This window comes from Panicum virgatum, chromosome 8N, assembly GCF_016808335.1.
Source record: "Panicum virgatum strain AP13 chromosome 8N, P.virgatum_v5, whole genome shotgun sequence".
In the NCBI taxonomy this organism is placed as follows: Eukaryota; Viridiplantae; Streptophyta; class Magnoliopsida; order Poales; family Poaceae; genus Panicum; species Panicum virgatum.
The window spans coordinates 14,326,839-14,398,927 of record NC_053152.1 but is presented as its reverse complement, the minus strand read 5'-3'; the positions used below and the strand labels follow the sequence as shown (position 1 = coordinate 14,398,927).

General features: G+C 44.0%; 1 protein-coding gene and 2 long non-coding RNA genes across 12 annotated transcripts; 1 reads left to right on the top strand and 2 right to left on the bottom strand.

Moving 5' to 3' along the window:
- Nucleotides 1-9,816: 9,816 nt before the first annotated feature.
- Nucleotides 9,817-10,345, bottom strand: LOC120686831. Its single transcript, XR_005680398.1, has 2 exons — nucleotides 10,268-10,345; nucleotides 9,817-10,129 (listed from the first exon to the last, which is right to left on the bottom strand). It is a non-coding gene; the product is annotated as an uncharacterized LOC120686831 (long non-coding RNA).
- A 13,286-nt stretch (nucleotides 10,346-23,631) lies between these two features.
- Nucleotides 23,632-60,334, top strand: LOC120685466 (receptor like protein kinase S.2-like). 8 transcript variants are annotated; one of them, XM_039967409.1, is made up of 26 exons: nucleotides 23,633-23,790; nucleotides 24,009-24,067; nucleotides 24,261-24,390; nucleotides 30,037-30,254; nucleotides 30,392-30,519; nucleotides 30,695-30,950; nucleotides 31,040-31,268; nucleotides 31,367-31,517; nucleotides 31,621-31,827; nucleotides 35,699-35,821; nucleotides 35,897-36,061; nucleotides 36,149-36,413; nucleotides 43,774-44,008; nucleotides 44,096-44,246; nucleotides 44,354-44,545; nucleotides 44,704-45,165; nucleotides 45,266-45,298; nucleotides 45,400-45,461; nucleotides 45,571-45,625; nucleotides 45,707-45,743; nucleotides 45,823-46,148; nucleotides 46,281-46,415; nucleotides 46,499-46,647; nucleotides 46,749-46,758; nucleotides 58,705-58,763; nucleotides 60,029-60,334. In XM_039967409.1, exons 5-26 carry the CDS (start codon nucleotides 30,406-30,408, stop codon nucleotides 60,075-60,077), a joined length of 3,465 nt encoding a protein of 1,154 aa, XP_039823343.1. In that variant the 5' UTR covers nucleotides 23,633-23,790; nucleotides 24,009-24,067; nucleotides 24,261-24,390; nucleotides 30,037-30,254; nucleotides 30,392-30,405; the 3' UTR covers nucleotides 60,078-60,334. The 8 variants fall into 8 exon arrangements, with proteins under 8 accessions (XP_039823348.1, XP_039823343.1, XP_039823346.1 ...); XM_039967414.1 differs by lacking the exon at nucleotides 24,009-24,067 and having other exon boundaries at nucleotides 23,632-23,790; nucleotides 46,720-46,758; XM_039967412.1 differs by lacking the exon at nucleotides 24,009-24,067 and having other exon boundaries at nucleotides 43,777-44,008.
- Nucleotides 26,015-27,742, bottom strand: LOC120685468. Of its 3 annotated transcripts, none has more exons than XR_005679577.1 (5): nucleotides 27,426-27,742; nucleotides 27,226-27,322; nucleotides 26,490-26,662; nucleotides 26,228-26,355; nucleotides 26,015-26,148 (listed from the first exon to the last, which is right to left on the bottom strand). It is a non-coding gene; the product is annotated as an uncharacterized LOC120685468 (long non-coding RNA). The 3 variants fall into 3 exon arrangements; XR_005679578.1 differs by having other exon boundaries at nucleotides 26,507-26,662; XR_005679576.1 differs by having other exon boundaries at nucleotides 26,228-26,662.
- Nucleotides 60,335-72,089: the final 11,755 nt, after the last annotated feature.

Sequence of the window (72,089 nt, the reverse complement as noted above, 5' to 3'; positions counted from 1 at the left end):
AGGGCACTACTAGTTCAGATTGTCTTGATGATCTACTGCGCGTTCTAGCGCATTCGAGTGTGTTGGTGCGATTCTGTGTCAACATACTTTTTGGCGATTCCGCTGGGGAGAGATTAATTTGGTTTTAAAACCGATCTAATCTACTCCTTGAAGAAGATGGGCTCTTCAGAGATCGATAAGAAAAAACATCATCATGGCTTCAATGGAGGAGCTCATCGAAGAGGAGCGCAAGGCCTGCATTCTTATGTTGGAGCACGTCAAGGCTCAATTCGATGGATCGTGGTGGCCTCGTCAAGGCCTACCTTCTTATGGAGGAGCACGTCAAGGCTTCAAGAAGGATCGTGGTGGCCTCGTCAAGAGGGTAGAGGAATTCGTACTGCCATCTCTCAAGCTTAGCAAGGATAAGGTTGAAGAGATACCCAATGTAAGCCTCTCTCCCTCTGATATGTTTAATAAGATGTCATCCATGATGGATCAAAAATTTGTTGCCACACAAGCCGCTGCGGGTGATGTTTTAATTAAATTGAATAGTGATATTGATGAGCTTAAAGGCAAAAAAACCCATGTTAGATCCTAACTCATCAGATCCGAGTTCGGCTACCCCTAAGTTCACATATGAACCATTCTATGGTATGCCGCCGAACTCATTTTCGGGGCAATCACCGCCACCATCGACTGTGTACACTATACCTGCCGGTGCCTCTTGAGACAATTCCAGGTTCGGCTGTCCCTCGCCGAACTAATGAGTTGTCACTAAATACACCACCTCGCACCACTACTGTAGCAGGTGGGGTCACGAGGATCTGGACCTAACCAAGGACCGATCCTAACTTCCCCACAGATGATGCCACATGGAAATCCTAATACACATCTTCAATTTTCTGAGTTTTATACCAGCCAGCACTATCAAGCCGATCTCCTTAAGTTCAAAGAAGATCTAGCTAATGCAATTAAGAGTAAGCTTGGGGTGGATATGGGTTCTACGCGTTTATATCAAAAATCTTATCCTGCCGAGTTTGATTTTGTTTCTTTTCCTGCTGGTTGGCTTATTCCGGAGTTTACTAAATTTAATGGTGATGATTCTCGTACAACTTGGGAACACGTTAGTCAATGTGTCTTGCAGTTGGGGGAAGCCGGTTTCAACGATGCTTTACGTGTGCGTTTATTCTCTTTATCTTTGACTGGGACCGCTTTCTCATAGTTTTCCTCGTTTGCTCCTAATTCTATTCGCAATTGGGCTAAGTTGGAGCACAAATTTCATGAACACTTCTTTAGTGGGGAAACCGAAGCAAAATTGTTAGATTTGACATCGATTAAGCAAGGCCGTGATGAGCCTGCTTCGGATTATTTCAAAAGGTTTAAAGAATTTAAAAATTGGTGTTTTAGTTTGACAATTTCCGAAAAAGATTTGGCGGATTTAAGTCAAGGTCATGGGTTTAGAATTTAAGCTTAAAAATACCAAAGATACTTTCAAGCCTCATCGGTCCAACACACATGTTCTTGATCTTGATTCGGATAGTTCGGACGATGATAGCAAGGAGGTATACGCTACTGAGTTTGTTTGGCCATCAAAGGCCAGACCCGGTTCAGTTCCGTCTCTCAAGCCGATTCAAAAGAATCGGCAAGAGGAGCTGAAATTTACGTTTGATGTTTCTAAGTGTGATCGAATTTTTGATGAATTGTTTAAGAATGGTAACATCCGACTATCACATGCTATTCCATCTCCCGACGAGCTTAAATGATATGCATATTGTAAGTGGCATAACTCTACATCTCATGCTACTAATGATTGTAATATTTTCCGTCGACAGGTACAATTGGCCATTATTGAAGGACGATTGGTACTTTCTGAGATGCAAATTGATAAAGCCCCTTTCCCTATTCACACACTAGAGTTGAACAATCCAAAGGTGCTCATTCGGCCGGAACAAGCCGAAGAAGCTAAGGGTAAGAATGTTGTCATCGGTGATCCAAGACCGATAAATACAAGTGACAAAATTCTTGCCAGGGAAGTTATCAAGGAGAAGATTGATGATGGTAGGGATACTCTGAAGATCATCATTAGAAACCCAAGGCTCGGGGGGCAAGGAAGCTCTCCATCAGAAAATCGGTCTGCTGCTCAGGCGCGTCCGGTCAGACCGGTGTCTCCGACCGGTCAGACCGGTCTGGTGACCGTCCCCGGACTTTCAAGCCAAAGCGTCCGGAAGTGGGTACTTGGAAGACCAACGAGGTGAAGGTGCAGGAAAGAGCTGCCAATCAGAAGCCCACCTTCAATCAGTTGTTGAACAAGTACATAAAGGCCGTTCAGAAGGATCAGTCGCTAAAAAAGAGACCACAATCACCACCGCGCCAAGATCATCCAGTGTCCCCAAGGAGGGAATTCAGCAGGCGCAGGGGTGATGTTGTTACATTGTATCCTCCCCAGAAGATGTATGCCACCATGCCATGGGTACCGCCAGTGTCAAATGCAACAAATCTGGCGTGGGAGCATGAAGGGATATAGATGCAGTGTTTCCCGATGTTTTATCCTCCACATTATCAAGGGGAAAGCTCCAGGGTGCCCGTGCACGACCGATTGGGACCACACCAATCTGGTCCAGTGCAGCAGGCTACACCGGTCATACCGGTCTCATCAGAGGCTGGGCCAAGCTCCTGTTCCAAGGTTTGAGTATCGTGTCAAGGAGAAGAAGGAGGAGCAGAAGCTTGTTGTCGATCTAGAGAAGCTTAAAACCGATATTGTTGTTCAAATCAGTGAAATCAAGGTGTCTATAGAGGATACGGGCAAAAGGCCGATGGACATGGAGAAATCAGTTGATGTTTCTTCACAGAAGTCGTTCATGGCCAATGATCATGAGGCCGGTAGCAGCAAGAGCGCAGCAGACAAGTACCATCAGCCTAGGTGGAGCCCTTCGGGTTTGACTCATACACAGAAGAGGAAGCTGCAGCGCCTTTGCAACAAGGAAAAGAAAGAACAGGAGGAAGAGATGTTGAGGGATGAGGACTTCAATAGGTATAGGCCCATGTTCCCTCAAAGTAAAGTTTGGAAGATCAAGACAGCTGATCAGCCAGCCAGACTGGTCGGACCGCCACAGCCGACCGGTCAGACCGGTCAGACGGACCGGTCAGACTGCTCTGACCAACCGGTCAGACCGGTCGAGCCCAGTGCAGAGCCTCCAACAGCACCAGCAGTTCCTCCAACAGCAGAAGATGAGGAATTGGTGGATTACGAGGCATCTCCGGAGCATACCAACTTGGATGTCAATGTGGTGCACTTGTCTTCGGATTATTTTGTGGTTCCGGAGGAAGACATGGCTCATCTTCAGTTTCGGCCCCGTAAAGCTGTGTTCCAGAAGACAAGTGAGAAAGATAACCATCTAAAGGCTTTTTACATGAGGGGACACATTAATGGGAAGCCGGCGACTCGCATGCTATTGGACGGTGGGGCTATTGTAAATCTTATACCCTACTCATTGTACAAGAAGCTTGGAGGCTAAGACGAGGACTTGATCAAGATGAACATGACAGTCAGTGGCGTTGGTGAGAACGAGCCCATTAGTGCCAAAGGAGTTGCTTCCATGGAGCTCACCATTGGGAGCAAGACGCTTGCTACGACTTTCTTCGTCTCGAAGGTGCAAGGTAACTACAATTTGATTCTTGGGAGGGATTGGATTCATGCAAATCAGTGTGTTCGTTCTACCTTGCATCAATTTCTTGTTCAGTGGATCGGCGATGAGGTTGAGGTGGTCCATGGAGACACTTCATCTTTTGTTGCTTTGGCCGATTCCGATTTTATTAGTGCACACGACAACGTCAAGTGTTTATCGGGCGTGGATCTGTCCGATTATGATTTGATCAGTTGCACTAAGGATGGTTTTGTTTCTGCTGTACTAAAGCCGATGGATAATCGGCTGAATCATTTAATGTAAATCAGATGAGTACAACAGAAGCTACAAAAGCGACCGGTCAGACCGCTTGCGCCGACCGGTCAGACCGGTCCAGTCCCGTTCGGTGCACAGGGCCGACCGGTCAGACCGGACCCCCCGACCGGTCAGAGCGGTCCAACGCAGAGTGGCTACAGCAAAGTCTAGATCAGTATCGGGCGCATATGAACGATATGTGTGAAGCCATTGAAGATTCTAGTGATCTAGACAAGCTGGGTCAGGGGTTTACATCAGCCGATCCTTTAGAAAAAGTAGACATTGGTGATGGAACTATTCCTAGGCCGATTTTTGTAAACAAAAATTTATCGGTTGAATATAAAGCCGATTTGATTAATTTATTGAAAGAATATGTTGATTGCTACGCTTGGGAGAATTATGAAATGTCTGGTTTGAGTCGTGATCTTGTTGAGCATCGTTTACCGATTAAAGCCGGTTTTAGACCTTATAAGTAACCGATTAGGCGTTTTAATCCCATTATTTATGACCAAATTAAAGCTGAAATTAATCGTTTACTTGATGCTGGATTTATTCGGTCTTGTCGTTATGCTGATTGGATCTCTAATATTGTGCCCGTTGAGAAAAAAGATTCGGGGAAAATTAGAGTGTGCATTGATTTTAGAGATCTTAATAAAGCTACTCCCAAGGATGAATATCCTATGCCTATAGCCGATATGTTGATCAATGAGGCTTTCGGACATCGTGTCATTAGTTTTCTTGATGGTAATGCCAGTTACAATCAAATATTTATGGCCGAAGAAGATATATCTAAAACGGCCTTTAGATGTCCAGGATTTGTCGGCTTATTTGAGTGGGTTATTATGACTTTTGGTCTAAAAAATGTGGGTGCTACTTATCAAAGAGCTATGAATTTAATCTTTCATGATTTACTTGGTGTCATCTTGAAAGTGTACATTGATGATATTGTCATTAAATCGGCCGGTTTGGATCATCATTTAGCCGATTTGGGACTTGCTCTTGAGAGGATGTACAGGTATGGTTTGAAGATGAATCCACTCAAATGTGCTTTTGGTGTATTGGCTAGTAGGTTTCTTGGCTTGATTATTCATGAGAAGGGAATAGAGATTAATCCTAAGAGAATTGAAGCCATGAAGAAGGTTGAAGCTCCTACATGCAAGAAGGATTTACAGAAATTCTTGAGCAAGGTAAATTTATTGAGAAGGTTTATATCTAACTTGTCCGGGAAGATCGATGCTTTTACTCCTATTCTTCGGTTAAAAGAAGAAACCGAGTTTAATTGGGGGGCAAAACAGCAAGAAGCATTTGAGAAGATCAAGATTTATTTGTCTTCACCACCCGTGCTCAAGGCACCTAGGAGAGGTGTACCTTTCAGACTTTATGTGGCTGCTGAAGACAAAGTTATTGGGGCTGTTTTGGCTCAAAAAACTGAAGGGAAGGAGTACATCATTACACACTTAAGCCGACGACTTATTGATGCGGAGACGAGGTATACATTTATTGAGAAGTTGTGTTTGTCTCTTTATTATGCTTGTACCAAATTGAGACATTACCTACTATCTAGTACTTGCATAGTAGTATGCCAAACCAATGTAATTAAGCATATATTACAAAAGCCGATTTTGAGTGGTAGAATCGGCAAGTGGGCTTATGCTTTGATTGAGTATGATTTGGCTTGTGAACCTTTGAAATCTATGAGAGGCCAAATTGTAGCGGATTTTATTATTGAGCATCGGATTAATGATAAGCATGATCTAGAAGTCGGCTATATTACTTGCACACCATGGAAGTTGTACTTTGATGGATCGATTTGTGATGATGGTCAAGGAATTGGTGATGTTCTTATTTCTCCGAATGGCGCCGTTTTTGAGTTTTCGAACCGATTGGAAGAAGAATGCACAAATAACCAAGTTGAGTATGAAGCCCTTCTATTTGGCTTGGAATTCTTACAATCCATGGCCGTGAAGCATGTTGAAGCCTTTGGAGATTCTCTTCTAGTGGTGCAGCAAGTATCCAAGGTATGCCAATGCTATAATGGTTCTCTAAATGCGTATCTTGATAACTGCCTTGATATTATTTTTTCCTTCGATGAATTTATTATCAAACATATTCCAAGGGAAGAAAATGAAAAGATAAATACTCTGGCTCAGCAAGCATCTGGCTATAATGTTACGAAAAAATATTTCAACATTCGCAAAACGTTGCAAACGAAAATCGAGTTTTTGGTTCTAGACGCACCGGTCCGACCGGTCAGCGAGACCGGTCTGACTACCCAGACCGATGCTGTTGTTGGTTCTGATTCGGCCAAAAAAGATGATTCAATTGTCTCGGCCGAAGCCCAGGATTGGAGGGTCCCTCTTATATCATATTTGAGAGGTCTTGTTCATCAATTGGCTCCTAAGATGAAGTGGTTACTTAGAAGAGCTGGTTTTTATTGGCCCACCATGATGTCTGATTGTTTCAAGTACTATAAAGGATGTGAAGAATGTCAGCGGTTTGGTGATTTGCAATTGGTGCCTGCTGCGTTGATGCTTCCTATTATTAAACCATGGCCGTTCCGAGATTGGGGTTGGATTTTATTGGACAAATTAATCCTCCATCTTCAAAGGGGCATCGTTTTGTATTGGTTGCTACGGATTATTTCACTAAATGGACCGAAGCTGTTTCTTTGAAGAATATGAGACATAAGGAGGTAACTAAGTTTATTACTGAGCATATTATTCATAGATTCGGTATTCCACAAACTTTGACAACAGATCAAGGTTACTCATTCATATCAAAAGAGGTGCGTGCCTTTGCCGAATCTTACAAGATTAAGTTGCTAAATTCATCTCCATACTATGCTCAGGCCAATGGACATGCCGAGTCTAGTAATAAGATTTTGATCAAACTTGTAAAGAAGAAAATAGAAGAAAATCCTAGGAGGTGGCATGAAGTGTTATCCGAAGCATTGTGGGCTCATCGTATATCTAGATATGGTGCTACTAAGGTTACTCCTTTTGAGCTTGTGTATGGTCAAGAGGCTGTTTTACCCGTTGAGGTAAATCTGGACGCAGATAGATTAGCAAAGCAAAATGACCTCTCCGCTGTTGATTACCATGATTTAATGATAGATAATATTGATGAGGTGACCGACAAGCATTTGAAGACTTTGAAGGAAATTGAGAAAGACAAGCTTCGGGTGGCCAGAGATTACAACAAAAAGGTAAAATTTAAATCTTTTCAGGTTGGAGATCTGGTTTAGAAGACAATTTTGCCTCTTGGGATGAAAAGCAACAAGTTCGGCAAATGGTCGCCAAGTTGGGAGGGTCTATACAAGATTATCAAGGTTATCTCCAGTAATTCGTATATGATGGAGACGATGCAAGATGAGAGTCTACCTAGAGTTATCAATGGGAGATACTTGAAGAAATTCTATCCTAGTGCATGGCAAAGTGCGTGAAGACGAAGATGGCCGGTATTAAGTATCGCCCTTAGTTTTATTTCTAGACTTGTATGCTCTGTGTAAATCATGTACATCAGATTAGTTCTTGCTTTTTGTCACCAAAAAATAGGGGGGCATATGTTAACAGCCAAATTTGGCAGGTCAGAAGCCGACCGATCTGACCGGTCGGGCCGACCGGTCAGACCGGTATGTCCAATTTTAATCTGAGTAGGAGTTGTTTTATTTGTGAAAACTTTGTGTAATCCGACTTGAAAAAGGGGTACGACTTCCCCGGCCTATAAATATAAAGGCTAAGGCCGATTGAGGTATCCCCAATCTAATCAATACAAAATATATCTACTTTTTGTTCCCCTCAAACTCTAACTTTTTCAAATCCTAATTTGCTGTTTTTCTCGCGCCCCGGCGACGTTCGAAGGCATTCTGAGTGGCCTTGCCGACCTCAGGGCAACTCTAGCTGCGCGAGCTCTGACGAGGTTCCTCCCGACCTTGCGTTCCTAAGTCTACGCGGCGTTCTGCACCCGACCGGTCAGACCGGTTGGCGGAACCGGTCAGACCGGTCCGCCCAGGGCACTGCTAGTTCAGATTGTGTTGACGATTTACTGCGCGTTCTAGCACATTCGAATGTGTTGACGCGATTCTGTGTCAACATAGCCGTTTGTTTCTGCAAAACAATGATGAGTCGAGAGAAGGTAACAGCATTGTTCCCATCCATCGGTACATCTCAAACGAGTTACTAGCAATAACTGAGGAAAAGAAGCACGTACGGACCAGCAGTTTGCGAGCTCGCTACTGGGTTCTGCACGGCGCCGGTGACCTGCGGTTGCTGCGTCGCTCCCGGCGTGGTCGCCGGGGGGGCACTGTAGAAGGTGGCATCTGTAGTGTGCAGGGAAAAGGAAATACTAGATGATCAAGATGAGCTGCAGAGAGAGAGAGAGAGTAACCGTTGCTCATGGCGCAAGTCCGGGCGACGAGGCACCAGGTGCCACCGCTGTTGCCAACGGCGACGAGCCGAGGGAGACGACCACCAGGAGGCAGGAGGCTGCCCAGATTTTGGAGGAAGGGAAGAGTTGGGGAGATGCCGGACCAGGCTGGCTGGAGGAACGATTATTATGCGAATCGTCCACATTGGCCAGCAGGATGTCTATCTACCAGCCAAACCGCCGATGGGCGTCCACATGGAAGCTTCCAGCTCCAGCGTGTGAAAACAACAGGCCGCCCTTGCACGCAGCTAGAAAATAGTAACGTTGACTCCACTTGTCGCCAAAAGTTGTGTGTCCTTGGCCGCAGGAACCTTAGGGTGCCAATTGGTATTTATTAGATGCCCCTCCAACTCTCTCTAGTTCAAAATTTTGTACTAAATCTCTAAAACCATATCTCAATTTGAAAAATTAATATAAAATTTTGAATTAAAGAAGGTTGAAGGTGCACCTAAGAATCACCAATTTACACCCCTATCGGAACCTGATGCTAGGAAAGGATCGACTTGTGGTCTCAATATTGTAAATCTTGGTGCAAGTCATTTATCTTACTTTATTTAGGTTAAAACCGCGTCTCTTCCCCGTTTCCCTGCCAAGGAGACAGTGAGCGGGCCAATATGTTACATTCGCACAGCTAGGGGAGCGAGAGGACGAGCAAGGAGACATGCTTTGGACAGGCTCCAAGATTATCCAACTTTCCATATGGTCCGAGACGCATTATTGAAAAAAGATTTGTAGTAACGTCCTTTTTTTTGGGAGGGATAAAAAAGTAACTCGTTCCTACAAATGAAGTGGGATTACTGTAGTTTTTGCTCCATCCTTGAAAATATATTTTTAGGGACGGGTGACGCCATGAACCGCCCCTACAAATGACTCAATTTGTAGAGGCGACCTCCGCCTCTAAAAATTCTATTTACAGATGCATATGACACTATTACCCGCCCCTACAAATATAAATCAACCTTAGATTAGTCTAGAAACACAATTATCCAGCATCCACCAATACCATCACATGGGACCAGCAACCTACGCTCCAGCAAGATGTGAAAGGGAATTGATATATGATTTCAGCATGTACCATTATTTGTTTCTTTGGTTTATAATGTTTTTCCTTAGATTTGGCAAAACGTTCAAACCAAGATTTCTCCTTTTCATTTCTCTGCGTACAAGTAGAATTTTAATATTAAATTTTGCAAGGTGATTTATATTAATTTTCATGATTACTTTTCATGCAGAATTGTATCTGTATGATCAGTTTTGTATTGGATCTTCTCAACCAATGGTAATCATTATGAAAAATTCATAATTCTTAATGTATTTTTTAACATAAGGCATCATGTCCTCTATCCACTCACAAAATTTGAAATTAAAATTCAATTTGTACATGAAAAAAAAGAAAATATCATTAGAGGATAAATTCCACCAATTAAAATTTTTAGGGGAGTAAAATGTACCTTTTTCTTACATAAAAGAAACATAGTGAAGATTTTACAATGAGGAATTATAACAGTTCCACCAGAAAAAGGTATACAAATATAGACCGGACGACGATAGGCCTTCGTTGAATTCAAACTTTGGAGTGGGACGACAACAAAAGGTACCAAATTTCAGGGAAAAATAGGACTTCATCCAGATTCAAAAACAAAAAAAAAGAACTGCAACTTAGATACAGGACAAAGGCTTCTTCCCTCGTGCAAATTCATTTCTCCGAATCTCGCAGGTAATAATCTCGTGGCCTTGTCGTTGGATCTTTCTAGTTTGCAACTTGCCCGCCGCGGAGACAAGGGAACCTGGGGTAAACGCAATAGTAAGCAGCTGACATGAAGCGCGTGTTCAATTATGATTAAAGTGACCTTCAAAACTAGTTTTTTTCGTAGAAAGTGGAAAATAGTTCCGGCCTGTGTCTGCCTGAACCAGTTGACCCGTACCATTCCAGGAAACTCCTTGATCTCTTCATGTCGCCGGCTGGCTGTGCCGGATCGGCCGGCGGTGCTCCGGGGTTCCGATGAAGTAATCTTGGTGGTGACAAGAGGCCAAAGTTAGTCCAACAAAAGATGAATCGTAATAGAGTGTTACGGAGCATAATTATGGCAGACCGCCGGGAGTCTGTGTGTGGGCAGGCGTGGGTTCGGCGGCCGCCGCCGCCGACGGTTCCTGCTCCGCCGCGTTCGCCGGCCGGCCCATGAAGTACCCTGCACAGATCAAGCAGGCAGCAAAAGCTGTTATGATGAGGAGCAAGATAATCATGGGAGAGGCGAGGTAGGGTGTTGACCTTCGCATCCTCGGAGAGTCTTTTGATATCAAATTTGACTAGTGTGAAGTTTTCAAGCTGTCTTAAACCGAGAGAGGCAACACTTACCGCCGGGAACATTGGCATCCGCGTCTGCCATTGCGGACGGATCGGTCCGCGTACGTCCTCTCTCCTCTGCTGCCGCGACGCGAGGCTGCCGAACGACGAGGACGACGATGACGACCAAGCTAGGATGGGCGCTTTATCAGCACGACGACGTGCCCCCGATCGAGGCACGGTGCACGCAGTGGATGGAGCTTGCGTTGGATGGGCGCGGTGCACGCAGTAGATGCCGTTCCGGCGGCCCCAGGCTGGCGGCAGTTCGCACCGGCCGGGATTATAGTAAGCTGCTGCTGCCAGCTAGTAGGACGCAAACGCAGCGACCAATCTCGGTCGCTTCAGTGGTTCGACGTGCGTCATGCGCGCACCTCGCCAGAGCCCTCGCCGGAGCGAGGAGTAGTTTGGCCGTCGCCGTCGCCACGGCGGGGTCCACGGCGGAGAGAGGAGCGGTGCTTTGGATGTTTGGAGTGACAGTTGACTTGACTAGCTCCTTGTCCTTTTCTATCTTTACCCCTAATCACAATCTTTTTTCTTTGTCAGTGCTGCTGGTTAACTAGATACAGTTTGTACTTTTTTGTACTGACCGGGCATGCCGCGGCTCCGCGTGGATCAGCAGGGATAATTGCGATTAACCTTGGTCCTTGGATGTTTGAACTGACAGTTGACTTGACTCCTTGTTTCTTGTACTTTGTCCACTCAGGGACCTGTTGGGCCCCATCCAAACATGTTACCACATCTGTTTTCACATATGACTGCATATAGACCTGCAAATGGGTTGAATTGAAATGAGTCTAATAGGTTGGATTTTAATATGGTATATGTTTGGGTAGGTTGAAATGAGTTGTATTAGTTAATAGGACGGACGGAGCGGATTCTACGTAAATATATGTTGGAGTGGGATGAAATAGATACTTTGTGCAAAACAGTACGACTATATATAAATATCGGTCCCGTATTAAGAGTTGGACCCTAGAAATAAAACTCATAAATTTTATCGAAATTGACGGAAATTTGTTGGAGATGACTCAGTATAACTAGCGGCTACTCTGTGCAAAGCAGTGCAACTATAATTACACGTGGGGATGACTCAGTTTGACTAATAGCTACTATGTCCAAAGCAGTGTGGCTATAATTACATGTAGGCCCCACATCAAGAGTCGAACCTTAAAAATAAAACCTCACGTTCACACTATAAAAATTTATTGAAATTGATTGAAATTGTGTAGCGAAAATGGCCTCTCATGCCATATTTCAATATAATGTTTTGGCGATTGATGACACACGCAACACTTGAACTAATGTGTTTGCTTAGATGATATACTCAGGCTTTTAGGTTCAAGTGATGACAAAGAGAAGAGAGGCCAAGCAAATCAAGTCACCGGTTGAACCGACGCCAAGCAAATTACACACGTCGGTGCATTGACTTGAGCACGTCTGGGAGTTTTAGTATCACCGGTTAAACCGACGTAAGGCAAAATGTACTCATCGGTGCAATGACAGAGATGGCCTGCGGGCTAGGGTTTGGCACCGGATGAACCGACGATAGGAAGTTTGAATACGTCGGTGCAATGGCAGAAGCAGACCAAGAAAAATGCATACATCGGATGAACCGATGATGCACCGGTTAATGGCGTCGGTGCAGTTGTCCAGAGAGTTTGTTTTTCAAGGATCAGAGGACAGTTGCACTCACCGGTTAAACCGACGCTAATATTACATACACCGGTCGATTGCGTCGGTTGATTGCCCGTACACGTAACGGCTAGTTTTCAGTGGGCAGTTTAGTATCACCGGTTAAACCGACGATGGCAATTTGGGGAGCATCGGATTAACCGGTGTTAAGCACATTTCTGGCAGCTTTTCTCCAACGGCTATATTTGCTTGTGCTGCCTATATATACCCCCAAGGCCGCACCATTTGAGTGTGCTGGAGTTCAAAGAAGTATACTAGAGCTAAAGATCATCTCCAACCACCATAGAGCTTCATTGTACATCATATAGGCTTAAGCACACTTGTGAGAGTGCTTAGTGCTTGTTTAGGCTTAGTTCTTGAGAGAACTAGCTTGAGAGAAAGCCTTGCTGCGGCAAGCACCTTGTGTACTCGTCGTGTGACCCTCCGACTTGGTGTGGAGTGGCAACGACACTTTGTGCGGGGAAGGAGGCCCCTACTTGGTGTTAAAACTCCAAGATAGTGAAGACGGTGCCGTGGTGACGCTTCGAGATAGACGGTGGCGGTGACCTCGTCTTTGTGACTTGGCGTCACTTAGCCTTTGCTTGTCGGGAGCCTTGGAGGCGTGGCAAGACGGTGATCAAGCGAAGAGACTCGGCATCACACTTGTTCTTTGTGAGCAAGTGGCCGTGGACGTAGGGAGGGACTTTGGTGTCCTAACCGAACCACGTTAAATCGTGTGTCTTGGTGTCTTCACGGGAGTTTGCATATCCTCTCCCTTACCGCTTTACTTACCACATTACGTTTCCGCATTTACTCTTTCTTGCTTACCTTAACTTTCCTAGTTAGTTTGATTAGGATTGGCTATAGGTTGCAAGTCTTTTGGGGTAAGTAGAGGGTAGCATAGATAAACCTTAGTCATAACTAGCATGTGTAGGACGTGTTAGGTTTATCTTATGCAATTAGATTGAGCCATAGGATAGAAAAGCGATTAGCGACCCTATTCACCCCCTCCCCCTCTAGGGTCGGACACCCCGGTGATCCTTACAAATTGGTTGGAGATTACTTAGTTTGACTAACAGCTATTCTGTGCAAAGCAGTGTGGTTATAATTACAGGTGGGCCCCACATCAAGACCCGAACCTCAAAAATAAAATCTCATGTTCACACTATAAAATTTTATCGAAATTAACAAAAATTTATTAGAGATGACTCAGTATAACTAGAATCTACTCTGTGCAAAATAGTGTGACTACAAAGTACAGGTGGGCTCCACATCAAAAGCCGGACCCTAGAAAACCTCGCAATTCACATTATAAAATTTTATCGAAATTGACTGAAATTTGTTGGATATGACTGAGTGTGACTAGCAGCTACTTTGTGCAAAACAGTGTGGCAAGACCTACAATATAATTTTTTTAAACAGTGTGTCAAGATCTAGAATATAAATTTTTTTTGGGAAATAAGTTTTTATTGGGTTGTAACTATAATTTGGCTAATAATTTATTACATTATGAGCTAAAATGTTTGGGTTAGATTGGTGTGTGGTGGTGGTTTGGAATGGGGTGGGTAAGATTAATTTCTCTCATGAGAATGGATTAATATGGGTATAGTTTGGTTACTAACCTATTTGCAGGGCTATCTGCATACTTGTGCTCATATAGTTAACAACGCAAAGTCAAACCCACCAACTAATTAACTCAAGCCAAATTAGATTTTATGTACTCTGCTTTTTGGGTAGAGAGAGCCAAACCATTTAGAAACCACATTCACACAAGTTCAACATTCAAGAACGAGGATGATAGCGGTGAGAAACTCACTACCACCCAGGAGAAGATTGCAGGCCAGGTACCGCCCAGCAAGTAAGCCAATTTGAGATGGATGGGGTGGTCCTCACCTGGGCCAGATGCAACATGGCTGCAAGCAGCTTCCTTAGCTTGCAGATCTGCTCGCCATTAGCCTCAATATACCACCATGTCAGTGTTCTTGATTGCCCACCAATAATCTAAAAAGGAAGCTTAATAGCATATTGTGAATAAAGTAGATTAATTTATTTGTCTAAAATTTTGATGGATTTTGTAGAAACAATAATCGCCTTCAAATTGAAGACCTCCCATGAGAAAAATAGGGCATCATTGAATCAACATCAGAATCTGAAGGCAGATATAATATGACTGTGTCATGTGAAACTGGTCAAAACGCAGACACTAAGCTGTACAAGTTCTCTGATTCTAACATGTAGATTAATAGTGAGCAATTGTCGACCTTTTTAACTTCTTATATTATTTTACAAATCTATTCATCATACTAATTCTCTTTCATTAGCTAGAACTTTGTGTTGGGGATCGCAACCTCCAAAGGAGAGGTACCCGAAGGTTGAGGGTCTACACGTAATCATGGTTAACCTGCGCAGAGAACCTTCGAAGGTCACCTCATGAAGTAACAACCACGTTACTTAACACATCTTGATGTAGGACAGATGGCTCTGGGCCTTTGATGACCCTCGAAGGGAATTTTCGAGGATAAGGTCAGGCCTACACACCCTAGCACAAGGATAGGAGGAGGAGCAGGAGATGAACACCTTCTTGGATCTTGGACGGGAGGTGGAGGCGACGGAGGACGGCGGTGTGGTGCCGGATCTTGACAGGGAGACGGAGGACCAGCAGTTGGGAGAGATGATGACCTTGAAGTCAACAAGATCTACAAGATCAAGCAATCAGGAGAGAGGAGTAGAAACCCTAGGAAAATATTGGCGAGAATGAAGGATGGGGAGAACTTACATGTGCCAAGAAGGAAGATGGCTGAGCTGGAGGTGTTTCTGCAGGTCCAGATCTCCGAGGGGCGCTGGTGTTGCAGCTAGCCGATGGGGAGGTCGAGCGGCGGAGGGGCAGTGGAGGTGGAGCGAGCAACTGGGAGGCATAGCGGAGGCGGAGGAAGCGATTGTTAGATTTATGGGCTTGGCCCATATAAATAATCCTAATAAGTCTCAAAGGCCCATTAGCGCTAAGAGGAGGTACACCATCTATTAGTCCCGTATTGCTAATGGACGAGGGTGTAAGGGGTTTTTCTCCCTTTAAATAGGACCACCTCCCTCATGGAAAAAGTGAACCATAGATCGCTATATGTGGAGTCCCCAAGGTTTGGGAATTCATAAGAAGATCTAATCTGAGTTAGGGTTTTGCCTCCTCTCGTTGCTGCGCCGCCACCGTAGTCTTCTCCATCCCAAGCGCCGGCGTGCACCGGCGAACGAGAGAGCAGGTCTCCGGAACCGCTCGCTCTTGTGATCCTACACCGGGAGAGGGCGAATAAGGTTTTTGGGAAGCACTAAGTGCGACTGCTCATCTTCTTCGCCACGGCTCGTCCTCCGTCTAAGTCAGGAGCTGCAGCGTACCGTCGTCTGCAACGCCGGTTGCTGCGCTCCGTTTGAAGGACCGTCTTCGTCTCGTCTGCACCTTTCGTCTTCCCGGCGGCTCCCGCACAGTACGTATTTTGTGATCAGATCTATTTCATAATCATGTTTTCTGAGATCATGTTTATGATATACGTACTGTCTAGTATGTTAGAGTCATGCATGCTAGGTTTAATTCTCGTCATGATAAATCTAGTTCGGAATTTAAACTTACAGTTGTCTATTTTTTCAACAATCCAAAAACCTTATTATAGGCAATCTGTTGATTTAACAATGGCTGGTTTCGCTGAGTCACTGAGGCCAGAAAAGTTTACTGGCGTGAACTTTAAGATCTGGAAGTCCAAGGTTCCCCTCTGGTTTACTGCTATGCACATCTGGGACATGAGACTTGCAAGCCTGAGGGCGTACTTACTGCTGAAGAGCAGAAGAAGTACGATGAGGCCAATAATCTCTTTGTCGGATGTATCATTAGCAATCTGTCAGACGGATTAGTCTGTGTGTACAATGATGAGACAGAGGCGAAGACGCTATGGGATGCTCTGGTTGCAAAGTATGATGCAACAGATGCGGGCAATGAACTGTACCTCATGGAGAGTTTCCATGACTACAGATGGTGAATAACCGTTCTGTGGTGGAACAGGCGCATAAGGTGCAGTGCATTGTCAAGGATCTTGATCTCCTTAAGTGTCCTATTCCCGATAAGTTTGTGGCTGGATGCATTATTGCAAAGTTGTCTTCCTAGTGGAGGAACTTCGCCACAACTCTGAAACACAAGAGACAGGAGATATCAGTTGAAAATCTGATAGCGACTCTTGATGTTGAGGAGAAGGCTCGGAAGAAGGACGTGCCTGAGAAAGGAGATCAAGGCCAGTCCAGCGCCAACCTGGTCCAAAAGTTCCCACATGGCAAGAATAAAGGGAACAACAAGCCTAACAAGACCACTACCTTCAAGAAGAAGAAGAACAAGACTTTGGAAAAGTGCTATGCATGTGATAAGCTTGGACACTTCTCCAAGGAGTGCCCAGATCGGGCAGACCGCAGGGCCAAGAAAGCAAATGAGTCCAAGGATGTTAACATGGTGACCATAAGCAACACTGGAGATGGGTACGGTAATTTACCAATAGTTCTTTCAGTTTTTCAATCCACGAGTTGGTGGCTTGATACGGGTGCTAATGTTCATGTGTGTGCTGACATCTCTATGTTTTCTTCTTACCAGACTGTCCAGGACTTCTCCGTGCTGATGGGGAACGGTTCACATGCTTCTGTTCATGGTGTTGGCACGGTAGATCTGAAGTTTACTTTGGGGAAGATCGTGCAGCTGAGGAACGTGCAGCATGTGCCCACTATCAACAAGAATCTGGTCAGCGGGTCAGTCCTATGCAAGGACGGGTTTAAGGTAGTGTTAGAGTCCAATAAATTTGTCGTGTCGAAACATGGACAATTCGTTGGTAAAGGCTATGATTGCGGAGGCTTGTTCTGCTTTTCTCTTGCTGAATTTTGTAATAAGTCGGTGAACCATATTTGTGGCAACGTTAGCGATGATGTGAGTGTTTGGCATTCACGTTTATGTCCTGTTAATTTTGGTTTGATGTCTCGGCTTTCCAGCATGTGTTTAATTCCGAAATTCACCATTGCTAAAGGTTCTAAGTGCCATAATTGTGTGCAATCAAAGCAACCTCGGAAGCCTCACAAGGCTGCTGAGGAGAGACACTTGGCACCTCTAGAACTCATATATTCTGATCTACGTGAGATAAATGGTGTGTTGACAAAAGGTGGGAAAAGATACTTCATGACGTTAATTGACGATGCGACTAGATTTTGCTATGTTTATTTGTTGTGAACTAAGGACGAAGCGTTAGACTATTTTAAAATCTATAAAGCTGAAGTTGAGAATCAACTAGAGAGAAAGATCAAGCGTCTAAGGTCAGATTGTGGTGGCGAGTATTTTCCCAAAATATTTGATGAATTCTGTTAGGAGCATGGAATTATTCATGAGAGGACGCCTCCCTATTCTCCCGAATCAAACGGGATTGCCGAGAGGAAAAACCGCACAGTGACTGACTTGGTTAACTCCATGTTAGACACAGCTGGTCTTTCTAAGGCATGGTGGGGGGAGGCTGTATTGACTTCGTGTCATGTCTTGAATAAAGTTCGAAGCAAGAATCAAGATCAAACTCCATATGAGATGTGGAATGGGAGAAAACCATCACTTTCTTATCTGCGCACGTGGGGGTGCTTAGCGAAAGTTAATGTGACTATTCCAAAGAAGCGCAAGTTGGGACCTAAGACAGTGGATTGTGTCTTTCTAGGATATGCTCAGAGGAGCATTGCTTATAGATTCTTAGTGGTTAAACCTGAGATACCAGATGTGCATGTTGATACTATTATGGAATCTCGTGATGCAACATTTTTTGAGAATATTTTTCCTATAAAAGATATGCATAGCAATTCTAGATTTTTGACAGAGATAACTCCTCAACCTACAGTACCTATCGAGTCTTCTGAACAATCCGATGAACATGAGCATGTCCTAGAGAAGGATGACATTGAAGCTCCTAGAAGGAGCAAGAGACAAAGGATTGTAAAATCCTTTGGTGACGATTTCACTGTGTACCTTGTGGACAATACTCCCACGTCTATTGCAGAGGCATATGCATCTTCAGATGCAGATGATTGGAAAGAAGCAGTCCAAAGTGAGATGGACTCAATTCTTTCTAATGGAACATGGGAGCTCACTGAACGACCCTATGGTTGCAAGCCAGTAGGATGTAAGTGGATATTCAAGAAGAAGTTTAAGCCTGACGGTACAATTGACAAGTACAAGGCTCGGCTTGTTGCTAAAGGGTACACACAAAAGGAAGGCGAAGACTTCTTTGATACTTATTCACCTGTCGCTAGATTGACCACTATTCAAGCATTAATTTCCTTGGCTGCCTCATATGGTCTTATCATTCATCAGATGGATGTTAAGACAGCTTTCCTAAATGGAGAGTTGGATGAGGAGATCTACATGGATCAGCCTGATGGATTTGTAATGAAAGGTCAAGAAAACAAGGTGTGTAAGCTTTTGAAGTCTTTGTATGGGTTGAAACAAGCACCTAAGCAATGGCATGAGAAGTTCGACAGAACTTTAACTTCTGCTGGCTTTGTCATTAATAAGGCTGATAGATGTGTGTATTATCGCTATGGTGGGGGTAGAGGAGTGATATTATGCTTGTATGTGGACGACATACTGATCTTTGGCACAAACATTGATGTGATCAATGAGGTCAAGTCCTTTCTTTCAAAGAGCTTTTATATGAAGGATCTAGGAGAAGCTGATGTTATCCTTAACGTCAAGCTTATTAAGGTTGAGAATGGGATTACTCTTTCACAATCCCATTATGTGGAAAAGGTCTTAAGCCGTTTTGAATATATCGACAGCAAGCCTTCTCCAACACCTTATGACCCTAGTGTGATGTTGAGAAAGAACAGGAAAATTGCCAAAGATCAACTGAGATATTCGCAGATTATTGGTTCACTCATGTACTTAGCTAGCACAACGAGACCCGACATATCTTTTACTGTGAGCAAATTGAGCAGGTTCATGTCAAACCCGGGTACTGATCATTGGCATGCACTTGAAAGGGTTATGCGCTATCTAGCAGGTACTATGAGTTATGGGATTCACTATTCTGGGCACCCTGCTATGCTTGAGGGATATAGTGATTCAAATTGGATATCTGACGCTGATGAGCTATATGCCACGAGTGGGTATGTGTTTACCCTTGGAGGTGGTGCGATATCATGGAGGTCTTGCAAACAGACCATTTTGACGCGGTCAACCATGGAAGCAGAACTTACTGCTTTGGACACAGCCACTGTTGAGGCAGAGTGGCTGCGTGAGCTCTTGATGGACTTGCCTGTGGTTGAGAAACCAGTGCCGGCCATCCTTTTGAACTGTGACAATCAAACGGTGATAGTCAAAGTGAACAGTGCTAAGGATAATGCAAAGTCATCAAGACATGTTAAAAGATGACTGAAGTCTGTCAGAAAGTTGAGAAACTCCGGAGTGATAAGTGTGACTTATATTCAAACAGACAAAAACCTGGCAGATCCCTTTACAAAAGGATTATCATGGAATGTGATAGATAGTGCACCAAGGGAGATGGGTATGAGACCCGTATAAGTTGTCACAGTGGTAACCCAACCTATGTGATCGGAGATCCCGTGAATTAGGACTTGGGGAGAACAAGCTGATGGTGAACTGAGGAGAGTAATGGTTAAACCCTCTCTAAGAAAAGATGCAATACTCTCAGTTGCTATAAGGCAGGTTGGCTATTTGCCTTAATGTGTTTCTGTTGGCTCTAATGAGCAAAGGTGCTATCCTACAGAGCATTCTTGAAAGAACACACCTATATGAGTCTGACTGTCTAACGTCGCAGTCTGTGAGATTTGGGTGATCTCTAGTAAACTCATGAAGAGACCAGGGAGTACGACGTATATGCTCCACCCGCGGAGAAGGCTACTGGCAGCCATGTACTGGTTATGACTTTGAGTGAAACTTGGTCGCACCAAACTTGCAATTCAAGGCGTAGTCTATTGTTCAAGTTATGGATAAGTGTAGCTTGGAGCTCTAGATGAGAGTTCAACTTAACAGTCCTCACTAAAATACTGGTATATCAAACAGTAGTGAGAAACAGGCAAAATCTATAAATTGGTATTTGAGATCTGGTGGGGGATTGTTAGATTTATGGGCTTGGCCCATATAAATAATCCTAATAAATCTCAAAGGTCCATTAGTGCTAAGAGGAGGTACACCATCTATTAGTCCCGTATTGCTAATGGACGAGGGTGTAAGGGGTTTTTCTCCCTTTAAATACGGACCACCTCCCTCATGGAAAAAGTGAACCATAGATCGCTATACGTGGAGTCCCCAAGGTTTGGGAATTCATAAGAAGATCTAATATGAGTTAGGGTTTTGCCTCCTCTCGTTGCTGCGCCGCCACCGTAGTCTTCTCCATCCCGAGCGCCGCCGTGCACCAGCGAACGGGAGAGCAGGTCTCCGGAACCGCTCCCTCTTGTGATCCTGCACCGGAAGAGGGCGAATAAGGTTTTTGGGAAGCGATAAGCGCGACTGCTCATCTTCTTCGCCACGGCTCGTCCTCCGTCCAAGTCAGGAGCTGCGGCGTACCGTCGTCTGCAACGCCGGTTGATGCGCTCCGTTCGAAGGACCGTCTTCGTCTCGTCTGCGCCTTTCGTCTTCCCGGCGGCTCCCGCACAGTACGTATTTTGTGATCAGGTCTATTTCATAATCATGTTTTCTAAGATTATGTTTATGATATACGTATTGTCTAGTATGTTAGAGTCATACATGCTAGATTTAATTCTCGTCATGATAAATCTAGTTCGGAATTTAAACTTACAGTTGTCTATTTTTCCAACAGCGATGATGGGGATGAAGGGCTCGGACGCGGAGGAGTGGCGGCAGCTCCTGGAGGCGGAGGCTGGAGGCGGAGGCGGCGCTGTTCCGCTCATGTCCCTCGCAACGCACTCGGGGAAGCGGCGCCCGATGTTCGAGGTGGGGAGGGCTTGCCCCGTGGAAAACGCGAAGCTCGGGCATCGCAACCCCCTAGCGTGGGCTTCCAAATGGCGAGTCAATGTGGCCCCGGGAAAATTTCGGTGCGGAGATCCAGCCCCGGGAAAAGGCCAGGAACCCGGTGGGAAAACGGGCTGCCAAACTAGCCCTAAATTCACTGGCTGCAAGTTGCCCTGGCATCAAATGCATATACCACCAGGTCAAATCAATTTTGGGAACCTATAATTCAGCTGTCTCTTTCCCTTGGGCCGCCCACTTCACCTTTTAATTGAGCTAACTGTATAATCATAGCTAGTTGTATCCTGTGTTGTTAATATATTGTCTACATATCGCACTTCTGTCGACCATGCCGATTGGTTGCAAGTTGAGCCATCTTCGCTGTCCTGTTACAGAGTTTTACGTTTTGGTTGCAAGGTTTCGAAAGTTCGATGACTAGGTCGTCTATCAACCATGTTGTCGCAAAATGTGTGCCTTCGGTTTGAGGCTGGAGGGATTTCAAGACGTTGTATTACTTTGATATAACAGTTTTGAAATTAATAAAAGTTCCCGTTTCCAAAAAAAAATGTTTAGTTTCTTCTCATCATTGTACCAGAAATTTGTCCTTAATTTTCTCGTCATATCAATTTTTCTCCGTCTGATCGTCTGTGGTGGAAATCAAGCGTACAGAAAACTTGCTGTATCCTCCATGTGATCGAGCCTAGCTAAATTAACTGGCTGCAAGTTGCCTTGGCATGCACCAGATGCACACCACCAAGTCAAGTCAATATTCCAAGCAAATAATTCCGTTGTTTTTTCTTTAGACAATTAAAAATATAAATCCGTTACGTGCAACTTGCATTGGGTAGGTGTCTAAAAGACCGGTCATCGTTCAGTCAACTAATGCAGAAATTGCGAATTGGCTTGTAGTCCAATGGTAGGACGGTCCAGTGGGACGCTACCCACCAGGGTTCAAATTCTGGTTCTCGCACCTTTTCTTAGGATTTACCGGTGTTACACGTTAAGTTGTAAGCGACGTTCCCGTCGACGACGAGGCGCCAGTGGTGACTTCGGGAATCTTCAGATCTGCCTGTGCTCAGTCCTTCGGAGATGCTCATAGCGTAGGGTTTGCGTACGTGTATTCATAGGGTGTGAGTGTGCGTGCGTGTTGTGGGCGTCTTCGTCGTACTGTGTGATTCTCAACAAAAAAAAAACTAATGCAGAAATTGAATGTAAGGGTCCGAAATGTTCATGGCTCGTTAGCTTGCTAAGTTTGCAGCTAGCTCGGCTTGACTCAAATCAGCTCGTTATGATTTACTAACAAGGAGACCAATATTTTTTGTTTGTTAGTATAATACTAGGTCCGATGCTTGTACTATTTGATTCGAGTGAGTATAATACTAATCTACAAGATCGATCGATGACCGATCACATGCGAGTCAACTTCAGTGTCGACCTTTAGATGGAGTGATCGTGATGATACTGGTACTTGGCCGACAATTAGGAGCGCCCTTTCCTCTGGAATTGGAGGCTTGAACACAACGATAATGGCATCCTGACTGCAACCAGCTTAGTAAATTGTCTACACTCGCAGCCCTCGTGTCAGGAGCGACATGAAGCTGTATTGTTTCCATTCGGATTGGTAATAACCGGTTGCAATTGCCACGCCACATGTGTCACGTTTAGTTGCTAGTCAAAAACTTTACACATCAATCACATCAATGTTTGGACACATGCATGGCATATTAAATGTAGATGAAAAAAATCGTTTTTTACAGATTCTGTAAATTGCGAGACGAATCTAATGAGCATAATTAGTTTGTGATTAGACAATAAATTGCTATAGTAAATATGTGCTAATGATGGATTCATTAGTCTTAATAAATTCTTCTTGTAATTTACAGATGAGTTCTCTAATTAATTTTATGATTAATCTATGTTTAATACTTCAAATATGAAAAGATTCACTTTCGAAAACTTTACACGAAACAAATAAACAAAAGGCCCAAGTCAACTTTTTGCCTAAACCAACTATCAGTGTCTCGTCTGTTGTCCTATCATAGGGAAATAACAATGCTGATACATTTTGTTCTAGATTTATGCGTCCTTTCCATCTTGATTTTGCTTCGAGATGTGAGCATAAAGAAAATGGAAAATTTCAACAACCTGATTTGGCTGTTTTTTTAGACCAAAGACGTGCCAGTCTTCCTTTTCTCCCCCAGGGAAAAGTATCAAATTTCTCTATCATGAGTTTTATTGGCTGGGCCCTAGCTTGCTAGAACCAGCACATGCGCCTCGGCTATGAATTGCGTGCAATGCTGAGTCAACTCGCCAGTCTTTTCCACTGGACCCAATCCGGACTCCAGAGGTCCTGCTCTCCTACCTCACAAGCTCCTGCTCTCTCCTTTCCTCCCAACGCCTCACAATACAGATCTCTTCAATCACGGAGTAAACCATCTGTAGGACTGCTTCAGGTTTGTGATTTTGATTCTGCTAGTTGAGTCTACAGATTTTGTAATACTGTATTGTTTCGTGCGAGTTGGGTCTCCTTGGATCTGCAATTTACTTCGATCAAATCTTGGGTCACCACCCGGGCGACCTTGTTCTCTAAACTATCTTCGTGCGATTTGAGTCTATATGACTAGCATCGATTGTCATCACACACTAGTACATTATGTTGTTCATCGCCAAGGATTCGTATGTCGATGCTGGCCGAAGAGGTCGATTCCTCCGTCGGAGCGAACAGTTTGGGTCAGAACGTCTGTTGCTATTTTTATTATCTCAATTAATCTAGTTAATTTCAGTCCTGTTCGTCAACATCCAATTTTTGTGTCACATATGGATTTGAAAAAAAAGAAAAACTTGGAAGGGAATGGAATCAGTACTCTGAAACAACAAAAAGAGTGTTATGTGATGTTATTTTCTTATGTTCTGTTTTTATTAGGTTCTCAAGGAAAAGGATACAATCATAGAATTTGAATAGTTGAGCAGTCATCCGGTTGCCAGATCTAAGTCAACGCTTGCTTGCTTCGCATATACATCGCCCTGCACGCAGGTCTTCTCCTGTTCTCCTGGTATATATTCTTTGACAGCAACCTTCTATTCAGTATGAACCTAGTTGGCATGTCCTGCCTATGCTTCCGATGATTTCGTGGCAGTTCTGTATTTGGTTACTGCCAAGACTCGTTCCCATGTTTTTGTTCGTGTGTGTGCGTTATATATATATATTTAAGGAGAACGAACTGGTAAGAACTGCTTAGCGTACTATTTGTGTCTACTAAGTGCCTTTAGTCCCTTTGTCAGTCTAAAGGGAAAGGAGCATGGTTACAAAATGTCATCCTTCCTCTGTTTAATAAATGAGCAGAGTTGTTACGCGGATAGATGAGCTTCAAGAGGGAAATCTCCTCATGTTCATTTTGCTCCTTCCGATCTTAAGTGGAAATTAACCATACCAGATCACATGGAAAATCTCCATGTGAGCCTAAATTCACTGGCTGCAAGTTGCCCCGGCATCACATGCACACCACAAGGTCTAATCAATGTTTGGAACCAACAATTCCGTTGTCCCTTTCCCTTGGCCAGTCCACTTTAGCTTTTAATAAATGACCTAACTGTATTATAATAGCTAGGTGCGTCCTGTGTTTGTTAATCCTTGGCGACATCCCACGCCAGTTAGGTCATATTATCCACCCACTTCTGTCGACTGAACTGATTGGTTGCAAGTTGCGCCATCTTGCCGTCCAGTTGCGGATTTTTTTCTTTTTCGTTTTAAGTAGGGTCCTGTTTGGTTTTTTAGCCCTTAGGCTAATTTGAGGACTAAAGTTTAGTCCTTCAATTAGCTCTCTAAAGTTTAGCCCCTAGAGTTATCTCCATCCATGAGTTAATTTGATGACTAAAGTACACATCCCAATCATTAGCTCTACCTTCCATGCATGGGAGGTGAGGAGAAAAATAACTTTAGTCCCAATAAGCACCTTTTGGAGGGGCTAATTTTTTGAGGGGGCGCTAATTCACTTTAGCCCCAAATAGCCTTCACCTGTTTGGATCCTTTAGGGCTAAAAGAGGCTAAAAGGAAGGGGGCTAATTTTTAGCCCCTGGATCCAAATAGGCCTAGGTCTGATGCCACTTTGTTCAAAAGAATGTTAACAAATGAAACATTCTCAGAGGTGATACTAACCCATTTGAAATGGAAAATATGGTAATATTAATATGGTAAAGCAAGAAACTACTATTCTATGAATGTTGGAGTTTGCTGGTCTGCTTAGGATATAGTCATTTAAAATTAGTGGTTCACAAAGTATTATTATTTCTTTATTTAGCACATTGATGAGTCTTTAGAGTGAAAAAAGTGCAGATGTATACTTCAGTACTTGTATCTGATAGATTAATTTCATACAACCACGAATAATAGTATACAAGTCATGGCCTCTTCAGATTTCAGAAGCAATCAAACATGGGGCACTGGAAGGAAATATTTTTCTGCAGGAACCAAATACAGGTTATCTTAGCAGTAAACCAAATATAGGTCATTTCAGGAAATATTTTTTTATTCTCCAGTATATGCTCGTTCAAGTATAATAAGAATAATAAACAATATGTATTGGTATTTAGAAAGCATATAGCAGGGCATCAAGCCATAGAATCGTCCTATTTTTAGGTTTCCACCAATATCATTTGGACATGTAATTAGAATTCTATGTTAAAATTATTGCTTTCAAACCTAAAAGCGCAGATGTGGCACACTATAGTACAGACAAATCGAACAAAAGAGCAGAACTTACTAAAGCTAGTGCGTATTTCACCAAGTAGTTGTTATTTGCAGTTCCTTCAGGCTACAGAGGAAAAAAACTGTCATGCCATTTTACACGTCAGTATAACAGAAAGGAAACAAATGGGGAGTAGCTTGTAGACCTGATAACCAAAAGATACAAGAGATAATCACCAGGCATCCAACAAGCCGATATAATAACTGCTGCAATGCTGGCAGTTGCTCTAACACTTCCTTTGAATCCAATTCTCTAGTTCATTCTATTGTGTCCCTAATGGAAAAAATAATCAAGTTGAATAATTAATTAGTGGACTCAAACTGATACTGAAATTAAACACAATTGCAACCCTCGAAATTAGTCATTTGCAGTCTTGCAGTATCAAACTGAGATGCAATGTCCGTAACCTTTGCTAGACCCTGACCTCTTGATTGGACAAACGCTCAGGCCTCAGGCCCTCCATCATACTTTTAGAACTATGAACCATTCCAATTTGTTTAAGGTGAAGAAGCTCTTGTCGAATTTCTAGGGTTGCCTTTGTGAAGAAGTCTAAGATCACTACAAGTGCTTCCAATGCAACCTAAATGTCTCAAAACAGATGTAAAGAAAATTAATTAACACCATATGAAAGCAGAATAAAATGGGAAATTATTTCTCATAACTATAGCTTTGCTAGTGAGTAATTCAGGAACACACACACAACATTGCATCTAGAATGGACGGGGATTGGGTAGGGCATCTAGAATGCATGAATTCCACCATGCCATATCCAGGCTTCTTCCACATGCAATCCCTCGTGGTTCTCAGATTCAACATGAGCATGACCAGCTTAACATCAGCTTCAACAGTGTGAGGTAGAGCATCCATAATTACTACGGAGTAAAACTGAAAAATTTGCAAGGCTAGAAAATAAGCTAATCTTCGATGAGATCAAACAAATGCAAAATATGTAAATTTCCATCATCACTGCATTTTTCCTTTCCATTCTCCAAACCACAATGTGCTTTGTTTTCTACAATTTTTGAACAATAACTGTGAGTGGCTAACTAAACAGGACATAAATTTTCTATTTCTGAGGCAATCTATCAAACAAGTTGTGGGCATGTTAAAAGTCATGCATCTATGTTGAGCTCGTTCACTAACCTATAGGTGGATAACAAGATTGTTGTGCCAACGGTGGTCAGAAGCCTCCATATCCTTGGCAATCTGATTTTGAATATTCCGGAATGAACTTGCAGAACTACATCTCGCAATCCAACATAAATCATGCATACTCAGTTGTACCGATAATGATTAAAAGAAAAGAAGCATACATAAATGTCTAAATGTAAACAGGGCACAACCTGGAGCTTGTCCTCGACGGGGTGCCACGCAGCTGCAAAAGAGCTGGCAACGCCTGCGGACACCGGGCCTCTAGTTCACACCTGCAAGCAAATGGCTGGCACTGATGTACTGGCCGATGTCAGGTACCATCGTGCTAGCAGCACGCGTCGTGTGCGTGTCGACAGCTCTGCCGTAGACAACGCAGCGCACCGGATCCGGCTCGGTACAGGATTTGATCACCATGGCTGGGGCGCCGCCACGATAGTAACCACCATGACCAGCAGGACGCTGTCGGGGGGTTGGGAGGTTCCGTGCACCGCGGAGAGTGAGGTGGTGAGCAGCTGGGACCTAAAGTCGCATCAAGGAACAATTCATCACACCCGCAGTCGATGTCGTCATGGCCGATTGAATTTCTGCAAATCTGATCGAGGCAATGCATGAGGAATCAAAGTCGGTCTGCGCTGCAGGGAAAGGAAAGGGGGAAGTCGATCGACGCAAGGAGCCGAGGATGGGGGCGGAGGCGCCAAGGATGGAGGGGGCCGATGTAGATGGAGAGGGGACGAGCAGGGGCAAGCAGCCACCAGCGCCATCGTCGGGGCAATGCGGATGGACGGAGAGGGAGCAGGCCAATGCTGCCGCTGCATCCGTGAGGCACTCTAGATCTCGATTGGAAGAGGTGAGGTATGGGGCGGAGTGGAGCGTCATCGGAGGGCTGATGATTTCCCGTCGGCCCGACGAACGGACCGCAATGGCCGAAGGCAGAGGGCTGATCCGCCCAGCTGATAACGAGGGACGCGGATAGGAATGCAATTTGTTACTTTAAAAATGAGATTTAATTTAAAAAAATATATAAAATTTTGAACCAAACAAAGTTGAAGGTGTTAATCGACACCGCTAGGCGCTAGGCTCATTCACACTTTTTAGAGTAGAGATAGAGATGGAGACAAACATGTTCTTCGTTTTCTTGTGTCATCACGAAATTCGTTGCTTCACTTACACCGATGCTGGTGTGGCCACTATTTGCAGAAGATCCAAGGGTCGTCGTAGATTCGGTTCTAGTGGATAATTCGGAAACAAAACTTGCATACTAGTTATCTTATTCTATTCTTGATCGGATGCTCTAGTCTAAGAGAGGAAGAGGGTGAATTAGGCAATTTAAAACCTTAACTTATGGCTCCAACTAATTTGCACAATATTTAAGCTAAATAAACAATCTAGAAGTGCAACTATGATTCTTCTTAGTGTGAAACTCTCATCCCAAAAGAGTTAAGTAACCTATAGCCAATCCTATCAAGAGACTACTCTATAAAAGTAAAGGCACACAACTTGCAAGAATAAATACGGAAGCTAAAAGTAGGGATGAGAAAAAGCAAACTCTTAACGCGATGATTTATTCCGTGGTTCAGATTGCCACCAAGGCGCACCTACATCCACGTTGTTGAAGCACTCACGAAGAGTATCGCTTCCCGGCAATGTCTCTTCCGTGAACACAATCACGGTCACCTTGATCCCGTTTTCCACTAAAGAGCTTCACCAAGAAGGTGGGGGTCTCCACGTCCCCCGCACAAAGTTGTCGACGCCGCTTACACCAAGTCGGAGGATCGTTGACGTTGCCGATGAGCCAACAAGGCTCCAAGGGGGCGGCACACCGAGATCTTCTTGTGGTTCACTCTAGAACCAGCTCACAAGGCACAACACCTTGCTATCTCACTCACTAAAGAGCTAATCTAGCACTAACACTCTCAAAGGTGTGCTAAGGACTAAAGATATGATCACTAAGTTCTTGGATGGTTTAGAGATGTTCTTGGGTGTGGGTGTGATGTTCCTGAACTCCAGCAACCTTGAAATGCCCGGAGGATGGCATATATATAGCCCACCAAGTCCATATAGCCAACGTAGCCGTTGGACCTTTTCTGCGCAGGGCACCAGTTAGACCGGTGATAGAGCACCGGTGTAACCGGTCACTCATGGCTCTCAACTATCCGTTGGCCTTCTGACACAGTACTTCAGAAGCCACCGGTGGTGCACCGGTTGAACCGGTCCTGAAGGGATCTGTCTTCACTGCCTTGCAGCTGTCGTGGCATTGCACCGGTGCCTTGCTCCGGTGCCCCATCGGTTCATCCGGTGATGAAGACCTGCTTCTTGGCCGTTTGACATCGTCTCTGAAAGATAGTATGGTGAATACACCGATGCCTCAATTTGGCACCACCGGTTCAACCGGTGCTACTTGATTTCTTGACTTGGCCTTCATGTGCTCTGTCCAATGTACCGGTGCTACTGCGTCAGTTTATCCGTAGACCTCCGGTTATACCGGTGCTACTGCATCAGTTTATCCGTAGACCTCCGGTTATACCGGTGCTTGGTCACTGGTTAAATCGGTGCAACTAACTTTGCATCAGCGGTGGATTGGACGCATCTCTGCGGTGTACTGGACACATTGGATTTTATCCATGGGACCTAAAAATTCTACAAATATGATCTCACAAACTTGTTAGTCCCATTAATTATATTGTCACACAATCACCAAAATCACAAACAATAACCTAATGCGCCATGTTCCACTTCACTAATTCATGTACATGCACATGCACGCCTGTTCCACTTCACTAATTCATGGTCTTCCAATTTAAGGATGCACTGATTGGTGTTTAAGAAGGATTGCGTGATCCGCATCACCTATCCATCTGCTCCGCAACAAGAGCGAGGGAGCTTCTTGAATCCACCTCTCTGCCACTGCAGGATCGGAGTAGTTGAGGTTAATGGTATTTGCTTGTGCTACGAAACTTCAGAGTTATTTCATCTGTGGACGATTATTGCAACTCTCTCAGTGGTTACGACCATATCTTGAGGTATTCCCAGAGTACAAACTCTCCTGCTTATTTTCTTCTCATCATTGTACCAGCTGTTTGCCGTAATTTCTGTACATGCAAGTTCGCAAAAGATACAGCAGAGCACGATCGGATTAACGGAGGATATCCTTGTACAGGGAGAGGAAGTAGCATGGATAATGTGGAGGCGGCATTCCATAGGCCATACAAATTTCTTAAGGAAATTACAGGTGGTTTTTCTGATGAATGTTTGCTCGGCAGTGGCACATATGGAAAGGTTTACAAGGTATGTTAGGTAACATACAGAATGCCAAACACCAACATATGACGTTCCAGGAATACATCATCTTGTGCATTGCTTAGTAACTTTACATTTTAGTAGCCTCTGCTTTACATTTCTAAATGTTATTGCCTCTCAAAAAAAGATCTAGCTTCTCATATTAATAAGGATCATCAACCAGGGGAAAGATAAAGATGGGCAAGAAATTGCTGTGAAGCTCCTTAAGTCCATGGATCTTGATGGAAATGAATTTGCTAGAGAGTTGAACAACCTTACTAAGCTGAAGCATCCCAATATTGTCCGGTTGGTAGGCTTTTGCGACGAAGAAGAAAAGGTAGTTACAGACTATAATGGAAAAAATATTATTGCCACACAGATGCACAGGGCCCTCTGCCTTGAGTATCTAAACAATGGAAGCCTTCAGAAGCACCTATCTGGTACGTACTTTTCTACATCACGTATTTCTTTTGGCACGAAGAAACTACTTTGAAGTGCATTCCATGAAACCTCTACCCTTTTTTTACAGACGAACATCATGTATTCGATTGGCAAAAACGGTACAAAATAATTAAAGGTGTCTGTATGGGTCTGAAATACCTTCATGAGGAGCTAGAGAGTCCTGTCCACCATTTGGACCTGAAGCCTGACAATATATTGCTAGATAGTAATATGGAGCCAAAAATTGCTGATTTTGGTTTATGTAGACTCCTTGGTGAAAAAACCAGCAAAAGTACTATGAGCACTGTGGGAACATTGTAAGCTTATATGCCTCAAAGTGATTTCCTTTGCAATCTACTAAAGGCTAAAACCTCATAATGACAATTGTATATGTATGGATTATGCTATATTGCAGGGGATACTGCCCACCAGAATTCATAAACAATCAAATAATCTCGAAAGAGTTCGACATTTTTAGTTTGGGTGTTATAATTATAAAGATAATATGTGGACCAGCAGTCCACTCCCCTGACGATGGAATCAGACCAATCAAATTTGTTAGGCAGGTAAGGAACTGCTATATCCTTTATATCAATATCAGTGTTTCATTTGAAAAATATGTTTAAAGTGTCTGGACATTAACGTGAAGCTTTTGTTTCAATTATGGAGGTGCACAAAAAATGGAGGGGAAGACTACGAGCAGTACCAGGGCATGCATCACTCGAAGCAGACTGCCAACAAGTAAAGAAATGCATAGAGATAGCATTAAAGTGCACAGACAAGGACAGGCGAAGAAGGCCTAACATTGGGTACATCGTCGACCAATTAGCTGATACAGAAATATATAAAAATGACAAAGCATATTTGATGGATGAGGTACATTTCTTGGTTTCGAATTTAGAATAAAGTCCAGCACCTTGAACCTAGGGGTGGTTTTGACATTTCTATCTTACATGTCAATAGAATTATAAAAAAATACATGTTAAAGGAAATTTCAGCAAGGAGTCATTCACCCAATAATTATTAATAGCAGTAAACATATCCTTGGTAAAAACAATGGACACAGATTCTAGAAGAGAAAACAAAATTCGAGTTTTGTAGCTCGGTAGTTGACCTATCGACTTTCTACTAGATCCAAGTATTAAAACATAAAAAAGACAAATTCATGCTTGAATCTGCCAAATAAAGAACAAGTGTTTGGGAAGAGAGATGGTTTAATTTGTTAAAGAGGAGGAAAATTCCAGCACTCAAAAGGCTAATATACATGATGGTTTCCAGAAAGGCAGCAATGAGGGTGACATGACACTACGCATTGCTGGGAATATTGAAGATTATTTTAAAAAGACTTAGAGTACAATGGTAAGTTAATAGTAGCTTCTAAAATTGGAAGGTTACATAATTGATCGCAGTGGCGGATCTAGAATCTCAATCTAGGGGGGGGGGTTAATTTTCCCTTCTTCTTCTTCTTCCCTCCTCACTTTATCTTCTTCCTCCTCCCCTTCATACATGGTTGAAAATTCTTGGGGGGGGGGGGGGGGGGGGGGTTGGGGGGGGGCTCCATTGGATCCATGGGGGTAGGGGGGCTCTAGCCCCCCCTGCCCCCACGTTGGATCCGCCCCTGATTGATCGTATCATACTAAGATATTGTCCAGGTGATTGGATGGAAAACAGAGCATGCAAACTTGAACACGTATGAAATGGTACAATGGAACGTACACTATTGTATGAAGTACAAAAAAATGCATATTGCTGGAATTTTGAAGACTATTTTCAAAGTAGCTTGATATAGTACTAAGTTTAATTGTAGCTGTCTGATCCAAGTACTATACAATTGAACATATTGGACAACATATTATCCCGGTGCTTGGGTAGAAAAAAGAGCATGCGATAGTGAAGTCATATGAACGTACAATGGAACATATCATTATTGTATGAAATACCAAAAAGCTGATGAACAACGTACAAACAGAGAAATCTCTTGATGTGTTTAAAACTGAGAAAAAGTATGACAACTGGATTGCAAAACTTCTTTGAATTCATACTATAATCTGTTCGAAATAGCAGAGAAATAGTACTCTTTAACAGCATACTTCTTCAATGAGTACATTTTAATCGTGGTTTTGTATATATTCACATGGCCAGAGGGTAGGAACAGTAAGGTTGCATCCAAGAACTGCCAAAGAGGGGAGGAATGTAGATCAAATAATAATTGCAAATGATATTTGTCAGATTTTATAAGCAAATGATAGGCGAAATGCACAATAAGAGGAGTGCAAATACCTCACATCGACACACATGGTAAGCAATATAATATAAAAAGTACTCATCTATTCGTCACAAACTGCACATACACAGATGTATAGGAAATTTGGTGGACAGAGATCAATAGATCAGGACAGTAAAGGGTAATGTGGTAGAGAGCAGATAAGGGGTTGACACACGACTCATCAATCACGTCTGTATGCATATATATATATATATATATATATATATATATATATATATATATATATATATATATATATATATAGACATATGTATACATATGTATATACACATATGTATACATATGTATATACACATATGTATACACACGTATACATATGTATACACACGTATATACACATATGTATACACACGTATACATATGTATACGTATGTATATACACATATGTATACACACGTATACATATGTATACACACGTATACATATGTATACGTATGTATATACACATATGTATACACACGTATACATATGTATACGTATGTATATACACATATGTATACACACGTATACATATATATATATATGTATATGGTAGCGGGGTAGCAGGCAGCAAATTCTAGCATTGCCTAGGCAGCGGTTTTTAGGAAAGTAAAGAGAAGGTATTAGAGACCAGCATGATTAGGGTGAAATGAAGAGACATGCTCGCTAAAGTAAATTCCATTCTTGGCTGGGGATAAGGAAGGATGTAGCTTAGACGACAGAAAAGTTACACACACGTCTCAGCATTGAGTATGATTATTCCAAGCTAAGATTGAGTCGATCCAACCGATCTACAGGGGCCAAACAAAAACAATTGGATAGATTGACCATTGGAGGTGACATGGCTTAACTTGGAGGTTGAGAAATAGCAATATCTTTAGCACTGCATATCTTGCAAACAAAATTTGCTAACATTTGACCTTGTACTTCAAAGAATGGCATGGAATTGGTGTTCGGAAGGAAGAAAATCTAACTCAGACACAACCTTACAATGTATTTAGTCTCCTCATATTTCGGTGTAAATATTACTAGGGCCTTGTTTAGTTGCAAAATTCAAAATTCCAAATCTATCACATCGAAAAGGAATATTACATGCATGAATTATTAAATCTAGACGAAATAAAAAACGAATTGCATAGTTTGCTTGTAAATTGCGAGACGAATATAATGAGTCTAATTAGGCTATGATTAGACACTAAATTGCTACAGTATATATACTCTAATGATGGAGTAGTTAGGCTCATTAGATTCGTCTCGTAGTTTACAGACGAGTTCTGTAATTAGTTTTGTGATTAGTTTATATTTAATACTTCAAATGTGCAAAGATTCCATTTCAAAAACTTTACAGGCGCAACTAAACGAGGTCTAGATATGTAATTTCATATAACCTGAGCCACTGCATGAGCTTTTACAACTAGTAGAAGGGACATAGTAGTCTTAACAAATTGTGTTAGAGACCATGAAGACATTTAGCGAACTGTCTCTCCATTCAAGACCATGAATGTGGTGGGACATCTATGGAACTTGATAAAATGTTTACAAGACCATGTACAACAATACGAAGCAACATAGAATCCCTGTAATACCCACGCCATGTCTGACAATGCAGAACTTGCTACTGGCCGTCCTGGCCATTTCACAGTCAGTGTTCACGCAAGAAGAGACGGCCACCATCACCCATGCACGATGTCTTTGGACACGGTGTGTTGATACTAGATAGCAGGCAACGCCCACCTACGAAGACAAGGCAGCAGTAGTCGATGCTGAGCAACAGGATGATCAGTGGTGGTGGGGCTGGGGCATTTTTTGAGGAGTTTCTGAGTGTGGCGAGTGACGAGCTTGGTGCTGATGTGGCGGGTGTACCTATCGTGTGGTGACCCACTGACAGCAGTGTGTCGTCCATGGTAGGATAAATTTCTGGGTTGCAGAATAGGATGGATAGAGAGCGGTGCATGGATAGAACCATCGTGGGAGGTGGGACGCAGAAGTGCGTTCCTTTGGAATACTTGTGGTTTGCGGAATAGGATGGATAGAGAGCAGTGGATGGGAAGCGAAGTGGAAGGAAGACATGACGACAAGGCAGGCGTGCTGGGCACTACCACTAAAACGGTTTGTAGGGCCGGTTGAAACTCCGTTTGTATGGATGGGTGCCCGCCTTACTTTTCGCAGTTACAAATAGCTGTTTGTATGAGCGGAGCGGGTAACATGCTTAAGGGGCGGGCCACACCATCATACACCCCTTGAAATAAATTTTCAGGGGCACGGGGCGGGTGACGTCATGACACGTCCATGGAAATAGTTATTTATAGGGCTTGCTTACCGCATGAGCTTACATCATTTTGGTGATATAAACTCCAAAATATTTTTCACAAGTAATAGACTAAATATAAGTTCATATCGTTGGGTAGCTTTTTTTTTAGGGAGTTGGGTAGCTTTTTACATGCACCATCAGCAACGCAATGATTCATGTCATAACCTCAGAGCCAGCAGGGACTAGTGAATACATTAACGAAAGAACTACCTGCGACCCTTATGAAGGAAGTTAACGTCAATTTTGTTCCAGAGAGAGAATTTGGCCGTTCTGCATTTGGAACAGATTACAAGGTAAATGGTTGAGTTCTTACATTGAAACATCAAATTCTTTCATACAAAACTTGTATACTAATTAATGATCCATAGGAAGAGGTTAAACAGGTGGTACATCAATCATCAAAACAGGAAAGGCTGCCAAGAATTGGGAGTACATTACCGAAAGACCTACCAGCGACCTTTATGAAGGAAATTACCAATGGTTTCTCTCCTGACCATGAACTTGGTCGAACTGCTTTTGGAAAATTTTATAAGGTGCGACTGGACCCTAATATTTAAACATCAAATTCTTCCATGCAAAACTGTATATGATCGCTGATAATCCATGGAGGAGGTTGACAGGGGGTTCTTCCAGAAGGGGGGGGGGGCATGATTGCTGTGAAGAGGCTTTCTGAAAACGCATCAGAGCTACAAGGAACGTTTGCAGCTGAGGTTACAAACCTTATGGGACTTATGCACGAAAATATAGCAGAGCTGGTTCACTACTGCCATGAAGCGCATAAGAATGTAGTTCAGCGTAATGGGAGATATGTGATCGAAGACGTGATTGAAAGCTGTCTTTGCTACGAATATCTACCCAACGGAAGTCTTGACAACCATCTTTATGGTACGCAATACGCTATCCTCTCTCTCTCTCTCTGCTTGCGCTATTCATACTTGAGTGATACGAACAATTGTCAAAATAGTTATCATGATTTGTTAGGTGACCTAGTGAACCGGCCATGGGCCGTGGCACCCAGCCTTGTGTCCAAGGGCTACCGGTGGGTTTTATGGTACTTGATGTGTATTACACTACTACACAAATCTTTACTGAAGTGGGAAAAAGCATTAACTGAGGTGGTTTTTGCAACCGCCTCAAATCTATCATCACAGTTAATATAGCATTAACTGAGACAGTTTTCAGGCCCGCCTTAGTAAGTAGAATAAAAAAAAATAAAAAAAGGAAAGCCGGCCGTGGCGCCCCGTCCCGGCCGTCCTGCCGCCGTCGAGCCGCCTGGAGCCGCCGTCGAGCCGCCCGGAGCCGCCGTCCCCAGCCTGGATCCGTCGCGCCCGGCCGGATCCCCCACGCCCCCGCCTGGAGCCGCCGTCCCTCGCCCGGAGCAGACGTGCTCCGACCAGATCCGCCGCGCCCCCGCCCGGAGCCGTCGTCACCCGACCTGATTCGTCGCGCCCCCGCCCGGAGCTACCGCGCCCCGCCCGGATCCGCCGCTGGCCCCCGGATCCGCCGGTGGAGGCGCTCGACCGGTGGCCCGGATCCACCGCGTCCTGCCGACGCTGCCCCTCTTCCGCCCCGGATTTGGACCCGCCGCATCCCGCTGCCGCCGCCCCTCTTCCACTGCAGATCCGGCCGCCCCGCACCTCGGCGCGTGACACGGGCTTGCCGGCGTTGGCGATGTGGCGGAGGTGGTGGAGGAGGCAGGCTTGCTGGTGCTTGGGAGCTGGAGAAGAGCCACGAGAGGGACATAGGAGAGAAAGTGGAGAGAGAGAGGCGCGGGAGGGGAAGGAGAGAGAGTGGAGGGAGGGAGAGAGGAGAGAGGGTGGTTGCGGGGGCGAGGGACTTCAGATATTTAGGGTTTGTGCTGTATTTACTGAGGTGGTTTTCTATAATGTGTCCATCTCTGAAAATAGGGGTATTAACAGAGGCGGTCACATTAAAGGTGACCGCCTGTGTTAATCCATTAACTGAGGCGATTTCTGTAACTGCCTCAGTCAATAGGAAATGACTACCTCTGTTAATGCTGGGATTAATAGAGGCGGTTATTTTTTGTGCCCGCCTCAGAGCCCCAAAAAAGTCATTGTTAATCAGTTTTTGTAGTATTGTTAGGCAAGGATCTCCTTTGATTGGGTGTTTCTATAAACCCCAGACCAACCCTTCCCTATATAATGTACTCTTGTACTCTTAATAATCAATCACCAATTTTCCGAGCCTTTCATTGCCTTCATGGTATCACGAGTCTAGATCTCCACTCGGATTCCCTCTCGTCCTCTGCCCTAGTGTGCCGGTCCTCGCCGTGCTGCAGCCCCATGCGCCGGCATTGCACCGTATTATGCCCCTTCCCTTGTATGCTGGGCCCTCAGCCGCGCCATGCTGCTGACCCTGCCTTCATCCCCATCCATCGCGTCATCCGCGGCGGCCGCCGCCCAGGAGGATGAGATCGCCCACCGCAAGGCCCAGGAGGAGGCCAGTGCCGCCGCCACCGTAGAAAACAGCGCCTCGCCAAGGAGCGCCAAGCCATGCGCAACGCCACCCTAGCGCGCGCCCAACAAGCAGAGGAGGAGGTTGCTACTGGCACCCGTGCGCGCGATAGTGCCCTAGCGAGCACAGCCACGGAATAGGCGGCCCCATATGCCATCCTTTCCCCACTACCTCCTCCCATCCACGGCACCCCCACCGACCTACACGTCGCCATGCTCGTCCATGAGGCTGCTGACGTCCTCAACTTGCATGCGCAGGCTATTGCAATCCGCAACATCCGGAGCCTTGGCCCCATCATCCTCGACGTTGACTCCGGTAACTTCAACCGCTGGCTTGATCAGTTTCTCCTCACCCTCGGCAAGTTCTCCATCCAGAATCATATCCGCCTCGACGCTCCGGTTCCCGAGTCTCCGAATTGGGCACGCATGGATTGCATGGTCAAGTCCTAGATCCTTGCCACTCTTGCCAATGACCTCATCGAAATCATCTCATCTCAGGGCGCCACCACCTGAGATGCATGGGTCACCGTCGAATCTCAGTTCCTTGGCTACCGGGAGGCGCACGCCATCCAGCTCAAGACGAAGTTCCGCAACTTCATCCAGGGCGACCCCTCCATGACCTCGGCGCCCTCGGGGAGACTATCACCGGCCGCACCCTCGTCCTCAACGTGATCCGCGGCCTCAACGACCTCTTCTCTAAAGTGGGGACCCTCCTGCATCGCCATCGCCCCTTCCCCTCCTTCCTGGAGGCGAGGGACTGTTGACGCTGTTTTGGTCAACACACAAGCGCTAGAACACGCGGATCGCAGATGATCGTCACTAGCGTGATCCCCACGCAGACCGGTCAGACCAGTCCTACCAACCGATCAGACCGATTGGATGTAGAGATGTTGCGAGAGATCTAGGGTTGTCTTGGAGTCGGCAGGCCACCCAAAACGTCCTTGAACGCTGTATAGAGAGCAAAGATCAACAAAGGGGTTGGAAAAGATAGGGTTTGAGAAAAAATAAATAGTAGATTGAATGATTCGATTGTGATTAAAAAACCCTCAATCCGTCATGGCCTTTATATTTATAGATCGGGGAGGTCACACACCATCCAATATCGGGTTACAAAAGGACACTTAATTACATATCTTAACTGACTCGTATTACATAGGCCTAGATCAATCTGACCGGTCAGCCTTGTTATTTGCCAATTTTAGTTGTCAACATATGCCCCCTGCATTTTTGGTGAGCTTTGCAAGCCAAAAAGCAAGTACTAGAAACTAGCCTAAAAACATGAATTATACAGAATGCACAAGGCTTAAAGATAATGCTAAGGGTGATACACATATCGGTCATCTCCATCCTCAAGCATCTTGCCACACGCTGGGGCAGAACTTCTTCAAATATCTCCCATTAAGGGCACTGGGTAGATGTTCTCCCTGTAGCGTCTCCACCATATATGAATTTTCGGAGATGACTTTGACAATCTTGTACGGACCCTCCCAACTAGGCGACCACTTGCCAAACTTGTTGCTCCTTGTCCCAAGAGGTAGAATTATCTTTCAAACTAGCTCACCAACCTGAAAAGGTTTACTTCTTACCTTCTTGTTGTAAGCTCAAGCTACCTGAAGCTTATCCTTCTCAATCTCCTTTAAAGCCTTCAAACGCTTGTCGTTCACCTCATCGGTCACCTCATCAATGTTATTCATCATCAAATCACGATAACCAACAGCAGATTGGTCATTTTGTTTAGCCAATCTATAAGCGTCCAGTTCACCTCAATGGGCAAAATGGCCTCTTGACCACACACTAGCTTAAAAGGAGTGACTTTGGTAGCGCCATGTCTTGATATGTGATGAGACTATAATGCTTCAGATAAAACATCATGCCACCTCCTAGGATTCTCCTCTATCTTCTTCTTGATAAGCTTAATCAAGATTTTATTATTAGACTCGACCTGACCATTGGCCTGAGCATAATATGGAGATGAATTGAGCAATTTAATTTTGTAAAATCTGGCAAATTCACACACTTCTGTTGATATAAATGAAGATCCTTGATCCATTGTCAAAGTCTGGAGAATACCGAATCTATGAATAATATGCTCTGTAACGAACTCAATCACATCTTTATGTGTCATATTCTTCAAAAGAACCGCTTTGGTCCATTTGGTAAAGTAATCCATAGCAATGAACATGAAGCGATGTCCCTTTGAAGAAGGAAGATTAATCTGACCAATGAAATCCACTCCCCAACCTCGAATGGCCATGACTTGATAATAGGATGTAATAACGCAGCAGGCACCAACTGTATATCACCAAACCGTTGACATTCTTCACATCCTTTGTGATATGTAAAACAATCTGCCACCATGCTGGCCAATAAAAAAAGGCTCTATGAAGTAATCACTTCATCTTAGAAGCCAATTGATGAGTTCCATAGATGCCTTCATGAACTTCCCCCATAGCAACACAGGCCTGATCCAAATCTAAACACTTGGGAAGTAAATCTTCAGCAGTCCGACGATAGAGTTCATCGTCGATTAATATATATTTGAAAGCCAAGCGCCGAATATTTCTTTCTGCACCACGACTAGGATCCATCAAATACACCATGATAGGCACCCTAGTTCCAATCTCGACCTCTTTGCTTAACATTCTGCCCACCAAGACTGTTGCATTCTCCATGCCACATCTTGCCCTTTTGGGCACACCACCGGCTTACAACCACCTCAGAGTCTTCGGTTGCAAATGTTATCCAAACCTGTCTACCACAACATCACACAAACTCGCTCCCCGCTCCACCCTGTGTGTATTCCTTGGCTACTCCACTCATCAAAAAGGATATCACTGCCTTGATCTCTCTTCCAACAGAGTCATCATCTCCAGGCATGTCATCTTCGATGAAACTGCCTTTCCTTTTGCTGAGCACGATGGCCCTCGCTCCCCTGAGATTTTCGACTTTCTTGATGCTACGGATGTTGTGCCTGTTCCTATCGGACCATTGCACAAGTCTTTGCCTATAGGTCTTCCACCTGGCACTACACCTGCCTGTCCTGAGGTGATGGTAGGTCCATCTGGTGCTCCCGCCAGCCCCTCCGCGGCTATCCCTGGAGTGCCGAACCTATTGGTGCCCCGACCTGGTTCTCTAGTGTGCGTGCTCTATGTCCCACCCGCGCTGCCCGTGCATAGGACGCCAGTGACCACCCCTGCGCCACGCGCAGCCACGATGACTTCCGTGCCATGCATGGCCACGCCGACCTCCGTGCCACGCACATCCACGATTGCGCTCGACGGTTCTCCTTGACGTCTCTACATCCCACATGTACTTCGTGTGGCTGAGATGTCCCCTGTGGCATCGCCTGCCGTCGGCGCTACCTTAGTGCCCCGTGGACCGCCAACAGGCTTCCTACCCTGGTCGTGGCCCCCTCTTCGCCAGCTTCCTCACCTGTGCCCTCTGTCTTTGCTTCCCCCCAGTGAACGATCACTCGTGTGTACACGCACCAGCCACGCGTCCCTACCCTCTACAGCACCCAACCCCGGCCACAAGGCAATGTGGCTGTCCCTACGGTGCGCAATCAGCACACCATGATGACGCCCGCCAAGAGCGGCTACCAGAAGACCAGCCCGTCCTATCCAGCTAGCCCTTCATGCTGCAACTCTGTCTCCCATCTAAAGACCTACCGCAACAATCTTGCCGACCCCAATTGGCGAGCAGCTATGGTGGAGGAACGTGATGCTCGGCTGCAGAATCACACCTGGGATCTTGTGCCTCGTCCTACAGGGGCCAATGTTGTTATCGAGAAGTGGATCTTCAATTACAAGTTCCAGGCAGATGGATCTCTTGAGCGGTACAAGGCCCATTGGGTCCTCCGCGGATTCACCCTGTGCCCTGGCTTGGATTTCTCATAGACATTCTGTCCTGTGGTGAAGCCAGCTACAGTTCGCACAGTGCTCTCTCTGTCCCTTTCATTGGCCTGTTCACCAGCTTGATGTCAAGAATGCATTCTTGCACGGTACCTTGACTAAGACAGTACTGCATGCAGCCGTCTGGTTTTGAGGATCCCACCCATCCGGACTTCGTCTGTCGTCTGAACAAGTCCCTGTATGGGTTGAAACAGGCTCCTCGGTCATGATACAGCCGGTTCGCCACGCATTTTCTCTCTCTTGGGTTTCCTTAAGCCAAGTCGGACACTTCACTATTTGTTTACCGGCACGGATCAAACAAAGTCTATTTGCTGCTTTATGTGTTGTCCTCATTGCTTCCTCTCTAGCTCTTCTTCGACAGATTATTTCATCTCTTCAGCGGGAATTCTCTATTAAGGACCTTGGTGAACTGCATCACTTCCTTGGTATGCATGTTCAACGATGTGGTGATGGTCTACTCCTCTCTTAGAAATAGTATATGTTGGAGATACTTGATCGAGCTGGGATGACAGAGTGCAAGCCATGTTCTACTCCTGTGGACAACAATCCCAAGGTAGCCGGCTGATGGAGCTCTTGTTTCTGATGCCACCGACTTCCGCAGTCTTGTTAGTGTTCTATAGCACTTGACATTCACTCGACCGGATATAGCCTATGTTGTGCAGTAGGTCTATCTTCACATGCATGACCCCCGAGAGCCTCATCTCACAGCGCTCAAGCAGATCCTCTGCTACATTCGTGGCTCTTCACCTCGGTCTCCTGATGCGACTGTCGTCTTCTGCTGATATTCAAGTCTATACTAATGCTGATTGGGCTGGCTGTCCAGATAAGCGCAAGTCCACCTCGGGCTATGCTGTGTTCCTCGAGGACAACCTTATCTCCTGGTCCTCCAAGCGTTAGAACACGATATCCAAATGTAGTTCTGAAGCTGAGTATCGCGTGGTGGCAAATGGTGTCGCTAAAGCCACCTGGTTGCGCCTGCTCCTCCAGGAGCTTCACGCCTCCTTGGGTCGGGACACCCTGGTGTATTGTGACAACATCAATGCTGTCTACATATCCTCCAACCCAGTCTAGCATTAGCGCACCAAGCACATTGAGATTGATCTTCACTTTGTTCGGGAGCGGGTTGCCATCGGTGATCTCCGAGTCCTGCATGTTCCGACTTCATCACAATTTGCAGATATCTTCACTAAAGGCCTCCCATCTTCGGTCTTCACAGAGTTCAGGTCCAGTTTGAACGTGCACAATGCCTGACGATCCGATTGCAGGGGGGGTGTTAGGTTGACCTAGTGGGCCGGCCATGGGTCGTGGCGCCTAGCCTTGTGTGCTAGGGCTGCTGGTGTGTTTTATGGTAATTGATGCGTATTAGCCAAGGAGCTTCATTGATTGGGTGTTTCTATAAACCCTAGACCGACCCTTTCCTATATAATATACTCTTGTACTCTCAATAATCAATCATCAATTTACCGAGCCTTTCATTGCTTTCATGATTCTTATTTCCAATGTTCATTCTAGTGCCACTAAAGTAAGAAACATACACTCGTACACTTGTATCTTAGAAAACTTATGATTCACTAGAAGGGGCACATAAATGATCCATGGAGGACGTTAAGCAACAAATTTATGGTATGCAGTGCACTATCCAACATCTCTCTCTCTCTCTCTCTCTCTCTGTTTGCGCGCTATTCATACTTGAGGGATATGAACGATTGTCAAAATAGTTATTGTGATTCTTACTAATTCCCATTATTCATTTACCGCCACCAATGCGTAAGCAACATACAGTTTCCGACACTCCTACCTTAGAATACTTATTATTCAGTAGTACTTTCTTGACTTTTTATTATTCCTTGACTCCTTCAGCAGACACTATGTCAATAATCTGGGACACACGATTCAAAATAATAAGGGGAATCTGCCAGGGTATACATTTCCTTCACATGGATTTGGTTAGTGGGCCCCTTGTTCATATGAATCTCGCGCCTAACTCAATATGGTTGGATGATAACTGGGTGCCAAAGATTGCTGATTTTGGTCTCTCAAGACTCTTTGGCCAAGAGCAGACCAGGATGTACACAGTCAATGTTAAGGGATATAAGTAAGCCGAAACAAACTACAAAGTATGATTATTCCTTCCAATTGGTATAAATTAAAATGTGTTTAATTCTTTGATAAACTCTTGCAGTGGGTACATGGCTCCAGAATATCTATACAGAGGTGAAATCTCCACCATGTCAGACATATATAGTTTAGGCATGCTTATTCTTGAGATCACGACTGGAGAGAAGAACTGTGGATATTCTGAAGACAGATCTGCAAGAAACTTTGTTACCAATGTAAGACAGCATTACTTGATGACTGGAAATTCGAAACATCGGCTTTTAGAATGTTTCCATGTATTCAGTTAATACATTCTCAATAAGGATTAAATCCAACTCTGCAGGTACATGAAAATTGGAAAACGAATGAGCAAATAATACACAAGTACCCATCACTAGATCCAAATGGTCTCCAGCAAGTAAGAGCATGCATTGTAATTGGGCTGAAGTGTGTGGAGGCTGATCGGAACAAAAGGCCTTCCATAGTTGATATTGTTCTTAAGCTCAATGGGAAACGTGTACCGATGTTTGAGCAGGTACGGATACTTATATATATTGTAATATCTGAAATTTTTAGCATAGATGGTGCCCTATATTGATAATTGTAGTTACCAAGAACGATAGCTAATAAGATTTGTGTCTTTTAAAAAAAAATCCCAGAGAGCCACCTCCTGATATCCCTGTTATCTTGCAGATAAGTGAGGGCGAGACAAAACCTTTGTCCAATGTGCTACTTGACGTTTACCCTGCGCAACTTCGCATCCCCTTCAAGCCAGACAAATTATCCTCATGTCCATTGCGACTAACCAACGTTACAGATGACTACATCGCTGCTAGACTTCGGGCGAAGAACAAAAGGAGATACAACTCGGAGATGCCACTATATGCTGTTGTGCCGCCGAGGGCCACTTACACTCTCGTTGTGACAATGAGAGAGCAGAAGAATCAGTCTCCGCTGGACACTCACGAATTGCTTTCGCTGGAGAGCAGAATCTTTCATGAGGGTGTGGGCCTAGAGAATGCCGACCTAGACTCAGCAGCCATCTCATTTAGCAACTCTTTTAAGGAATCCAAAGAGTTACGGGCTCATAAGCAGGAGCATGAGATGACGTTGAGTGTTGCTTTTTACTCGCCTGAAGAGGCAACTCCTGATCGAGTAAGCTCGACATGAAATGTGAATGCATAAAACAAGCCTAAATGTTGTATAATAGACTTATGTAGGTTTCCATCTGCTTTTTTTTTTTTGGTTCTGCTGGAATCTATGGCAGCCGTTCTGGTGTGGAATCGAGGCAAGTTAACACCCTTCTCTCTCACTTCAGCATTTACGTACACCACAAGTCTTTTTCATTAATTCGTGCTGATTGGTGTTCCACTGTTTTGGCTGAATCAGATCATACCCAATAAGAATTTTTCAGAGGTGATGTCCGTGGACTTGCATCCGACGGAGCCATGGTTAGTGCGTGGTAGTTTGAGTGTTGCAGTTATTTATATCGTTGTACCAAAATGACAAGATGATCGATCTTAATTTCCTACCTTTAAATTGACAATTTGTATAATACAGGATTTTGACGAGCCATAAAGGGGGCGACATTTTCATTTGGGACTACAAGGAACTGGTAGGTTTCTACTGGAACTAGATTTGTGGTCTCTGTGCTCTATAATGGATAAAGTTATTAAATATGCTCGTGTATCCACAGGAAATAGAGAGCAGATTCGACTTCACACAAAGACCAGGCTTGCTTTCTTACGTTACTGTATCTATTATTTATTGCCAAACTTATACTTTTGCTTATATCATTTATTTTAACTGCAGTTTATTCAGCTAAATTCATTGAACGAAAAGAATGGTTTGTGGCTGGTGATGGTGATGGGTTTATCTATGTGTACAACTACGAGACAGATGAGAAGGTCACAAGCATCGAAGCTCATGAGGATAAAATCACGTCCTTGGCCGTGCATCCCTCTGATCCTATTGTGATTTCATCATCCGACGACCACCTGATAAAGCTTTGGAACTGGGAGAAAGGCTGGGAGTGTGCTCGAATATTTGAGGGGCATTCTGACAGAGTAACGCAAGTAAACATTAACCCCATAAATCCCAACAGTTTCGCCAGTGCTTCCGCGGACTGCACCATCAAGGTATTTTTGGATATGGGTCTTATTCAATGGCTCTTCCATTCAATATCAGTTTTGTTGTTACGGAAATCTACGATTAAATTCTGCACTTGGAGGCTAATAATTAATAGGGTTGCATTGTGTTATGCCCTACAGATCTGGAATATTGTATCTTCTGAGAGCAAAATAACTTTATCGTCCGAACATCAAGACAGACTGCTTTGTGTTCAAAACTACACAAGTTATATTCATCAGTATTTGATTACCGGCTCTTGTGATGGGACTGCACATGTATGGACTTTGTTACTGAACAGTACGCTCATGTAGTTCCGTGGTGTATATATTGCTTCACCAATTAACATTTTCTATGTCAGATATGGGACTTGGAGACAGAAACATGTGTTCAGACACTCAAAGGGCACACGAACCGTATTGGTTCTGTCTACCGTCATCCAGAGATCCCGGTACTAATCACAGGTTCGCATGATGGAACTGTGCGTCTATGGGACTGCCATACGTACAGGTAAGGAGCAGTAATATTATGCTTGTTTTGCTCACACCATTGTTCAGTTTGAACAGCACCCTGTGCATAAAGTTTGAACAGCAGCCTTCTGAATCGCGCAGGCTTGAAAATATTCACTACTACAAAACAGGCCTTTGTTCCTGGCCATTTGTCCCGGCAGCCTTTGGGCCCGGGACAATAGGTGGCTTTTGTCCCGGGTCCAACGGCTAGCCGGGCCAGCGGGGGGGGACGGGGGCCTTTTGTCCCGGTTGGAGACACCAACCGGGACAAAATGGGAGCCTTTTGTCCCGGTTGGTGGTTCCAACCGGGACAAAAGGCCCGCGTAGCCTTTTGTCCCGGTTGGAACCACCAACCGGGACAAAAGTCCCCCCTTTTGTCCCGGTTCGTGCCTCCAACCGGGACAAAAGGCCTTGCGCCCCTTATCCCCTTCCCTCTCCCCCCGCCCGAGCCATTCAGCTCACTTGTTTTCTCTGTTCTTGGCTCGGGATAGAGGAGTTTTGCTCATTTCTTCACCACATTTGTGAAGATCTTTGATTCCCCGTCCATCCATCTGCTCTAAAGGTTTGGGGCTTGTTTTTCTCTTCTTCCTTGGCTTGTATAGCTCATTTCATACTTTAGAAATAGAGAAAATGTGTAGCTAGCTCATTTCTTGGACATTATTTTGCTAGCTAGATTGCATATGTAGGCGTAATTTTCTTTTAGATTTAGATGAGTATATGGATAGTAGAAATTTTTAGAATGAGTGTAGATACTTCATGTGATGTACTTGTATATATGACCATATTGTGGATAGTTGATTTTTTTATTCGTGAATGAATTAATGAAATGAGTATATTATAGAATTTTTTGTATTATGAATGGATTATTTTGACACTCTAGTGATGTATTTAATCAGGCTCACATTGAAACCATCTAGAAGCTAAAAAAATCTTTATTTCGAAACAAGTATACGTCGTTAATCTCCATCCAACGGTGATGGCACTACCTTTCAGGGATACACGATGCGCTATAAGGACGTCGCAAATCGGTTGGTCGCATCACCAGCACTTCCGATTGATAAGAAGACAGCATTTGACGCAGTCAGCATGCCGTTGTTGTACTGAGAGCATATGAACGAGCATGCTGCCTGTGCCAAGTGCTGTGCCTATTAATCGTAAATGTTGGTGCTGCGACTAGCCGATTGGTGACATCCTTGTACCGCACCGTGTCCCCCCGAAAGGCAGTGTCATCACCGCAGGGTTGAGGTTACTGACATATACATTTTCAGAAATAAAGGTTTATTTTTCTTCTAGAGGGTTTCTGGATATTGAAAAGAGTGTACTCCTGGAACTGAAGGGTGTCAAAGTAATTAGAAGTTATAGAGATTTCTTTCAATTAATTAGAGATTTCTTGAGGATTAATGATACATTTCGTCTTTTTTTATATAATTTCATTGTTATTTGCAAGAGTTATTAATCTGATCATTGTAATTGTAATAGTAAATAATTTTTGCTTTGTAATGGTAAGAATTTATAATTTTGTGGAAAATAAAGGTATTTTTCAGTAAAATATGGCTTCAACAGCTGGAGGGAGTGGCGCCGGTGGGGGTGATCGTTGTCCTTCTGGAGAGAAGGGCACAACTCGAGTAGGTCGTCGGTCCAAAAAACCTAGTGCTTTTCATAGGGCAGCGCTCCGTTATTTGGAAAAAGAATATAGAGAATGCATGGCAAGGGGCGAGGAACCTCCGTTTGATCTTGAGGATTTATTGCGGCGTTACGGTTCGTCACCACCAAACTCGGAGGTTTCAGCTCCGCCATCTTATTCTGCGCCAGCAAGAAATCCGTTAGAACATTCTGCGTTCCAACGCAAGGACGGTTGAAAACCTATGTGTTGTTGACCGAATTTTTAAATTTCATGTATAGTACTCCTTTGTTAAGTTCTGTAATGGATTAAGTACCCCTTTTAATTAATCAAGATGTATGATAGATATTGCATATCTTTTAATTATTCATGTTATGTTACATTTAGTTTAATTTAGGTTTGATATATTTTATTTATTCGATACGTGTAAAGAATTCAAATCGATTTATTTAAAATGCAGATGGACCGGCAATGGATGTACAATGCTGACCGACGTTCGAAAGAATTCATTGATGGCCTGCATTATTTTTTGTCTGTGGCTGAGGCAAACAAGCAGAATGGTTTTATGTGCTGCCCGTGTGTTCATTGCAACAATAACAAGGATTACTCATCTTCAAGAATCCTACACAGCCACATTTTCGCAAATGGTTTCATGAAAAAGTATGTTTGTTGGACGAAGCACGGAGAACAGGGGGTTACCATGGAAGACAATGAAGAAGAAGATTTTGACGACCACTTTCCCGGGAATGCTGGAATCGGTGCATTCGATGACGATATTCCCATGGAAGAGCCCGAAGTAGATGTAGCAGAAAATGATCCCAGCGACGATCTGGGGCAAGCATTGCACAATGTGCAGGCAGACTGTGAGAGTGAAACGGAGAGGTTGAAGTTCCAGAAGTTGTTAGAGGACCACCATAAGTTGTTGTACCCAGATTGTCAAAATGGATTTAAGAAACTTGGCACCACCTTGGAGTTGCTGCAATGGAAGGCGACAAATGGTGTATCCGACAAGGGATTTGGTGAATTACTCAAACTTGTTAAAAAAATGCTTCCTAAGGACAATGAATTGCCTGCCACAATGTATGAAGCCAAACAACTTGTTTGCCCTTTGGGACTGGAAGTGCAAAAGATACATGCATGCCCCAACGACTGCATCCTCTACCGAGGCGAGTACGAGAATTTGGATGCATGTCCCGTATGCAGTGCATTGCGTTACAAGATTAGAAAAGATGATCCTGGAGATGTCGAGGGAGAGCCTCCCCGGAAGAGAGTTCCTGCGAAGGTCATGTGGTATTTGCCTATAATACCACGTTTGAAGCGTCTGTTTAGAAATAAAGATAATGCTAAGTTGATGCGATGGCACAAAGAGGAACGCAAGAAAGACTCGATGTTGAGACACCCCGCTGATGGGTCGCAGTGGAGAAAAATAGATAGAACGTACCCTAAATTTGATTTGGATGCGAGAAACATAAGGTTCGGTTTGAGTACGGATGGCATGAATCCTTTTGGTGAGATGAGCAGTGGTCATAGCACTTGGCCTGTGACTCTTTGTCTGTACAATCTTCCACCATGGCTCTGCATGAAACGAAAGTTCATCATGATGCCAGTGCTTATCCCGGGTCCAAAGCAGCCCGGAAATGACATTGATGTGTACCTAAGACCATTGGTCGAAGAACTCTTATTGCTCTGGGGCGATGAAGGTGTACGGATGTGGGATGAATACAAACAGGAAAACTTCAACCTACGAGCATTGCTGTTCGTAACGATCAATGACTGGCCTGCTCTTAGTAACTTGTCAGGACATTCGAACAAGGGATACAAAGCATGCACACACTGTTTAGATGATACCGATAATATATGGTTGACTCACTGTAAGAAGGTTGTATACATGGGTCATCGTCGGTTTCTTCCCATCAGGCATGCGGTACGAAAGAAGGGCAAGCATTTCAAAGGCCAAGCGGACCACCGAACAAAACCGATGCACCGTAGTGGTAAAGACGTCTTCAACATGGTAAAAGATCTAGAAGTTGTTTTTGGAAAGGGATCTGGTAGCCAACCTGTTCCGAACGAAAATGGAATGGCGCCCATGTGGAAGAAGAAATCTATATTTTGGGAGCTACCATATTGGGAAGTCTTAGATGTTCGTCATGCAATTGATGTGATGCACCTCACGAAGAATTTTTGCGTCAACCTGATAGCATTCTTGGGAGTGTACGGAAAGACAAAAGATACAGTAGAAGCACGTCAAGAATTGCAACGTATGGAAGAACGAGATGCCTTACATCCACAACAGCGAGATAATGGACGACAATACTTAAGTCCTGCCAGCTATACTCTTAGCAAGGAAGAGAAAGAAACCATGTTTGACTGCTTGAGCAGTATAAAGGTTCCATCTGGATACTCATCCAATATAAAAGGAATCTTAAATTTGGCAGAGAAGAAATTTACAAATCTCAAGTCCCATGACTGCCATGTGCTTATGACTGAACTTCTTCCGGTTGTGCTGCGGGGGATTCTGCCTGATAACGTCCGGTTAACCATCGTGAAGATATGTGCCTTCCTCAACGCAGTTTCTCAGAAGATAATTGACCCGGAGAATTTGATAAAGCTGCAAAACGATGTGGTGCAATGTCTTGTTGGCTTTGAGCTGATATTTCCACCATCTTTCTTCAACATCATGACACATCTTCTAGTGCACCTTGTCAAAGAGATTGATATTCTCGGACCAGTATTTCTACACAACATGTTCCCATTCGAAAGGTTCATGGGGGTACTCAAGAAATGTGTTCGTAATAGAGCTCGTCCAGAAGGAAGCATCGCCAGTGCCTACGGAACTGAGGAGGTCATTGACTTTTGTGTTGACTTTATTGATGACCTTAAACTGATTGGAGTCCCTGAATCGCGATATGAGGGGAGACTAACTGGAAAGGGTACATTAGGAAAGAAATCTTATGTCTGCACAGATGATTTCTCATTCAAGAAAGCGCATTATACGGTTCTTCAACAATCATCCTTGGTTGACCCATATATCGAGGAACACAAGAAAATTCTTCTCTCCAATTTCCCGGAAAAGTCTGAGGCATGGATTACACGTGAGCACATGAACACTTTCTGTAGCTGGTTGCGGAAGCATCTAATGCATAACATGGATATAAGTGAACAACTGTTCTTATTGGCTAGGGGACCATCTTGGAATATCTTAACATACCAAGGGTACGAGATAAATGGAAACACATTTTATACGATAGCCCAAGATAAAAAGAGTACCAACCAAAACAGCGGTGTTCGTATGGATGCCACGGACAATAATGGAAAAAAAGACACATATTACGGCTACATTGAAGAGATATGGGAGCTGGATTACGGTCCCAATTTCAAGGTGCCTCTATTTCGTTGCCAATGGGTTAAGCTATCTGGAGGAGGGGTAACAAAAGATGAGTATGGGATGACAATAGTTGATCTCAACAATCTTGGGTATAGAGACGAGCCATTTGTCCTAGCCCAGGATGTCGCTCAGGTTTTCTACATTAAGGACATGTCCAGCAAGCCAAAGAAGGGGATCAACAAGCAAAAGGATGAGCCTAAGCGACACATAGTTCTATCAGGAAAGAGAAACATCGTTGGAGTGGAGGACAAGACAGACTTTTCAGAAGAATATAATAATTTTGTTGCCATTCCACCTTTCGAAGTAAATGCTGATCCATGCATCCTGCTAGCCAATGATGATGCTCCATACTTGCGCCGTGATCATAATCAAGGGACATTTGTGAAGAGAAAGTCTGTTACCGCTAATCCTTCATGTACTTGAATCATTTTATATTATTGTATAAAAACATAATCGCAATTCGAATACTTTTATTATATATGTACTGTACAATTATATTTTATGTGTTATTTATATTATTTTATATATTTTTCACTTAATTACTAGACTCAATTATAATTTTCATTCAATAATGGATTACTCAACTAATTTTATTTATTTCATGAAATTACATTCACATTAACACACTATACTCTTTCACTAACACACACAATCTCACTAACACACACTATCTCTCAAACTCACACACTACTCATTAATATCATGAAATTGCTTAATTTTATCTAAAATTCACTTTTTAAACGTTAATATCGTGATAGAATCCACTTTCTATCGAAAAGCAACAGTTTGAAAAAAAATTTCACCTAATATATTTTTGCATGGTCAAAATAACAAATATGATTTCAAAAAAGTTAGATATTTCATTGACCCAATCACTTGAATGAAAATTAATTATTTTTGTTGCGTGTATCAAGTTTATATAGAGATAAGAAATTTTGTTCCATAATTTTTGGAATCATAATTTTATTAACTGAAATAACAAATGAAAGCCAATTTTAAAAGAGAAGTTAAAAGAAACAAAAACAAACATAACATTAGGCGGGAACGAGGGAAAACGGGCCCCTTTTGTCCCGGGTGGTAGATCCACCCGGGACTAAAGGTGGGCCGCGGGCTGGGAATTTTCCCGGCCCGCCCAAAAACCCCTTTTGTCCCGGGTGAAGCCACCACCCGGGACAAAAGGTCCTTTTGTCCCGGGTGGTGGCTTCACCCGGGACAAAAGGCCCCCCCCCATATATTTCCTAGCTTCCTCCCTCCTTCGCCCTTCCTCCCTCCCGCGCCGTCCGTTCCCCTGCTCCCCCCACCGCTCGAGCTCCCCGAGCACCGCCGCCGTCGATGTTGCCGCCCAGAGCCCCGCCGCGCGAGCCCACGTCACCGAGCGCCGTCGTCCCTGCGAGCGCCGCCCCCGGCCTCCACTCCGCGCGCACGCCCTCGTCGGCGGCCTCCACTGCACGCCGCCGCGCCGCCGCCCTGTTGTGTGGGTATTCTTCGATCTGTTCTTTTACAGATCGGGAGTTCGTGATGTCCTCATCTAGTGGATACTTCTGTCTTACTACACATGCCGATCTGTGATGTCCTCATCTAGAATTTGTCTCATACTCTTATGGTGTCACTTGACAGTGTTACCTACTCTAGCACTTCGCCTGCTCTATCAATGTCGGCTGTATTTTGTTATAGGTGAAAGTCTCGGTAGATTTTGACCCTTAATTCATCATTATATATTCTTAGTTGCTAGTTACAGAATCTTCATCATTAAATTCCTTTGATTTGAGTATGAATATAGTGATGTAACTTTTGTGCACTAAATATATATGTATATAATTTGACTAATTATTGGTCAAAAAATTGGTAAAGTTTGGTAATCGAAATACGTCTTACAACCGAGCCCTAACCTTTAATTGATGATAATTTCCTTTTTGACAACAGATATTATAATTTCTACTCAACAAATGATTCAAATTAAAATTGAGAATCTTTTGGCTTGGACTTAACAAAAAAGTGATAAAAAACCACATGTCAATAAGAACATAAGACCCCGATGACTCTCTTGCGCTGCACGTAGATTGAAAGATCTTAGAATTTTGTGGCAAACTAAATGGACCACCTAAAATATCATGTGGACAGGGCCAAACTTGATGGAAGCACCCCATCCATCACAATTACCTGCAGCCAAGTAGTCATTAGATAGTGACACTTATATCTAGATGTGATCTTCCAGAAAGAAAATCAAACAAAAAAATCATATAGGAAAAAAACTATACTTATTTTGACATGGAGAGAGTATAATTAGTATTGCTTTAATTAGATGAATCTCATTACAAGCTAAAACTACATTCTTTGTGGGACAAAATTTGGATGCAAAAAACTATACTTATTTTGACATGGAGAGAGTAGCATATATGGACCCAATTCAATAAAGCCTAGCAAGGAAGCCCCCAATGCAAAAGAATCATTCTCTCCGTCTCTGCTCATAGCTCACCCTGAGCCCACGTCCCCCCCGGCTCCGCGTTCGCCCCAGTGCGCCTCCGGCCCTCGGCTTTGAGCCCTTCGCCTTCGGCCCTCGGCCCTCCGCCTATCCCTAGCCGCAAATTTCTGGAGTGGATTATTTAGATAATTTTTAAGGGTTTTATTTGTATTCATATTTTAGTTACGATGGACCCGCGACACACAGACGCGGAAGACGAACAGTTCCTGTTGAATATGATTGGCGAAGGTCAAGGAGATGTCGCTGAACAAGCTGATGATGGCAGCAATACCGACATATATTTGAATATGTCCGGTGATGGAATTGAGGCACCATCTATTCAGGATGACGCTGCTGCTGAACAAAGTGCTAATGTACATATCAAAACTATACTTATTTGTAGTGACAATCATATTTTCATCTGAATCTATATGAATACTATGAATGTTTTTTTTATAGCCGTCTGGATCATCGTCGCAGCAGAAAAAGACGAAGCGAGGCCCAACAAAAAAACTGGAAGGGCGGTTCATTATAACGGAAGTTGGTCCAGATGGCGAACCGATCGCTCCAGAAGCTGCCGCCAAAAAATTCATAAGACAATCCGGATGTATTGTCAGGGACCACATCCCGATCAGCTTTAGGCTCTGGAAAGCTTCCAATCCAAGCGAGGAACGGGATGCGGTACCCGAAAGAGAAAAAGAATGGTGCTGGCGGGAGCTTAAGAAAAACTTCACGGTTCCAGCTGAATCCGAAGAGATATGCAAGCGCTGGACCCTGAGTAAGATGGCCGAACAACTGCGATCATTCAAGAAAATTTTGACGAAGAAATATATCAAGACCGGGACCACACCCGTATTTACCGGCGAGCTCGAAAAGCTCAGGGGTCACTGGGATGCATTTGTGGAATACAAGTCTTCAGAGCTTGGGCTTCAGAAGGTGCAGAAGGCCAAAGACAACGCCTCGAAGAAAGTGTACCATCACACTCTAGGCCAAGGAGGCTACAAGCTTGCAGTACCCAAATGGGAGAAGATGGAGCAGGATCTGCTTGACAGAGGCATCCGACCTGCGACCATGAACTGGCCTGAAAGGTCAAGGACCTGGTTTTATGGTCACGGGGGAAGCTTGGACCCATTGACTGGTGACTGCATCTATGGGCCAAACATCCAGCGAGCAGCCCAGAGACTACAGGAGGCCATACAAGCAGCGGCCGAGGGAACATTCCAGCCGGATAGAGAGAGGGACGAGCTGACTTACGCCCTTGGGAATCCAGAGCATCCGGGCCGCACAAGAGGCAAAGGCGTGGTTCCGTGGAAGTATGGGTTCAGGGAATACATTGATTCATATAGAAGCCGGCAAAGAAGAAAGAATGATGAGCGGGAGCACCTGCGAAGGCTAGAGGAACGGCTCATGTCACACGATCAAAGACTGGAGGAAGAGGTTCAACGCCAAGTGGCCGTAGCAATGAGCCAGCAACAGCAAGCGCAAACGTTGCCTCCAGAGCCTAGTGTCGCAGCCGATCACCTGTCTCAGCGGAAAAGCAGCTGCGCTTCCACAGACGTCGCCGCTGCCGAGCCCACGGGGATCCAGGCCGCAGTTGAAGCGTCGGCCCCGCAGCGATTTCCAGTGGATGAGATCACCCACCGGACACCTTGTGACCTGCAGACTGCCGTTAAGAACTTAATGTTCACTGTTGCGTACGGTACCGCCATGCCAACCGAACCAGGCGACGTGTACCACGGGCAGCAAATTCCGCCTAGATACACAAGAGTTGGCGTGGAGCAGGTGTGCCAGGGTTGGGAGACGCTCGAGCTTGATATTCCTGGAGGCGATGGGGAGAGGACACTAGCAGAAGCCATTCATGGCTACATCCTATGGGATAAGCGCTACATTGTCCTAAAGTCGGATGATCAAACACCAAGACCGGCATCTCAGCATGCCTCTCCAAGACCGGCATCTCCGCAAAACTCCCCAAGGGCAGCACTGTCTCGGCAAGGTTCACCGGCACATTCTCCATCACCATCATCTCATGCGCCGATGAACACTCAAGCGTCACCGTCGCCTCCATGGTCACCCCCTCCGCCGCCGGCAAAGAAGCAGAAACGGCCGCCGGCAAAGAAGGTTGCTGCACCGGCTAGGGAGCCTCCAAAGAAGAAGGAAAAGAAGAAGAAAACCAAGGAGGCTCCTATTAAACCCTGGGACATGAGCCTTGAAGAATGCGATCGGATAACTCAAGAAAGAGTTAAAGAGCACTTCAAGCCGAAGCCGAAGCCGGAGCCCGAGAAAGTGATAAATCCGATAGATTTGAAATTTTTTAAGGGAATGTGCGAAGCAAATAAGAGAAAATTCATTCCGAGAGACCCCCCTTCAGACTACGAACGCACAATTATCAAAACTACTGAGAAAAAGAAGAGACAATCAAAGTCGTCGTCGTCCGACGTTCCACAGCTCGGAGCCCAAAAGAAACAATCAATAGAGCCTCTCGTAGTGGGACAGACGACGCAAGAACAAGACTTTGTTACATTTCTGAAAGAATCAAACCTGACGGCCGCTCAGATTGCAGGGGGAGAAGATATTCCAAAGGCCGATGTGGTCGTCAAATGGACGTTTGAGATCGGCAAAACTCTTGTACCCCCCGAAGTAGTGTCTGTGCTTCCAACGCAAATGTATAAGCTGCACCAGCACTACATGCGTGCGATGGCCGATTGCATCTTCATGCAGGGCGCAAAGATTAAAGATGACGATTTCTTACGGGGGGAGGCCATTATATGGATAAACTGGGAAGAAATTTACCAACTATTCCATCAGGAGGCCCTCGACATCTCTATGGTCGGCTTGTGGGTTCTGTAAGTATTTTACTGTCCTTACGTATTGTTTTGCATGATCTCAACATACTGATCTCTTGATTTATTCGGTATCATGTAGAATGGAGATACATACTTGCAGAAGAAAGGGATACTCTCACCTCGGCTTCATCGACCCAATTACTTGTAATTGGAGGCTTCTACGGGACAATCCCGATGACATATTCCAAAACTTGTTCAAGTACATAAGCGTTCATCACAACAAGCAAATGATATTGTTTCCTTACAACTTTGCGTGAGTGATTCCTTCCGTCTAACTCTTTCTATTCTATAATCGAATTGTTTAAACCTTAACTACCAAGAACTGCCTCCGTATAATCTTGCAGTGAACACTTTGTCCTAATTGTCATAATTCCCGAGAAGAGCCTACTCGTGGTTATGGACTCATTGAGGAGACCTCCAGAACAATACGAAAATCTTCTTAACATGATGAAAAAGTAATTCTACCACTACTCCGTCCATGACCGATAATTTGAATCACTTTGTTACTTGACTATAATTGTTCTAATCATGCACAGGGTTTGGAAAGAATTCGCTAAAAATCATCCAGGCAAATTTGACAAGGAATTGAAGATCAAGACAGATTTTCCGGTACGCGCTTGGATGATTCGTTGCACGATTCATTAGTTTTATTATATATTCATGTAAATACCTGATAATTTCTTCTCTCTTAAAGTGTATGAGGCAGAAACCAGGCACTGTATTGTGCGCATACTATGTATGCGAGAACATCCATGGTCTGGTAGGTCCTCCAAAGGGCTGGACAGATTGGGAGGAGGAAGTAAGTAAAAAAACTTGTTAATATTTGAACTCGTATTTTAATTAGTCGAAATTAATTATCCCCTTTTTCCATAGGTCGGGGAGATGCGCGATAAACTCATACCGGAGGAAAAGGTTATGGCGATTCAAGAACAATTCTCCGGATTTATTGTTGAGCAAGTCCTCGATCCAAAAGGCGAATTCTACTATGATGGAATATCTAATATTGACAATCACAGTAAATATGACAATATACGCGTATATATGTAATTAAGAACGAATATAACTATGTAAATATATATGTGTGTCTATGTATTAAATTTCTATTTATGAGTATGTATGTATGTATTAAATTTCCAAAAGGCAAATTCTACTATGTAATTAAGAACGAATATACCTATGCAAATATGATGGAGTATGTATGTATTATATATATAAGCACTCCAATAATATATATGTGTATATATATATATTTATATAATATTGGTCCTAGACATTTTCATATGTAAAGGAATTCACATGTATAGATATGTGTATACATATATATATAAGTGAATTAATTTATATATGAAAACTATCTAGGACAAATATTATATAAGTAACTATATATATATGTATATATTAGTGGAGATCATACACACTGAATTCCAATACATAAGTTTAATTGAAATGCAAAAGTATAATTGAAATAGAAAAAGAATTGAGAAAAGAAAAACATGAAAAAAAAAGAGACCTTTTGTCCCGGTTGGTAACACCAACCGGGACAAAAGGGTGCGCCAGCCACGTGGGCGCTGGCTGCACCTTTTGTCCCGGTTGGTGTTACCAACCGGGACAAAAGGTCCTCTTTTGTCCCGGTTGCCACAACCGGGACAAAAGGGCACCCCCTTTTGTCCCGGACAGGCGTTCCCGGTTGGGAAACCGGGACAACAGCGGTTTCCCAACCGGGACAAATCAACGTTTTTGTAGTAGTGATTATTGGAGTTAATCTTGGTGCAGTTTATGCTTTCGAATATATAAAAGGCTCCAGAAGGTAATGAAAACTTTCAGTTTTTTTGTAGAAATGGCTAAATCCAGAATATTGCAAATTTTACACTAACTTGCTGTGCGCCTTTTTTCCGGTTATTGTAGTACATTTGATAGCACATATAGTGACGTTCTTATATTTTGAGACAATCGTGCACGAAGATAAATACTATTAATATTAAATGTATTGATGAGACACGTCTCCAGATCAATTGCTCCCTCCACGGTGTATAAAATTTAGTCCCAAAATATAAGGACTTCTAGGCATCAGAGTTGGCCAATCAAGAGGTAGGCTAGCTGACTATTAGGCCAGTTTTAGTGGAAAGTGTCATCCAGGGGCGAAGCCAACTGAGAACGCCATCAGGGTCTGCTTCATCGCACGCCGAGGTCGACTTCATTGTAGAATAGTGCGAAACAGTAATTTACCACTGATTTTGCAAAAAATCGTCGCGACCCCGACGCTTGCATGCAGCTTCGCCCCTGGTGTCATCGCACAGCTACTAGAACTGGAAACTTGGTAACTGTGCCAGAGGAGTGTCATGGTGATGACACTCCCTCAACCCATAAAACTCCCCCTCCTCTCTCCTCATAAATGACTCTGCCATGTCAGCAAATTTGCTGATGTGGTATGACATTTAATGCTCGTGACACTCCTATGATACTCCCATTGAAATTGGTCTTAATTGTACTAATCAAATTAAGAGCAAACCCACGAGGGGCATGAAAGACCTTTCCATCAACATTTAATTTGTTCTAAAAAATCCTTATGTGTATACACACACACACACACACCCACACCCACAAAATTTTAGTAATAACTACTACGTGTGATTACTGACACCCCTTTTACTGAACGTAATTTGGTAATACGGTATCTCGGTTCAGTAATTTCGGGTTGGTTTCTTCAGTAATTTGACTATGCGCATCGTTTTACTTGCTAAGCTAAGACTGTCCAAATAAAAAAAATCAATTTCTTGAATTGCTTCATACTTTGTATGTTTCATGTCTTATTTGAACTATAAAAATGAGGACATCATCACATCAGTTATCTTGACTGGCACGCTAGATATTACGGTACGAACTAGGAAGTGACAAATCTCTTCATCTCCAAACACTTATTTTCCTCAAATAATTTGGTTGAATTGCTCTATACTATCGCATAGATCACTTCGGTTGGATCAATGTCATCAACTAGTGATATGGTGCTCCAACGTCTCTTCTTGTTATTGGGTCATTATGAATTTCCTAATGAATATATATTAACTTGTGCAGGATTGTCATCGCTTGCCACCAAGGAATTGCAATTATGGAAATGAATTAGGATGTTGTCACCAAGAGCTTCACTCATGCAAAGGATAACACAGATAAAATCCTAAGAAAAAAGAAATGCAATTCGATTGACATGATACGTGTTGAGTTGTGCTGCCTAAGTGTACGGTAAATGCATGCTGGGGGCCTTTGTCCTACTTGTTACGGTTGGTCATGTGTGGGATAAGAATATTATTGTGCACATTGTATGATTCTGGATCCTTGAACCATTGTGTGATATATATATTTCCTACTGTTGGTACTGTTCTACTGTGCGTATCAATATGTGTGGAATCTGTGGAAGGAATAGAATTAATCACGTAGCCCTTTAACTTGATGAAGGACATATTATTCATTCAGTTTGCATATGTCTCGCTACTACAAAAAACTTATCCGAGACAGATAAAAGGGCATATCCGAGGCGGGCAAGCCAACCGCCTCGGACACAATTAATCGAGGTGGTTGTACAGCCGGCGGCCCGGCAATGGTTAACTGAGGCAGGCCACCGGCCCGCCCACCTCCGACCGCATTTTTAAAGGTTGCAGTAAATGTTTTTTGTACTAGTTTCTGCCACCGAGCAACAAATTGTTAAATTGGGCACGCAAGCTTTGGTCATTCAGGTTTTGAGGATACTTGGGAAGGGTTCCTGATGCTCCTAAACTTCATAATGGTCTATACTTGGTTATCAGTTATCATGTTGACTCAGCAAGCGAAGCTGTGTAGTTGGCCGCCTGCGTGCTGCTGAGTATTAGGAAGACGTGTTGTCGGAGCTGATCACCGTCTTTTTAATTTCACACATTTTACACAGGTATTAGATAGCCATGTACACTATATATATTGTATATATATTTATTTATCTATACTTGTTAAAGATTTCAGTCATTAGTTATGAATATATGTAAGTAGTTAGGACAGATCAACCACGTTGATACACACACCTATACGCTATTCTACACCTTAGGTCTAGCAGTTTATTCTACACTAATAGCTAGACTGAACATAATTACTGAACAAATTTTCAGTAGTTCAGCAACCGACGAGCTATTACAGGACATTGTTCGATAACTTGATAAATTTAATTCAGTATTTTGACAATTATTTTTCCTAGTAACAGAAGGTGGGTGTAGATATTCTACACCCTAGATGTAGAATATTATTATCGTGTGTATGTATATGTATACAGGTTGGGGCTTCCCTTACCGACTTTGGAAAAAAAAAACCACGTTGATTTTGCACTAGTGGAATTGGAAATATCTTTGTGTGGCAGGACATCTTGTTGACAAGCACTTGCAAAAATCCTACATGGGCCCGAAGTTTCCTTGATTACGCTTTATCCTTACATTTGCTCCCCTAGATCGATCCTTTATCTGCGCTCTATCTGTCTCTCTTCTTCCCAACCTAGAACCTCCGGGATCTACTCTATCTCTCTCTCTCCTGGGCAAAAGTTGGAGGAGAAAGGCCGAGAACTAAAGTTGGTTCAGCCGGTGGGGACCGCCTCAGTGTATAGTGAGTAGGGCATAAAATTCACAATGGCCCCACCATCCGCGAGCATGCGAGAAATCGGCTTCCCATTAATATGCCCCCTCATGTAGAGAGCTTTCAAATGGTTGTCTGATTCTTTGGGCTTTTGGAACACTACATCACTAGGCCCAAACTTAAGATGAGCCACTTCAACTTTCGGAACCACAAAGTAATCCGACGACAAATGCACAACATTGATTTCCATGTTGCTGTGCTCCGGAGACGTTTCGTAGTCCACCAACTCTTCGTCCTCCTTTGCTGGAGGAACCAGTGGCACTTCATCATCACAAGAAACCGAAACAGGCACCGCTGATTCGGCTGTCTGCTTTGTACTGGGCTCCACCGGTCTGACTAGTGACCCAAGGCAGTCTAACCGGTTAGTGGCACCGGTCTGACCGGTCACCGGGGTCAGTTTGACCAGTCCTGCTGCTGACTGGTTAACTACCTTGAGCTGCCACGCCTTACCTTGAGGGACCACGTGCCTGTATTTGTTGAAGTGCTCGTCCCTCAACCTCTCTGCCTCCTGCTCCCTCTTCTCTTTGTTGTGAAGGTGCTGCAATTTCCGCTTCTACGTATGAGTTAAGCTCGAAGGACACCACCTAGGTTGGTGGTACTTGTTTGCTGCGCCACTGCTGCTGGCCTAATGATCATTGGCCATAGTAGACTTCTGGATAGGAGAACTGGCCGATTTACCAAATACCATTGGCCTCTTCCCCGTGTCTTGAACAACCACTTTATATCACCGATCTGAGCAACAGCATCGGCTTTAGCCTTCTCTGAACCAGCAGTAGGTTGCACATCTTCTTTCTTCTCCTTAATACGGTACACCTACCTTAGAGAAGAGACATTGGCCGGCCTCTGGTGAGACCGGTCTGACCTGTGCAGCCTGCTGCACTGGACCAGATTGGCGTGGGCCTAATCGGTCATGCACTGGTGTCCTAGAGCCTTCCCCTTGATGATTTAGAGGATATGGCATAGGGAAGCACTGCATCCAGATCCCCTCATGCTCCCATGTTGGATTTGTAGCATTCGACGCTAGTGGCGCCTATGGCATGGTAGCATATACTTTCTGCGGAGGGAATAGTGTAACACCACCCCTGCACCTGTTGGATTCCCTTCTTGGGGATGGAGCACTGCCTTGGCGAGGTGGTGATCGTGATCTCTTTTTTAGCGGCCGATCTTTTTCAACGGCCCTTGTGTACTTGTTGAACAACTGGCCAAAGGTGGGTTTCTGGCTGGCAACCCACCCTTGCATCTCTGGCTCATTCCTCTTCTAAGTACCCACTTCCGGGCGCTTTGGCTTGAAGGTCCGGGGCTGTTCACCAGGCCGGTCTGACCTGTTACTAGATCTGGTCTGACCGGTTGGCAATACCAGTCTGACCGGTCTCGCCTGGGCAGCAGACCGACTGGTGTCTGATGTAGAGCCTCCTTGCTGCCCCCCAGTCTTGGAGCATTGATGGTGATTTTCAGAGACTCTTCCCCATCAGCATTCTTGTCCAGAACAACTTTTCTGACTGGAACTTTGTCATCAACATTGTTCGGTCTTGGCTCACCAATAATGACATTCTTCCCCTTAGCTCCTTCGGCTTCTTTCTACTGATGTAACACCTTAGGATTTGTCAATTCCAGCATGTGAACAGGAAAGGGAGCCTTGTCAACTTGCATCTCAGAATGCCTGTCGGTGAAACACATTACAATCATTAGTAGTATGCGAAAAAGAATTATGCCATTTACAATATGCATGCCGTTTCAATCCTTCCGCCGATAGTATAGCATGAGACAAACGGATGTTTCCATTCTTAAGTAATTCATCAAAAACTCTATTGCATTTAGAAACATAAAAATTAAATTTCATTTCACATTGCCGATTCTTTTGAATCGGCTTTATTGAAGGACATGTGGACGGTTTGGCCTTTAATGTCCAAACAAACTCAGCGTCATATATTTCGTTCTCCTCATCGTCCGAACAATCGGAATCATGATCAACTACATGTGTGTTGGACTGATGAGTTTTAATTTTTTTTGCATTCTTAAATTTAAACTCCAAACCAATGGCTCTCATTGGTAAATGATTAACGGTGAGAAACTCAAAGCCTTCAAGTTTTTTTTAACTAAGAATGCAAACCGTTATAAGCCAAATTCGCCAAGTCTTTTTCAGAAATTGCCAAATTAAAGCATTGGTTCTTTATAGCTTTAATAAATCTTTGGAAATAATCCAAGACAGGTTCATCCCAACCATGTCTAATCGATGTTAAATCCGATAATTTAGCTTCTTTTCCTCCGCTAAAGAAGTGATCATGAAATTTGCGCTCCAATTGATTCCAATTTAAAATAGAATTCGGAGCGAGCGAAGAAAACCAAGAGAAAGCGGTTCTAGTCAATGACAAAAAAAGAACAATCAAACACGCAAAGCACATTAAAACTCGCCTCTCCTAATTGCAATATATATTGACTAACATGTTCCCAAGTAGTACAAGTGTCGTCACCATTAAATTTGATGAACTCAGGAACACGCCAACCAGCGGGGTAAGAAACAAAATCAAACTCAAGAGGATACAACTTTTGATAAAGATGCGAACTATCCATATCTATCCCAAGTTTATTTTTAAAAACCTGGTGAGATCCTCTTTGAACCTAAAGAAATCAGCTTGGTAAATACCGCTGGTCGAAGTCTGCGATGCAGAAGCAAGACAATGTGTATTAGGACTAGTATATGCCATGATCTGTGTAGCGCTAGGGGTCGGTCCATAATGAGGTCCAGATCCCTGTGGTGTACTGTCTGTGGCTGCAGTAGCAGGTGGTGTATATGGCACCATATCATTGGTTCGGCCTGGGGGCAGCCGAACTAGGGGTGGTCGCAAGCAGTGTAGAGGACGATGGACTCTACACCATCGCACCGGTCTGACTGGTCGTTAGGACCGGTCCAACTAGTGTCGCATAAACTGATGACGGCGACGGAGTTTGCCCTACGAATGAGTTCAGCGGCATCCCATAAAGTTGCTCAGATGCAGGTGGTCTCGTAGCCGAACTAGGATCTGGTGCGTAAGTGCCATCTACAATGTTTTTACCCTTTTTCAATGTAGCTATCTCAATATTTACAACAGCAAATGTATCACCCACAACTAATTGCGCATTTATATCTTCTTATCCATTAGAAGCGACATTTGCTCAAGTAAATTAGAGGGTTCGTTGCTTACAATGGGTATCTCCTCAACCTGGTTATTGGCGAGCTTGAAGGATGGCATGACGAACTCTTCGACCCTCTTGACTAGGCCACCGCGATCCTTCTTGAAGCCCTTCAGGAACTGCTCCCTCAAGTGCTCCTCAGTGATCAGGTAGGTCTTGCGCTCGTTCTCGGTGAGCTCCTCCATCGTCACCTTGATAATGTTGTTCTTGTTGACCTCGGCCATCTTCTTGGAGACTAGATTAGATCGGTTTTAAATAACCAGATTAATATGTTCCCCAGCGGAGTCACCAAAAAGTGTGTTGACACAGAATCACGCCAAACACACTCAGATTCGCTAGAACGCGCGAACGATTGTTAGAATGATCAACACCGTTGAAGCCCTAGGCGGACCGGTCTGACCGGTTGCGCCGACCGGTTTGGCCGGTGTAGGCAGAACCTCGTGTAAACCCAGAACAGCAAGCTCGGGAGGGACCCCGTCGGAGCTCGCGGATGCTAGGATTGCTCTGAGATTGGCAGGCCACTCAGAACACCTTCAAACGCCATCAAGATGCAGGAAGAGCAGCAATTAGGGTTTGGAAAAGAGATAGGGTTCAAGAGATAAAAAGTAATGCGATTTGTATTGGTTCGATTGGGAATAACCTCAATCGGCCTCAGCCTTCATATATATAGGCCGGGGAAGACGTACCCCTTCACAAGTTGATTTACAAAAGATTCACAAGTTGTATTTTGCGACGGAGGGAGTATGAAACAGCTATAAAGCTACGAAAATGATTAAAGCATATGGAAGGCTAAGATGGTCTTTCCTGCATGATATGATGCTGAAATATGCACCAACAGAGCAGCCAATTGGAGATGCCAAAGGGGAATGGGCCTCCCTCTCGCTTATCCGAATATCTATATTGTTACAATAATGAATCCTCGGGTTGGCCATACGGCCTTATTATTTTCTAAAGTTATGAGTAATCTGATTTATGCTATGTCGCAAACATATTTTCCAGGTAATAAAGCATGTAAAGCGAAGATATGAGCACAGTGTACGAGTAAAGCTTTGTGATGCAGCTATAAAGCTACAAATGTGTAAGGAACATGGCCCCATTAGACCATTATTTTGTGATTTTGGTGATTGAGTAACAACACAATCAATGGAACTAATGAGTTTGTCAAGTGAACAATTATTAATCTCAGGGATGAAGCAAAAACGCCAAGCAAAGCAAAACACAAAGAAAGAACTCAAAGAAATGCTGAATTGGACGAGTTCTGCAGAAACAGTGGCACCGGATGAACCGGTGACCCTGCACCGGTCTAACCGGTGGGCTTCGGATACACCGGTGCCCTATCACCAGTGCATTTGGTCTGTGCGAGATGAGCCAAGTAAAGAAGCCCAAGTAGCACTGGTTGAACCGGTGGTGTCAAGTTGAGGGCATCGGTGCATTCACAATGCTATCCTTCAGAGACGATGTCAAGTGGCCAGGAACCAAGTCTTCAGCACCGGTTGAACCGACGGCAAGGCACCGGTGCAATTTCAAGTCAGCTGAGAAGAAGTTCTTCAGGACCGGTTAAACCGGTGCACTCCCGGTGCAACTCACCAGTCTAACTGGTGACAGCCACATCAGTTGTCAGAGACCAATGGGTAGTGCAGAAGCCGTTAGTGACCAATTGCACCGGTGCCCCCTTACCGGTCTAACCGGTGCACTGCGCAGAAAAGTGCCAACGGCTACTAATGGCTCAATGGACTTGGTGGGCTATATATATGCCATCCCCCGGCCATTTGAAGATTGCTTGAGTTTAGGAACATCACACACACACCCAAGAACATCTCCAAACCATCCAAGAACTTAGTGATCATATCTTTAGTTCTTAGCACATCCTTGAGAGTGTTAGTGCTATGTTAGCTCTTTAGAGAGTGAGAGAGCAAGGCTTTGTGCCTTTGTGCTGTGGTTCTCTTGTGAACCAACAAGACATCTTGGTGCGCCGGCCCTTTGGAGCTTTGAGGCTCGCCGGCAACGTCAACGACCCTCCGACTTGGTGTGGAGCGGTGTGGACGATCTTGTGCGGGGGACGTGGAGACCCCCTTCCTTAGTGGAGAAGCTCCTTAGTGGAACCCGGGATCAAGGTGACCGTGGTGACTCGGTGTCCCCGGAAGAGACTTGATTGTCGAGAAGCAATATTCTTAGTGAGTGCTTCAACAACGTGGATGTAGGTGTGCCTTTGTGGCTAACCGAACCATGGGATAAACACCCGCGTCGAGAGTTTGCTTCCTCCTATCCCACTCTTTATGTTTCCGCATTTCGTACTAGCAATTCTTGTATGCCTTTACTCTCATAGAGTAGTATCTTGATAGGAAAGGCTATAGGTTGCTAAACTCTTTTGGGATAGGGGTTTCACACTATCAAAGCCATTGTTGCACATATAGATAGCATATTTTTGTTTAATATTGTGCAATTTAGTTGGAGCCAAAGGTTAAGGTTTTAACTTGCCTAATTCACCCCCTCCCCCTCTTAGGCTAGAGCACCCGATCCGAGCTTTCAATTGGTATCAGAGTTGGGATTCACTTCTCTCACAAAGAAAGTCAATTCCTTTGGCAATTTGTGTTTGCCGACTCACTTGTTCGGTTAGGCTTCACCGCCTAGTGAGTTAGCTCTCTGGGGAAGGGATGGATTCATTAGGACTTCCTCCATGTTTCGATGGTACGGGCTTCCAATGATGGAAGATTTTGATGCAATCGCACCTCCAAGCAAAAAGCCTAAATGTTTGGAGAGTAACTAGTGAGGGAGTGAAGAGCAATAGTCATTAAGGGAGGCAATATGATACTATTGCAAAATGTGCTATTTTAAGCTCTCTTGGTGACATCGTGTTTAACCATGTGTTTGCTTGTCAAAATTCTAAGGATTTATGGAAAACTATTAGTGAGAACCATTAGGGCACAAAAAATATTGCAAATAAAAAATATCATATTCTCATTGATAAACTTAATAGCTTCAAGCGACTTGATGATGAGAATGCCGAATCTATGTACTCACGGTTAAATATTTTTTGAATGAGATCAATTCTTTAGGTGTGAAGTAAATTAATGATATGGAGCTCATTCGCAATATCCTTCACTCTCTACGAAGGCCGGACTATGATTTGGTGATCACAATTCTTTATGAGAAGGAAATCAACACATTGACGCCAAATCAAGTCCCCAACAAGGTGATCGCCCATGAGCTACACCATGATATCAAACCAAAAGCGCCACATTCTGCACCAACAAATAGTGCATTTGCATGCAAGCAGGTCAAAAAGATGAAGAAGATGACCATAAAAGGTAGCTCAAGTGAAGAGAAAAAAGAGGAGGCATGCCAAAGCTCCTCAAATGATGAAAAAGAGCCAATGAACCCCAACCTCTACAAGCAAGTCAAAAGGATGAACAAATGCTTGAAGGAAATCAACTCAATGGGGTATATGGTCTTCCTCAAAGATGGGCCTCATCACCAACAAAATGAAGGTTGAGAGAAGATCCAAGAAGAAGAAAGAAAAGAAGGAGAAAAATCCTCAACATGAGTCCTTCGCCACTTTTGATGAATGGATAAGTGGTGGTGAAGAATCAAGCACAAGCTCAAGCGATGAGTCAAACAAGAGATTCACCACCCACACCAAAATTGGTTCATCATCCAACATTTGCCTTATAGCCAAAGGTATGGAAAGCGATGTAAGTAATGACGAATCTGACGCTCCTTCATATGAAGAACTTCTTGAACTAGTTCATGAGCACCAAAAAGTTATTAAGAAGCAATCAAATGAAATTAAAAACCTTAATGCTCTTAATGATCTTAATGCTATTTTCGCTACAAATTATGAAAATTTGTTATGCAAATTCAAATTGCTTAGCGAAAAGCATGAAGAGCTCAAGTTAAAAATTGAGAGCATTAATGATACTAATGACTTTTTGGAAATGAAGCAATCTACCCCTAGTACAAGCTTAACTTTTAAAATAGATGCTTCAACTTCTTGCTTTGATTTAATTGATGAATCTAACCCTTGCAATGAGAAACGCTATGAGAATATTATGGTAGAATCATGTGATGATCTCATTGCCAAGGAAAATGATGAGCTCAAGCAAGAAGTACAAAGGCTCATGAATGACTTGGCTAGATTAAAAGGCAAGAGCATAGAGAGCAATGTCCAATCTTCTCAAGATAACCATGAAAACATGGTGAAGAAGCTTGAGAAGGGGTCCACCGTGACTTGCTCTAAGTGCCATAAAAAAGGCCACAAGTCCAACAGGTGCCCTCAACCAAAGAAGAAGCCTTCCGATGAGAAGAACAAGAAGAAGCTCACAATCAAGAATTGTCTCATCTACACCAAACCCAACCGGAGGAACAAAAGCAATAGCACCTCCTATGTGATTAAGAAGAAAACCAATGTCAAGGTGGTTGCTCACAAGGTTGGGAAGAAGGAAAGGAGTTGGAACCGCTCCATTTGGATGCCCAAGGATGTCATCACTAATATGAAGGGGCGTCAAATGGTGTGGGTTCCAAAGGAGACTTGAAGCCCAAGAATGGCTTCGGGGGATTTGGAGACCTGGCTAACTAGAAGATGAGGAATTCATGCTAAAGAAGCCAAACTCGTATCTTGGACATTTGTTGCCCAAGTCTCCCATAAAGTAATGGTAGCTAGATTTCAATTCAAGCATCATGTAGCTCCATTACCTTTGCTAGGTTATTTGCATGCTTTGCATTCTCCTAGTGTTACATATGGTGGGTTGCTTGTGTCATGATTCTAACCCATGAATAACCTATATGGTTTGATAAGTGTGTAGAAAGCTACACAAGGTTACTCTTCATGAGGTATGCATTTAATTTTTATACCATGAACACAAGCTATAGGGTAAACTTCCCATTGTTGTCATAAACAATGTGCATACATTTGACTAGTGATTCAAACACTAAATGCACACATTTAGGTGGAGTCTATCCTACAGTTTGTGATTTTGAGACTAACATGTTTTCAAGCTTATCTTTTGTAGTCTCTTTCCGGAGTTAACACTCTAAGAGAATGTTGTTCACGCTCAATGTGAATCAATAACTCTATAAGAGTGATTAGATAAAGTAGTGTGCTTTCATGCATATTGAGTCATGCTCTATTGAACTTAAATTTTCATATCTAAATTCATAGGCTATGTACTCATATATTTGCTCACCTTGGTGTACCAAGTGCTCTTCACTTCAAAGACTTTCAATTGATATTTAATTGGTATCATTTGGCACAAGTCATTTTCAATTGGTACATGTGAGGTAACTAATCCCCCGGAGGTATGCATGGTCTAAAACTCCATCAATTGGCATCTTTGTAAATTCTTCGTTACTTTAGAGCTACCTCCATGCATAATATGATATAAGCTTTCTCGGTCAAACGTTTAGTTGTGCACTTGATTTTTACATTATCTTTTAGAGCACATACTTGTGGAAAGCTTAGCTCATGTCATGCTAGTTTCGTGATTTTGTGATCCACCTTAGTAATTGCTCAATTGATATCTTCATGGATATCATACAATTGGATCATGATTCATGGAACTAACTTCCTAGGCTACTAACTTTTCCCTTTGAGCTTTATTGTGTTTGTAAGGCCTTTTTAGGTGATTTGATTCCAAAGGGGGAGAAGTTTTGGATCAAAGCAAGAGTATTTCCCAAAGGCGGAGCAATTTGAATCCAAAAGGGGAGACAAGGAAGGATAAGTAGCAAACATGAAGAGAAACAAAGGGGGAAAGATGGATTTAGGGGGAGGCCAAGTCAACATTGGATGATGGTAAGCATCCAAGCAAGTATAAGTGGTTCAATTTATCAATTCTTGCAAAATTTATGCTTGCTTTGATTGTGTTATCATCAATCACTAAAAAGGGGGAGATTGTACGGAACATGGCCCCATTAGGCCATTGTTTTGTGATTTTAGTGATTGAGTAACAACGCAATCAATGAGACTAATGAGTTTGTCAAGTGAACAATTATAGATCCCAGGGATGAAGCACAAAAGCCAAGCAAAGCAAAACATGAAGAAAGAATTCAAAGAAACGCTGAATTGGACGAGTTCTGCAGAAACAGTGGCACCAGATGAACCGGTGACCCTGCACCGGTCTAACCGGTGGGCTTCGAATACACCAGTGCCCTATCACCGGTGCATTTGGTCTGTGCGAGATGGGCCAAGTACCCAAGTAGCACCGGTTGAAACGGTGGTGCCAAGTTGAAGGCATCGGTGCATTCACCATGCTATCCTTCAGAGACGATGTCAAGTGGCCAGGAACCAAGTCTTCAGCACCGGTTGAACCGACGGCAAGGCACCGGTGCAATTTCAAATCAGCTGAGAAGAAGTTCTTCAGGACCGGTTAAACCGGTGCACCACCGGTGCAACTCACCGGTCTAACCAGTGATAGCCACGTCAGCTGTCAGAGGCCAACGGCTAGTGCAGAAGCCATGAGTGACCAGTTGCACCGGTGCCCCCTTACCGGTCTAACCGGTGCACTGCACAGAAAAAGTGCCAACGGCTCTATGGACTTGGTGGGCTATATATATGCCATCCCGCAGCCATTTGAAGATTGCTGGAGTTCAGGAACATCACACACACACCCAAGAACATCTCCAAGCCATCCAAGAGCTTAGTGATCATATTTTAGTCCTTAGCACATCCTTGAGAGTGTTAGTGTTAGGTTAGCTGTTTAGAGAGTGAGAGAGCAAGGCTTTGTGCCTCTGTGCTGTGGTTCTCTTGTGAACCAACAAGATATCTTGGTGCGTCGGCCCCTTGGAGCTTTGAGGCTCGCCGGCAACGTCAATGACCCTCCGACTTGGTGTCGAACGTTGTGGACGATCTTATGCGGGGGACGTGGAGACCCCCTTCCTTAGTGGAGAAGCTCCATAGTGGAACCCGGAATCAAGGTGACCATGGTGACTCGGTGTCTCCGGAAGAGACTTTATTGCCGAGAAGCAATACTCTTTGATGGGGGTATAAACCCAGGACCCCTGACGGGCCCAACTCGTGCAAAGGGAAGCCCAGCAAAATTACTGGGCCGAGGATGGGATGGCCCACTGACCAGCGTGGGGAGCTGCCTTCGTTCCTAAGCCAACAGGTCTAGGAGCCCGACCCTCTAGGGCACGTGGCGGCCCCCCGACCTGATGCTCCGGGTTAGAGTCATGCCGGATGACCCGGGACGTGCACTCCAAGGACGCCGCTCCTCCTGACAAGCTAGCCGACCAAGACAAGCCCCGTGCAGGCTCCCCGACGCCAGCTCTCCTTATCTTGCACCACGGGCTTAGGCTACAGGACCCTCTGACAAAGGGACAGCGC

What these genes read in the sequence shown, in the direction of transcription:
- LOC120685466 (XM_039967411.1), top strand. Translation starts at nt 30,406, where the DNA reads ATGGATAATGTGGAGGCGGCATTCCATAGGCCATACAAATTTCTTAAG. An exon ending in CATTTGGAACAGATTACAAG is followed by an intron (nt 35,822 to 35,896) that starts GTAAATGGTTGA and finishes AATGATCCATAG; the next exon opens with GAAGAGGTTAAACAGGTGGT. An exon ending in CTTTTGGAAAATTTTATAAG is followed by an intron (nt 36,062 to 36,148) that starts GTGCGACTGGAC and finishes GGAGGTTGACAG; the next exon opens with GGGGTTCTTCCAGAAGGGGG.